Below are 60,948 nucleotides of genomic sequence, written 5' to 3' on the forward strand. Positions count from 1 at the left end.
CGATGCCTCCGCGCGTGTAAGCATCTAGGCCCTCAAGGTATGTTTCGGTGATTAATGACAACCATTATTGTGACTAATGAGTTTGTGCAGATTTATAGATCATTATCGCTCATTTGGATATATGTCAAAAGAGGCCCCTAATTTTCATTATTCAAAAAGTCGATCTCGGCATTCAACTCAATAATATGTCAAGACTAAGGATCTTTCTAGTCCTAAGTGTCATAAGGTTGAGAAGGACACTTAGGTTAGTATAGGTTTATAGTTTTGTAGTGATCGCACTATTAAAAGGGGTTTAGGCTTAGTAACTTGAGCATGGACATGGTCATTTGAAAATGAATGCACACAATGATCACTCAGGTTTCTAGAAGCTCAAATAAGTGGTTCTCAACTTATATCTCAAGAAATATTTGGATTTCATTCAAGGCTCAAGTCAGAAAACACAAAATCAGAAAAATCCTTAACACCGGTTTAACCGACGCCTCAAGTTTTCTATACGTCGGTTAAACGAGGTCAGCAGAGTCTGGACAAGTCTATACACCGGTTCAACCGACGATATTTAAATTTAACGTCGGTACAGTTGTCCAGAGACTTGGTTTTTAGTTGATCAGTGGACAACTACACTCACCGGTTAAACCGACGCTATTTGAAATTGGACGTCGGTGCAGTTGTCCAGTGATTTGGTTTTTTAGTTGTTCAATGGATGACTACACTCACCGGTTAAACCGATGCAACGACGGTTAATCTGCTCAAGCTGTAACGGCTAGTTTTCAGAAGGGGCAGTTTACATTCACCGGTTAAACCGACGATGACTATTGGAGGGACGTCGGATTAACCGGCGCTACGCAGTTTTCTGGCAGCTTTTTCTCCAACGACTCTATTCGTGTGAGCTGCCTATATATACCCCTCCAATGGGTCATTCTACCACTCTTGACACCAGGCAACAACCAAACACTCATACTATAGTCAAGAGCCATATTGAGCTTCATCATTTCATACACTTGTTCATTCAATCATTCAAGAAGCAAGATTAAGTACTTGAGTAGAGAGAAGCTTGTGTGCATCCATTCTTGGTGATTGGTTCTTGCTCAAGTGAAGGCCTTAGCTTGTTACTCTTGGTGATTGGCATCATCTAGGCGATCTTGGTGATCGAGGTGATTCTCGCGGAGCTTGCCAAGGATTGTGGAAGCCCGGAGAAGAAGATTGTACGTGGCTTGATCTCCACCACACCGGGATGGTGAACGGAGACTCTTAGTGAGCGCCCTCGTCTTGGTGACTTGGGAGGTGACAATACTCTTTGTGAGTGTCACAACGTGGATTAGGGGTGTGTGCCAACACATCGATACCACGGGAAAAAATCCGGTTGTCCCTTGTCCTTTTTACTTATTCCAGCATTATCTTTCATGCAATTCACCCATGTGCTTGATTTAAGGATCACTAGTTAGCTCTACCTTGCTAGGCTTTGTCTCTTTTTATCCTTCATAGCTTGCGTAAGTAGTTTAGTTACCCGGTTGGTGAATTGGTGCCTTTCTAGTTTTGCATAGGTTAAGGGTGCTTTATCTTGTTTTAGAAATTGAAAAAGGCCCAATTCACCCCCCCTCTTGGTCCATCGATCCTTTCAGCGCGCTCTGTAGCAGCGCACGTCTTGGCTCTCTGATTACAGGCCATCATTACGCTACGCGCCGTGTCGTGATGGGACTGCACGCAGCTGGTGCACAGAACACGGTGACACGACGCGCCGCCTTGGAAACAGGTGGGCTTACCGTGGTGTCAGCCTACCTGCCCCCGTGTGTCAGGGGCAGGCCTCTCTTTTTGACTTGGGGGCACCCGGCCCAGCTACCGCATTAAACGCTGGTAGGTGGGCTGAAGACCCGCGAAGGGCCTTCTGCCACACGCACATGGCAGGGCCAGCCCCGCTCCCTCCGCAGGGGCGGCACGTGGCGGCACCGGACCCCTCCCCGGAGGGAGTGGGGTCCGGGCCCCCGAGGCCGGTTGGAGCGGGCAGGCCCGTGATGGACCGGCCATCACACGTGGCGGCCCCGGATCTCATTGGGGAGTCCGGGTCCGCGGCGACCACCCGGGTGCTCCCCTGCCCTACGTGGCATGCGGAGGCCCCGGAGCTCAGAGAGCTCGGGGAGGGTCCGGAGACCACAGTCCCAGCTGTCAGACCCGGGCCGTATGCCACGCTGCCCAGGGGACGAGGGGGAGATCACGTGTGGTGAAACGCTAAGGGGCTGGACACCCTAACAGAAGGTACCCCTGTCTGTAAGTACCGACAGTGACCCAAAACCAGTTTGGGTTCATGCCTGGGAGGTCGACCATGGAGGCGATTTTCTTAGTACGACAGTTGATGGAGAGATATAGAGAGAAGAAGAAGGACTTACACATGGTCTTTATTGACCTAGAGAAGGCGTATGACAAAGTACCAAGAGACGTCATGTGGTGGGCCTTGGAAAAACACAACATCCCAACTAAGTATATTACCCTCATCAAGGATATGTACAAGGATGCGATGACTTGTGTTCGAACATGTGATGGCGATACCAGTGACTTTCCAATTAAAATAGGACTACATCAGGGGTCAGGATTGAGCCCTTATCTATTTGCTTTGGTGATGGATGAGGTCACAAGGGACATACAGGGTGATATCCCTTGGTGTATGCTCTTTGCTGATGATGTGGTGCTAGTTGACGAGAGTAGGGCAGGGGTTAATATGAAGTTAGAGCTGTGGAGACACGCGTTAGAGTCGAGAGGGTTCAGACTGAGTAAGACCAAGACCGAGTATATGATGTGCGACTTTAGCCCGACTAGGCATGAGGATGGGGACGTTAGCCTCGAAGGTCAAGTGGTGGCCAAGAAGGATATTTTCCGATATCTAGGATCAATGCTTCAGAAAGATGGAGACATTGATAAAGATGTTAGACATAGAATTTCAGCTGGTTGGTTGAAGTGGCGGCAGGCTTCGGGCGTCCTCTTTGACAAGAAGGTGCCACAGAGGCTAAAAGTTATAGGATGGCGATTCGCCGGGCGATGTTATATGGTGCTGAATGTTGGCCTACAAAAAGGCGACATGTCCAGCAACTGAGTGTAGCAGAGATGCGTATGCTGCGTTGGTTCTGCGGGCATACAAGAAGGGATAGAGTCCGGAACGAAGAGATTCGAGATAGGGTCGGGGTGGCACCTATCGAGGAGAAGTTGATTCAACATCGGTTGAGATGGTTTGGACATGTACAACGGAGGCCTCCCGAGGCGCCGGTGCGTAGTGGAGTTTTAAAGCGGGGCGATAATGTAAAGAGAGGTAGAGGTAGACCTAGACTAACTTGGGACGAGACGGTTAAGAGAGACCTTAAGTAGTGGAATATCGCTAAGGAATTAGCTATGGATAGGAGCGCTTGGATATTAGCAATTAACGTACCTGAACCGTGACCTTTGCTACTTTTTGTTTAACCCCTAACTCTTCCTTTGGCTTGTGCCCTTTTTGTGTTTCTTATTCTTGTTTTCTGTGGGTTTCATCTCTAGCCTACCCCAACTTATTTGGGACAAAAGCCTAAGTTGTTGTTGTTGTTGTTGTTGTTGTTGTTGTTGTAATGTAAGGTGTATTGTGAATTGATCTCATAGTACTTGTCACCTGGAGGAAAATGAGAGAAACATGAGGCAAACAGACTAGTAAAATGTAAAGAAAAGTGAAGAATTCTCAAAAACAATTGGATGACATTGACGAATTTGTTAGCGTGATTTATGCTTAGAACCTTAAATAAAGAAATGATAAATAATGGAGAAATCATATTTGTGTGTTTCAGAATATCCAAAAACTCATTAACCAATAGGTATTTCATTAAACAAAAAAATATAAACTCCTAAAGGGAAATGTCTCATTTTTAAGTTCAGGACTGGCCCTCTCAATGATCATACACAACAAAAATCCAGTAATGAACAATAGGTATTTCACTCAATATCCTATATTTCAGATAAACTACTAGGGGTAAACATTTCTGATTTGGCATGGAGGATTCACCTAATAAACTGCTATAGAAAAGCGCGGTATGCTGCTTCTCACTACTGATGAAAGATCTTTGGTTAGGTTCATCTCTGCTTTTCGAGCCTTGATATCCTCCGTCTGCTCCTCTTGTTCCATATTGTCTTCACATGCCAAATCTTTTAACTCCTCATACTTCAGTTGCGAATCCTCTTCAGGTGGCCAGTGTCTTATGTCACCATCATCCTCCGGTACTGCATCTGACCAGTCTTGGCCATCTTGATAAGGAGGAGACGAGGCTGGTGTCTTCGGATCTTCATGCTCGAATTTGCCTTCATCATAAGGATCCCGCAGAGGAACTCTAATGTTATGCCTTAGCTCCTGGACACCAGACCAATATGACCCTTCCTCCCCGAGGATCCTCAATCTCTTGACATGGTTCTCCATTGAGAATGCGATGCAGATATTTCAAGTACAGTCCTGACGAGTGCCCATATCTCCCTACCGATGACGATAATGGTAATATTCCATCCAACGTCAACAAATAAACTCTGCGGGTATCAAACGAATAAAGGTACTCCTCAAAAACATCTTCTAACCTTATAGGTTCTGAACTGCCAACAGCAAATACAGCAACAGACTGTACCAGACCGGGATCAACCACCCCCCTACATTTGTCCAAGACTTCAAAACTCTCAATTAGAACATCTGGGCCTATCCTGACTTGGCCTACTTTACAATTTTTACGAAGTTCATGACAATTCGCCCCTGTGTCACGATATTTGCAAGTTGGGTCTGGTAGGAAATTCTTTTTAATCTCAAATAAACCACATCTGTCACCATCCCAACCCATCACATGCAAATTCCTTGCAGAAAAGAATAGTGTCAGCCTTCTGTCATCGTATTCAAATGTCAAATGAAAGGTACACTCAGCAGGAGTGGTAAATACTTCAGCACCTGGCCCAAAGTGGGGAGACAGGTCAACCACCTTGCTGTTTGCTTGGCACCATGCTCGAGCTTTTCTAATAGCTATTTTGAAGCTATGTTGGGTTGCTTGCAAATCATCCTGGTTTAGAATAACTCTAGCAGTATTTCCAGGGTAGTTTTGATCATGTGGCTCTTTCTTATTTTTGCAATTACTAATGTAGGGTGTATTGTGAATTGATCTCATAGTACTTGTCACCTGGAGGAAAGTGAGAGAAACATGAGCCAAACAGACTAGTAAAATGTAAAGAAAAGTGAAGAATTCTCAAACACAATTGGATGACATTGACGAATTTGCTAGCTTGATTTATGCTTAGAACCTTAAATAAAGAAATGATAAATAATGAGAAATCACATTTGTGTGTTTCAGAATATCCAAAAACTCATTAACCAATAGGTATTTCATTAAACAAAAAAAATATAAACTCCTAAAGGGAAATGTCTCATTTTTAAGTTCAGGACTGGCCCTCTCAATGATCATACAGGACAAAAATCCAGTAATAGACAATAGGTATTTCACCCAATATCCCATATTTCAGATAAACTACTAGGGGTAAACATTTCTAATTTTGCATGGAGGATTCACCCAATAAACTGCTATAGAAAAGCGCGGTATGCTGCTTCTCACTACTGATAAAAGATCTTTGGTTAGGTTCATCTCTGCTTTTCGAACCTTGATATCCTCCGCCTGCTCCTCTTGTTCCATATTGTCTTCACATGCCAAATCTTTTAACTCCTCATACTTCAGTTGCGAATCCTCTTCAGGTGGCCAGTGTCTTATGTCACCATCATCCTCCAGTACTGCATCTGACCAGTCTTGGCCATCTTGATAAGGAGGAGACGAGGCTGGTGTCTTCGGATCTTCATGCTCGAATTTGCCTTCATCATAAGGATCCCGCAGAGGAACTCTAATGTTATGCTTTAGCTCATGGACACCAGACCGATATGATCCTTCCTCCCCGAGGATCCTCAATCTCTTGACATGGTTCTCCATTGAGAATGCGATGCAGACATTTCAAGTACAGTCCTGACGAGTGCCCATATCTCCTTACCGAAGACGATAATGGTAATATTCCATCCAACATCAACAAATAAACTCTGCGGGTATCAAACGAATAAAGGTACTCCTCAAAAACATCTTCTAGCCTTATAGGTTCTGAACTGCCAACAGCAAATACAGCAACAGACTGTACCAGACCGGGATCAACCACCCCCCTGCATTTGTCCAAGACTTCAAAACACTCGATTAGAACATCTGAGCCTATCCTAACTTGACCTACTTGGCCATTTTTACAAAGATCATGATAATTTGCCCCTGTGTCAACATATTTGCAAGTCGGGTCTGGTAGGAAATTCTTCTCAATGTCAAATAAACCACATCTGTCACCATCCCAACCCATCACATACAAATTCCTTCCATAAAGGAATAGTGTCAGCCTTCTGTCATCATATTCAAATATCAAATGAAAGGTACCCTCGCAGGAGTGGTAAATACATCAGCTCCTGGCCCAAAGTGGGGAGACAGGTCAACCACCTTGCTTTTTGCTCGGCACCGTACTCGAGCTTTTCTAATAGCTATTTTGAAGCTATGTTGGGTTCCTTGCAAATCATCCTGGTTTAGAATAACTCTAGCAGTATTTTCAGGGTAGTTTTGATCACGTGGTTCTTTCTTCTTTTTCCAATTACTAATGTAAGGTGTATTTTGAATTGATCTCATAGTACTTGTCACCTGGAGGAAAATGAGAGAAACATGAGTCAAACAGACTAGTAAAATGTAAAAAAAAGTGAAGAATTCTCAAAAACAATTGGGTGACATTGACGAATTTGTTAGCCTGATTTATGCTTGGAACCTTAAATAAAGAAATAATAAATAATGGAGAAATCACATTTGTGTGTTTCAGAATATCTAGAAACTCATTAAACAATAGGTATTTCATTAAAAAAAAACTACTAAAGGAAAATATCTTATTTTTAAGTTCAGAACTAGCCCTCTCAATGATCATGCAGAACAAAAATCCAGTAATAAACAATAGGTATTTCACCCAATATCCCATATTTCAGATAAAGTACTAGGGGTAAACATTCATGATATAATGTGCCACTGTGGTACTGGTACATTTGGACCGTAAAAGATAAGTGCAGCAATGATATAATGTGTCACTCTGAATTTAAGAGAACTGTCTGCACCAAGCAGATGGTTCTTTTGTTAACACAACATAGTTTCCTTAAGGAAATATCTTATGTTGAATTAAGTTCAGGGCTAGTCCATTAGATGAAAATACAGAACAAAATACAGTCACAAATAAAGGTGGACTTTCCCAGATTTTGCAAAGTGAGCAATGTTCAGAGGTCCTCAAAGGAAAAGTGAGTTCGAAGGGTACATGTATATAGAAAATAGTGAGGGTGATTCTATTAATACTGAAAAAAAAAAGACACCACATTCAATTCCAGAATACTAGCTTGCATTATTTGATACAAATGCATATATGTAACTTCCAGAGAAATGAGCAAGGAAACATCGCATATTTATAATGTAAAATCACGAGCTTCAGACTAGCTATACCAAATGCAGCCTTAGAATGGAAAGGATTTGATTGTTGTGAGCTGCCTATAGTAGTAGAACTTTTTCTCTTTCATATTGGCAATTTGGTATGATTACATTGTTAAATAATGTAAGCCGATTGATGAAGTTAATCGAGAAGAACACTATATGATTGCATTTCATCTGTTTTACCTGGAGCTGAATTCCATAGCCCACAAAACATGACAGAAAACCATAACAGGTACGCTAGAAGAGTTTCTATGTGTCCTACCAGGCTAGCTAGCACCAAGGATGATACAACTGCGCATCCCCATAACAAACAGCTTTGTTATTTTGTGATGATCAACCAGTAGACAAAGTTTCCAGCAAGTAGGACCATCCAGAGTCCAGATAGACCAAATCTAAACCATGCTAGTGATAGGACAACAGGGATAGATCTCAGGAATAACTTTAATTCATGCAATTGGGACATACGAGCTAAATTGATTCAGCAATATTCTACCACAAGGCAAAAACGTTGCAAAATGTTTGAGAAACCTACCGCCATTTCTAGATCAACCTTCAAAGCCTGCTCCTTAACCATTTTCTCTGCAACCAAATAAAAATTCCAAGGGAAATCAGCAATAACTCACGAATTAAAACAGCCCGCCTCAAACCAAACCGAAGGCAAAAACGAAACCAAAACCTGCTGTGATCTTAAGATTGGCAAAGCTCCCGTACGAACTGCCTCCAGCATCCGAGGAGGGCTTGGGGTTTGCGGCCTTCATGAGCATCGAGGTGGATCCAGCGAGGGATCGGAACCCCTCGAGGCTCCTAAGTGTCGAGAGCTTCTGCATCCTGCCCACGAAACCCTAGGTTTCGCCGGAGACGACTGTGGACATGGGTGCACAAAATGCTTGCACTACGGTTTCAGCGCTCGATTTCACACAGCAGGAAGGGAAGAGAAGAGGAAGGGGCGCGCGTACCTACTGGATGCTCGTCGCCGGCGAAGGGCACGACGGGTAAAGGGTGGTGCCTCTCGCGCAGCGTCGCCACCACGAAATGAACGCCACGAGAGGAGGAGGCACGGGAGGTGAACAATTCGAAACTGGAAGAGAAAGGAGACGAGGGTTGAAACTTGGAAATGCAACCGCCTATCTTTCCTCGGATTTGGAGGGAAACCAAGCCACCGGGACAGAGGAGGGGCCGGGGCTCCCGCGCGTGCGTAGCGGACACGCGCCAGTAAGTCGGACGGCCCAGATCGCTTTTTTCCATTTTTATTTTTTATTTTTGTCTCTCTCCAGCGAACATTGTGGCCTAGCCATAAGAGCGAGAGGAAGTTGGCCCACACTATTTAGGGGCCATTCGGATCCAAAGGATTTTATAATCCAGGATTAAAAAGGATCAAAATTTGAACCAAGCAAACTAGACTGTGCTGTAGGATTCTAGAATCCCCACCCATAATCCACAATCTTCTTTTCCCTAGCTTTTTTGGGATTCTTGGATGACAAATTATAATTTTGTCACCTGCCCGCCTCCAACTCTTAGAGAGGTGAATAGGCCAAGGGCACTGTAGTCATTTTACCTTTGTAACCCTACCTACTGTCCAAATTATAATCCTACCGAGAATCCAAACAAACCAGCTTTTTATTATTTTGGATCCGGATTGTTGTAACCACTACCTCTTTCTAGATTCTCATATATGTCATCCAGATACACATTTAGTCTATATATATATATATATATATACCGTATGTACCTAGGGTACGTGATACTTATTCCGTACCTAGGGTGTAGAATAGAGGTATGTCGTGTGTAGCTACTCCTCCCTGCGGAGCCGTATGGATTTTGCTTCCACTTGTTTCCGGCTCCGGCAGCAGGACCGATCCGTTAATTAATGAAGCTATATTCCTGGGCTGCGTTCCCATCTATCCGCACGTGACCTGATAATTCTCCACGAGCAGCCATTCGGCGGCATCTCTCTCTCCGTCCGCAAGAGGCCATTCGGCGGCGCGGCACCTCTGGCTACTCGCGGCCAGTTCTTCCTCATGAGTCTCTCTCTATCTTTGCCTCTCTAATTAATTGATCTACCCCCACACGCTACTCGCGGCTACAACTATTCAGAGCGGGCTTCTCTTGAGCCTTGAATCGCACTGCCAGACGACGGCTAGCTGCAGATCCGAGGTTCGCAAGATTTTCGGCCGCCGCCTGGCGCGCAGTTCGACGACCTACCTGGTACCCGTGACACGTTCGGCGGCCAACGCCGAGCTCGCTGGCAAGATGGCCATGTTAATCGTATCGTATATTTATAATTCTACTTGTGCTCATACAGCTTACGAGTATCCGAACGGCACGCCAACATTTGTCCTGACAAATTTAGTAGCTGTATACATGTATTCCTCCCTGTATATTAAATTCGTTTCCATGATTTTGCGTGTCCCGGTGGTGTGCAAAACCCAGATGTACATCTCTCTTGAAAGATATACGTTCCTGAAATCATGGCGGTCGATCGATCGTATAATGTACATGATCATCATGGCGATGCCGCCTTGTGCTCAGCAAGCTCTATCGGCAGGCCGTGCAGCGGCGACGGCGCGGGGTCCCTGACGAAGGTGTTCTCCTTGCAGCAGAGCTTCCACCTGAAGCGCCTCAGCAGGTAATGCAGCGCCACCAGCGTCTCGATCCTGGCGAACTCCATGCCGACGCAGATCCTCGGGCCGGCACCGAAGGCGACGAACGAGCACGGCGGCGCCACTGACGCCGACTGGGTCTCGAACCGGGACGGGTTGAACTTGTCCGGCTCGGGGTAGATGCTCCCGTCCATGTGCGTCGCGGCCGCCGTCCAGAACACCTGCCACCCTTTGGGGATGACGTAGCCGTCGAACTCGATGTCTTTGGTCGCTCGCCTGAAGCTGCCGAAGATCGGGGGCACCATGCGGAGCATCTCCTGCGCGGCGCGCCACGTGAGCTTCATCTTCGCCAGGTCCTCCCAGGTCAGGGCCTCGCCGTCGCCCTTGCTCTTGCCGATCTCGTCGTGCTCTGCACAGCGAATAATGGTCGAGTAAGGGATGGGCATGCATGGCCATGGCGTGCGTGCGTGGTCAAACGTTCTAGTCAAGGCATGGTGGTGAGGTGATCGATGCCCGCGTTCACCGATCGGGATTGTTACCGTGGACCATGGCGGCGAGCGTGTCAGGATCGTCGGCGAGCTGGCGGATCAAAAAGGTGAGAAGGATGGAGGACGTGTCGTGGCCGGCGATGAGGGAGACCATGGCGGTGTCCACGATCTCCTCCTCGCTCAGCAGCGGCGCGCCGCTGTCGTCGGTCAAGCTGAGGAGGCACGCGATGAGGTCGCTGCTCCGGGAGGCCTCGCCCCGCTCCAGCTTGGCCTTGGTCTCCCGCGTGATCCCGGCGATCACCCGGCGAGCACTGGCGCTCGCCTTCAGGCTCCGGCGGAACGCCGTGAACGGCAGGTCCACGGGGACGGCCCAGGTGCCATCCATGACGTGCTTGAAGTCGCCGGCGAGGGCGTCCCGGACGGCGCCTCGCTCGAGGCCGAAGAGCAGCAGGGAGATGATGTCGAACGTGAGCCTCTTCATCAGCGGCATGACCGTGACGGTGGCCCGGCCGGCCCAGCTCTCGTCGAGGTGGCGCCGCACCTCGCCGTCGATCCTGCCCACGTACAGCCGCAGCATGTCCGGCCTGAGGAACTCGGCCAGCGCGCCGCGGATGCGCTTGTGGTCGGCGCCCATGAGCTCGAGGATGTTCCGCTCCCCCAGGATCCGCTGCACGGACCGGGGCTGCTGCGACGCCAGCGCGGTGCTGAAGAAGACGAACTTGTTGGCCGCGGGCCCCGTGAGGAGCACCGTCGGCGCGCCGAAGAGCGACAGCTTGGACACCGGGCCGTACCGGTCGACGCGGTCCTGGACCCCCCGCTCGGCGGTGTTGGCGCGCATGGCGCGGAGGAGGCCGAGGCTCTGGCCGATCACCGGCAGGCCCAGGGAGCCCGGGGCAGCTTGGCCGTGCCCGGCCGTGGCTTCCTGGCTCTCGTCAGGAGATGGATGAGCACGGGGAAGGCGATGGCCATGAGCGCTAGGAGGAGAGAGAAATCCATTGGAGGAACCAGTGTGTTTAGTGAATGGTGAAGCTAACTGCTTGGAGCCGGGATGGAGAGGAGTGGGGATGGGACACGGAGAATTGCAAGTGATTGGTGATATATCTGAACATTTACCGTCCATGTGATGTAAACAGATTATCGATCGGTAACTTTTGTGTACGGTGAGTATATCGCATTGCTGAGGACCTTGAAGATTCCGCGGGAGGAGAAGACAAGGCTTTCTGTGACAGGCTCTGGCAATCTTCCACTTGGCTAACTGGGCTTGAATTTCGCTCGGGGCCAGGAAGTCTGAAGCTGAAGCCGGCGTCGCCCAACGAATTTACTGACGCCTTGCCCTCAATGCGCCTCTGAATATCACCGCCACCACCGCGTCATTTTCGTTCATTTTCCATGCAGCAACTACTTGGGCGTGCCTGGGTCTGGGTTCTGGATGTGCTGGGTGCTGCAAGGAAGAAACCAAGAAGAAGGATCCAACACCGGTGCCCGTTCTCGACTAATAAACTCCCAGTATCCTTTGCAATGAGTAGGTGCGTGGATTTATTTTATGCGTGCAGTGTGCATGCATGTTTTTAACATTGAGAACTTGGAGTGATCTCAGTGTAAGAACGAAGTTCATGGCTTTTATTTGTGTGGCAGAAATGAACTGACAGAATAATGCTGAACCAAAAACGAGTTGTTCAGTGCATACGTGTATACGACATCCTATTCGGTTGCAAAGTTTCGTTTCAGATGCTTGCTTCTGGGGCATGACCAACCTTTTTACTCTCCGCTGCAGCTGCACTACTTGGCATGTGTTTTTGCTGCTCGGGATTCGGAACCTCGACTCACCGCTTTGTACTAAACTTTAATTTGCTGTTCCTCGTAACTGTCTTTTACTCATTTCTTTTTCAATAACGTACTGTAGTCTTTGGTTATGTTTGTACAATTGTAATTCGAGAGGAGCACGTGAGCTTCATTCTCTGACCATATGTCTGAACCTGACCAATCTTTTTTCCCCTGATGAGGATTAGTACATGCCTATTCAGTTGCCAGTAATTCTTTTGGTTTCCAACGAGGAATCCATGCTCATTTCTATCCGGCAACAAAGTAAGAATCTGTTTGTGCAAAGAGCTGATCGAGACAAACTCTGTTCTTTTACTGTCTCTTTCGCTTCTATCAGTGACAATCTCATGTTGTCCCTATCACGTTTTCAGCACATATCTACATGTTTACAACGCTAAATACAACCGATCGAGGCAATCATCCCGCATCCCAGATTCTAGCCATCGTCTAGCTGAAGATGCCGCTTTGTCCTCTTCACAGCAGCTCGTCGACGCGTTCCATCACATCACTACAGCGCACACTGCTAATGCGCAGAATATATTGCACCACCCTCCCCTCCTGCCAAACCCCAAGAAGCTCTAGCCATTGGTGCGCGGCAATGGCGGCCTCCATCGCCGTCGCACTCCTCGCCGCCTTCCTCACGCCGCTCATCGTCTACTGGTTAACGACAAGAACCAGGAAGCCGTTGCCGGCGAACCTGCCCCCGGGGTCGCTGGGCCTGCCGGTGATCGGGCAGAGCCTGGGCCTGCTCCGCGCGATGCGGAGCAACACCGGCGAGCGGTGGCTGCGGGACTGGGTCGACCGGTACGGCCCCGTGTCGAAGCTGTCGCTGTTCGGCGCGCCCACGGTGTTCGTGACGGGCCCCGCCGCGAACAAGCTGGTGTTCGGCAGCGACGCGCTGGCGCCGAAGCAGCCCCGGTGCCTGCCGCTGATCCTGGGCCGCCGGAACATCCTCGAGCTCGTCGGCGACGACTACCGCCGCGTGCGCGGCGCCATGATGCAGTTCCTCAAGCCCGACATGCTGCGGCGGTATGTGGGCACGATCGACGCCGAGGTCACGCGCCACCTCGACGCCGAGTGGGCTGGGCGCCGGGCCGTCACCGTGCTGCCGCTGATGAAGCTGCTCACGTTCGACATCATCGCGACGCTGCTCTTCGGCCTCGAGCGCGGCGCCGTCAGGGAGCGGCTCGCCGCGGCGTTCGCGGACATGCTGGAGGGCATGTGGTCGGTGCCGCTGGACCTGCCGTTCACGGCGTTCCGCAAGAGCCTCAGGGCGAGCGCGAGGGCGCGGCGGGTGCTCGAGGCGACGCTCAGGGAGAAGAGGGCCAGGCTGGAGCGGGGCGAGTCGTCGCCCGCGAACGACCTCGTGAGCTGCCTAGCCAGCCTGCGGGTCGACGAGGGCGGCGGCGGCAAGCAGCTGCTGACGGACGAGGAGATCGTGGACAACGCCATGGTCGTCCTGGTCGCCGGCCACGACACGTCGTCCGTGCTCATGACCTTCATGATCCGCCACCTCGCCGGTGATCCCGCCACCCTCTCCGCCATGGTCCAAGGTAAGAAAGCAGCCTGAGCTTTAAGTCAATTGTCGTCGATGGCGCGCCATGTCTGACGAGACGACGCCTCTCTCTCTCTGCGACGTGCAGAGCACGAAGAGATCGCCAAGAACAAGGCCGACGGCGAGGCGCTGACATGGGAGGACCTGCACAGCATGAGGTTCACGTGGCGCGTGGCCCTGGAGACGCTGCGGATGATCCCGCCCATCTTCGGCAGCTTCCGGCGAGCCCTGGAGGACATCGAGCTCGACGGCTACGTCATCCCCAAGGGGTGGCAGGTGTTCTGGGCGTCGAGCGTGACGCACATGGACCCCGGCATCTTCAAGGACCCCGAGAAGTTCGACCCGTCAAGGTTCGAGGGCCAGGCGCCGCCCTACTCGTTCGTGGCGTTCGGCGGCGGGCAGCGGCTGTGCGCCGGGATCGAGTTCGCGAGGGTGGAGACGCTGGTGACCATGCACCACCTGGTGAGGCGGTTCCGGTGGAGGCTCTGCTCCAAGGAGAACACCTTCGTCAGGGACCCCATGCCGTCGCCGCTTCATGGCCTCCCAATCGAGCTCGAGCACATAGGCGTGGCTTCTCCATGCAAGACCGCTTGCTGAGTTCAATCTGTTGCGAGAATTGAGGCTCTGAACTGTACTAAGTCTGTATCAAAATTCACAGGGATACCCCACCCCAAAAATCAGCTGAATGCGTAGCGCCTGGTTACAGTTTCATCCTCGATTGCATACAGACACAGATGTTGACGCGGTGAGCCGGTGACAATAAACATTATATTGCTACTCATTTTCAAGCTTCCAGTGTGTAAATGCACCAACACATCACCAGCACCTCGAAAAGGACCATATTACAGTATAATGACAAAAACCAAACTATGAACTGCGAAAGACTTTCGAACCAGGCGAGACAATATCAACATCATATTTCCTCACGCAAACAATCCATTTCGACAGTGACACTTCCACTCAGCCCAATCTAACACTTGTACTCCTAGTAGCAATAGACCAAGCAAGGACAGGCAGGAAATCAGTAATGAACAAATGAAATCAACTACCCTAATTGATGAGCTGCTGCAAGTCAATGCGCCACGATGAAGCCAGCTGCTTCATTATCTGCACCGGGGTCGCTCCCTCCCAATCATCAGGCAGCTCGATCGCGGTAGCATCATGAAGTCCCAATAGAAGGTCTTGCTTGGCGTCTAGAGGGATCCCGAGATAATCAGATCCGTTTTCCATTACCAGATCAGTCAACTGCAACAACCAACACATTCTTCATTGAGATGTCTACCTCAAAGTTATGCTTGGCTCAGAAATGAAAAACCAGATAATGCCAGACATTTGAGTATAGAAAAGGAAATAAATGTTAAGGCTTTTCTTTGCAAACTGTTCTTTGTCCAATGTACTCCGATCTTTCATGTTTATAAACTATATACAGCCATCTGTCCAGCTTAATCACCATTTCAGGACATAACAAAAGTTAAGAGTGCTGTATTGGTTTCACAAGAGGACTGAAACAGCTGTACTATTCCAGGTGAAAACCTTAATTATCATAGCACAAACAAAGAGAACATGATAACAGGTTTCACCAAACAAGAACCCATCTGTCCGATAAATAAAGTATCAAATATTCATCACATACTTCACTACAGTTTTTCCTTCAACCTTGAGCAATCCAGTAAAACTGATGGGCCTTCATTCTAGACCAAATGAAAAGCCAGGATTCTGTTTGAGGACAGAAGGACCAAAAGTCAATCAATAACAGTTTGATACTCTATTCAAATTAATGTTTACCAGGATATGTTACGAATGCTTAGATACTTTAATTCACTAGCTAAATCAACAAATTAGTTCACTGTTTATGATATTCCATGGCTATCCATTCCTGCTGAAAAATATATTTCTTTCAAAAACATAATAGCTTGTTAGACAACCAATTATCCCAGTACCACCTTGGATTAATTACTAATACATGGTCATTAAAATGCATTTTAGAGTGCTGCACCATAATCTTAAGATGGAAGTGATTCCTTTATGAGCCCAACTCTAGTTCCAAGGCAAAGAAAATGTTCAGAGTTGAAATTTCTCTGATATAATGTCAATGAAAACATCAATTCATTACTGCAATGGAATATGATGGATTACCTGTTGAAGCCAGGTCAAGGCTACATCATAGAAGCTTTCTTCCACAAGAAACTGCCCCACAGCATGTAGGACTTCGTTTGCAACCTCATTTGAAAGTTGATCAACAACCGGTCCAGTTTGCTCCATCAACTTTACAAGTAGTTCGGCATCACCAGTTGAAAGAACCTCAGCATAAGCAGAGTCCATATCATCAACATGAAGAGCATCCATTGCACGGGTCCAGGCATCCCAAAGCGGGCCTCTTTCATCCCCTTGATTGTCATCATTCAAAGCTTCCCCATCCAGTTCAGGAATAGCAACTCTTGCAGCAGCCCTTGAACTTCCATTATCTTCACCGGCCACTCTAATAGCTTCCAGTGTGGCTTCATCTTTTGAGGCCCGCCAAGCACTACGAGCAGAAGGACCCTCGCCGAACCTAAAGGGTCCCTGCCCTTTGTCCCAACCTCTTCGGGGACCTGCTTGATCATTACTCCGCTCATTTCTCGGCATCCTATTGTCAGACGAAACAGAATCTAATCCTCTCCTCGCATTCATACCACTTCTTGATCCAGAATAAGCATAAGAGTCCCATTGTTCAGAATCTGGTCTCCAAGATGGGCTTCTTAAACCAGAAGCACCATCTGCAGAGAAATACCTTTCTGCAAATCCCATCCGTCCATCACCATTCCTCCCAAATTTTGAATTAGAAAATTCATGGAAACCATTGTATTTAGATGATCTGCCAGGAGATGAATCAAAGCCCAGTGCTGGACCACCACCTCTCCTGCTTGACGAGAGTGATATTTCCCTCGCCATTTCCTCAACTACTCTCTCAAGACCACGTACTCTGTTCTCTAGAGTAACCATGCTGTCATGAGATCCTCCCATGAAATCCTGAAAGTTGATAAAACAATCGATATTTCATAGTTAGCGCACAAATATGTTTAGTAATTTTACATGCGTCATGAAAATCAGCAAAGCCATAAATCGCAGCAGGTGTGTCCTCATTTGCCACCTATATGGAAAACTTGGAGCATAACCAAAGAAAGCATGGGACTGTTATAGCACGTATCCAAACTATGCAGCAAGTAGTCAAGTACCAAATCATTTGGCCACAAAGCAGTCAATTTTCTTTCCAAAAGATATGGAAGATTATTTTAAAATAACAAATAAAATTGGAACTAGAGCTCTCAACAAGCTGAGCATGAGTAAGCCAAAGACTTGGGTCAACCTCAACTTTGTGCCCGAGGTCAGCTCGACTGAAGCACGGATAAGCTCAGGCTCAGACCGATAAGGGCAGAAGCCTCCATTATTGCTTGTCTTTGAGTAGATTGCTCCACAACTCTATAGATGCATGTGTACAAGTATACCTTAGGTTCAAAAAAGCTAAATCTTCACCAGTATAGGCATATAATATGTTATACATGTATATCTTCAAGCCTAATCAGGCCGAAGTCAGAGAGCTTGAGTAAACCTAAGCTTAATATCGATAAGGGTTTGAGCACAAGAACAGGTTTAAGCTCAGCTTAATAGGGTTCAATCTTAGTTCAAAGCTTGCCAGACTAAGCTTTCAGTATTTGCCATACATTTAAAGTTCGCTTCACTTGGAATTTATGAAAACATAGTTATAATTTCAGTAACATGGGGCACGAAAATGTGAAAAAATTTAATAACAGAGAGACTTAATAGTATGAACATTAGTTTCTTATCACAACTCAGGAAGTCAACTGGTGTGACATTCATTTCTAGATTCTTCTCTTAGCGGAATAGAAAATGAAACTTCAAATATGTCGAGAAGTGAACATAAACAAACCTGCAGCATGTTCATGAGACTGGTTTGCTGTCTCTCCAAGTGTGACAGCTGCCTTTGTATGGCTAACCAATTCGTTTTATTATTTATGAATGGGCCTTCTCCAGGGATGTTCATGGTTGCAGAAGTAGAATCTTTTGCACTGGGTTCACCCCTATCTTCAACATCAGATGTCCTCGATTTTGCATCTTTGTTTCTATTTCCCCTTTGGTTAGCCCATTTATCTCGAATGTTTTGAAAATTAGAGCTAGCACGCATTTGAGTAAGATTTGCTTCGTCTTCAGCTGATCCATTACTGTTAGCAGGACCAACATGATCACCATCTTCTTCTGGTTCGTCTTCAATTCTTAAGTGAGATTGTAGAGTCTTGCGGGGGACTACAACCTCAACAGCCAAACCATCTGTTTTCCTTGTCTCAAGCTTTTGGAAAAATTCAGGGTTCAGTTCCCTGTCAGTTAACGTCGGTCTTTTCTTTAAAAGAACTGCAGCCTTTTCAGCTATACTGCCCTTCACATTGTTACTAGGCGAATCTGGGGAGGAATCTTCAAAGGATTCTGATTTTCCACCTCTTTGCATTGATCTTTTTGAGTCCAGCTTCCCTTCACCATCAGCTGGCTCCTTATTTCTACCATCTGTTGCATGTAAGTTGTTTTACAGTAAGTATGAGATAGTAAAACCGTAACTAATAGAGTACACTTGAGAACCAAACGAATGGATCATTACCATTTGCATCTTCTCCAGTCAACTTTTTCCACAACTGTACTGCATCAATCATGCTATCTCTAACAGGCCTTACCTGTGGGAAGAAAATGAAAACTATGATATATGAACAAAAAGGCACATAAATTGTCGTCATGTGAAAAGGATCCATGAGCAGCAAGAGGCCCCCAAATTTAGAGTGAGCACAAAGAATTCTAGGTTACCTTATCGAAACGGCAAGCTTCGAGAGCAGCAATGGTTGGAGCCGTTCCATCACCTATCAAGTGACCTGAATGGGTCGCCAAGACACATAATGTATCAGCAGCTGCTTTTCTAGTAGCCCAGTCACTGTTCTCAAGACAGTCACGAATACTTTGCAGAGTTGGCTGCATATTCTGAGAGCTGATTGCTCCAACCTGAAAGGCAAGATATGAACAGATTCAAATCAACCGTGCTGATAGTTAACACAATATCATTGCAGAATGGCACATGCATAGCAAAATAATACAAGCGTCGCTAGACATATTTTCATGATCAGACCATCTAAAGCCCCTAAACCAGTTTGGCACTGCAATCTTATGAATAACCAGAGAAAAAAAGCTTAAAGAGATGCGCTGGGACCTCGCATTCATGTTATATTAATAGATCAATCATGTAAAAGTAACATAGAAACAAAACCCACAAGTCACAAGTGAAGTCCAACTTAGCAAGCTACAGCATGCTCTTGTAAATAAAAAGTTCAAAAGATCTTTAAAAAAAATAATCTCAAATACTACAACACACACTGACATTTGAAGTGAGAACAGTAGTAACGCACGATCACCATTCACTCATACAGCAACAAGCAATACCATAGAAAAAAGGGCTATCTTCTACTGCCTCAGATAATACATAAAACAATATATTGATATATAAGTCAGAAAAAATAATTCTAACAGAAACTCTAGTGTATACACATCATATCTCTATAACCAGGTAAAAGAGGATATCTCGTAATCCATGGTGAAAGTAAAGGGAAAAAAGATGTCTCTAGATGGTTTATTAAGCTCCTATTTTGATCTCAAAAAATCAAAACGATATGATATTTTTTGCTGATCACCAATTTAAACAGAAATTAAAAGTAAATGCCCAATCTCCATTTGCAGCTTCTCATAAATAATTCACCAGCAGCTTGTAAACTTCGACGTGCTTACATCCCCACACTTTCCATGGCATACACAAGCCACAACTAAAATCGATTGTCAAGAACAAACCAGCAACATTTAGAATACCACCACTAGCAGTGAATCCATTGTAAGCCTGCCATAAGTACAGGATAACATTCATATCCCCACAATCTCCCAGTACAATTCACTAAATACTTGGTCTTCTCCCTGCAGACCAAAACCCTACCAGTATTTTCATACCTAAAGTTATCAGGAAATGTACATGCTATTAATCAAAGTAACAACACGGAAGTTCAAAATAACCCCTGCCAACAGTCTAGGATAAATTCCTGCCTAAAATATAACATGCCCATTAAATGACCGATGACTAGCCAACCTTCTAATATCTGGTATTTCTTAGTCCAATCATCAAATGCACGAACAGACACAACAAGATTTGCGAAGGGGGCACCCACCTGTGACAAACTTCCCATGACGCCCAGCAGTGCTGCCTTCGCCTGCACACCTTGGCCACCGAGCAGCTTGCAAATCCTAGGACCGAGCTTCCCAAACATCCCGATGACACCCGGGCCAGGCCCTGCCCCTTCCACCGTCTTGGCAAGGCAGGCGGCCGCCCCAGCCTGCACCGCCTTGCTCTGCTCCCCCATCACCTCGAACAGCGGCTTCATGAACAGCGTGACGGTCGCATTGCCTGCCTCAGCAACGCCTGAAGCAGCCAGCGGCCGGAGGTACACCGCCGCGAGCTGGCCCGCGGCGTCTCGGCAAGCGTCGCGCACGGAGGTGTCGGAGGCCGGGTCCTTGAGCCGCCGCGCGAGGTGGGCGAGCGCCTTGTGCAGGTGCGGCGCGGCGGCGTCCGGGTGGGACGCGCAGAGCGTGGCGAGGAGGCGCAGCGACTCGCGCCTGGCCGGGGAGGCGAGACCCGGGGAGTCGGAGGCCAGCGCGTTGAGCAGCATGGGCACGGCGTCGGGCGACGGCGGCGCGCGGATGATGCGGTCCAGGTCCTCGACGGCGATGTGGTGCGTGTCGCGGTCGGAGAGCTTGGCGAGCGCGGCGAGCACGCGCGACTTGAGCTCCGCCATCGCCGCGTTCTTCGACGGCGTCGCGCCGGCGGCGGGACCCGACGGCGGCGGCGCCGCCGCCGCTCCCCCGCCGGCCGCCGCGGGGCCGGGGTTGGGCGGCGGCGGCTGCGCGGTGGTGGGCGACCTGGGGTGGGATTTGACGGCGGATTTGGAGAGCGCGGTCGCCATTGCGGTGGGAATCTGGCGAATGTGGGGGAGTGGGAATGGCGAGGTCAGATTTGAATTGGTGGGTGCGGGGTTTGAACGCCAGTCTGGGGCATTTGGTGGCGAATTTGAGGTGCGTTTGGTGGGATTTGGGATGGATCGTTGGGTTTCGGGTTTGGCGTTTGGGCTGATTTGGGAATGGGGTGATGATGAGATCTCGCCTTGGGAGCGGAGAAGGGGGAGGGAGGCGTCGGCGAAGAAGGGTTTCAAGATTCTTTGAGAAGGATGATGAGAATGGAAGGAGGGGCAGTGGGGGAGAGAGCGAGAACTAGGAGGGAGTGAGGGCCCACTAAGGTCGAGGGCCCACTACAGTAGTAAAAAAAATCAAATTTCAAAAAAAAAAGATAAGTATATGTTTTGAGATGAACCATATTTATTTACTTCTGTGTGCATTACTCTATTTATTTAAGATAAACTAATGCACATCACCCTTGTAGCAATAGACTAGGCCAGTGAAACCTTAGGGAAATATTTCATAGGGTTGTCTTATCTCACAAAGCTACATTGTTGCATGTGTTCTTTTAAGGTGATGGGTTTGCTCCATCAAGGGGCATGATGGAGCGTCACAAGGAGAACACGTAACAGTCCAATATTCAAACAAAGGAGCTGTGAATCTGTAATGAAATACTCCCGCAGGAAATGGATTTGTGCGTAGACGTTTGCTTTGGTTTCACCTGAAATTCGTGCAGATCTTTGCAATTTGTTTATGCGCGGAGCTTGAGCTCCGGCTAGCTTTCGGCTGACGGTTGGTGAGGTAGGTGCCGGAGACGCATTGGTGGGAGAGGCTGGCACATCAGCAGCAGCAAGCTGCGACGACGCGGGTGGTTGGCACGTCCATGCTGTTCCTTGTCCGTGGCTGAATTCGGCGACCGTACCGAACCGAACCCGATTTTGTAATCTTGTTCCTCTTCATGTGAAGGTACAGATTCAACTTTTATATTAGCGGCAGCAGCAGTATGTAGTACGAAAAAAGATCTAAACTATGAAGAGAAAAAAAAAATGTTAGGAGGAGAACAAGACCGTTCTGCGCAGGTGGTTGGCACGTCCATTCTTGTTGCCTCTGAATATGGTGACGCGGGGAACTGGGTGGGCTTCCGCCGCTTGGAGGGAGGAGAATGAAAGCCCAAAAGGCCCACGGCAAAGCCCTGGGCCTCTGGGGGGGCCGGGAATTTTTTTAAAAAAAGGGATAAAAAAAAATTCGAAAAAGGGGTGGCCGTTGGGAAAATTTAGGGAAATGGGTGCCTCCCGCCCGCTGAACGGGCGGGACGCGTGGGGCCCGGGACATCCCGCCCACCCAGCGGGCGGGATGTCACCCGAGGGCCTCTTCGCAAATAATTTCTTCGCGAAGAGGTCCCTGGGAGGGCATCCCGCCCAACCAAAGGGCGGGATGCATCCCGCCCTTTGGTCGGGCGGGATGTCCCCCCACCGGCTATTTAAGCCCCAACCTGCCCCAAAAATGCTATTTTATCCAGCAAAAATCAAAAAAAAGAGAAAGAGAGGAGAGGAGTGAGAAGAGGAAGCGGCGAAGCCCTGTCCACACGTCGATTTTGAGGTATATTCTCGTTCTAGCCATATAAGTACTTGAAAATAACTATAATTTAGGAAATATTTGATAGAGTAGTTATATTTTGAATAGTTTTAGTATTTTCATTTGTTTTTAGTATAATTTATAATCTGAATAGTTTAGAATCTGTAAAATATAATCTGAGAGTCGCTGAAATTTAGGATCGTCGTTCGTTGTGTATTAATATGTAGTATAACTAGTTTATTAATGATTGACAGATATGTCTTCCGAGAAGGGTATTTTCAGTATATATTACGGAGAAGGAAATGTGATTTATGGGCCGAATGGGGTAGATTTAAGTGAATTCAACTGTGCGGTCAGAGGAATTACCAGACCGCACGAGAGGACATTTGAATCCCTATGCAACTGGTTAATGAGGGGACTAAGGATTAATCAGGAGACACACACTGTGAGTGTTCAATGCGTCATAAATCGTACCACTCACGCTTTGATCTGGGAGCTTATGCCACTTGCAAGCAACGAGGACTGGTTAACTTATCTGCAAAATGCAAGTCATTGGCAGTGGCCACTGGTACTCCTTGTTAGTGTGCACAAGTTTGAGGTATCTCCTAAAGATAGGGCGCGACATGGCATGAGACGTCAAACTCCTGTAAAGGAGTGCATTCTCAAGTTCGATGGAACTTGTTGTTGCTCATGCATGAGGCCCAAGTTGCTGCACTTACCTTGTTCTCATGTAATGGCTGCTTGTGCGGATATTGGACATCCTGTCGATATATATGTTTCACATTACTTCAGAAAGGAGACAATTGCTAGCACCTGGCAGTATGAGATCTATGGGTTCCGTTTGGTTGGATCGTTCACTGAGACAGCGAATCCTGTTATCTATATTCCAGACCCAAGATCATCACGGGTTAAGAGAGGACGCCGTCAGTCACGGCGTATTCGTAATGATATGGATGAGTCAGAGCTCCGTCCGAGGATACAATGCTGCAGTGCATGTAATCAGATTGGACACACGTATAAACGTTGTCCAACCAATGATGCTGGCCCCAGTTGTGCTGAAGCTGGCCCTACAGGTGATGCTACAGATGGAAGACCTCCGGTTGCATCAAGAAGTGGGAGACGTCGCCGATCGAGTGCTAGTACGTCATCAGGCATCATTTAGTTGTAATTTTATTTAAACGTTGTTTGCTCATATGTAATATTTGCTGCGTTGAGATTCTATCAGACCTAGATACGTATTTGTAATATTTGCCGCATTGACTGAAGACACAATATTTGGATTCATGTATTTGTAATATTTGTAATGTTTATTATCATATTATTTTATTTTAAATGGCTTCATGTATTGTACTATCGTAATTTTTAGATTCTACGTTGCAAACGTTATCGTTTAACTATCTTCGTACGAGTTTTAGATACCGTAATCTTCCTTGGAAAATTGAATTAAAATTTTATGTGCATACATAAGAGTATGGCGAATGAATCTTATATTTGAAAAAATTCTGAATTTCAAATAGTTTCTGAAACAAATAATCTAAGAAAAAATATAACAAAAATGGACCAGGAGCATAAGATTATAGGTTTTAGAACTTTATAGGTTTTAGAACTTTGACTATATATTAGATATTAAATAATATCACATTAGAGAATAACAATAGATTTTAATTATAAAAGGGTGTAAGCATCTAGGCCCTTAAGGTATGTTTCGGTGATTAATGACAACCATTATTGTGACTAATGAGTTTGTGCAGCTCTATAGATCATTATTGCTCATTTGGTTATATGTCAAAAGAGGCCCCTAATTTTCATTATTCAAAAAGGCGATCTCGGCATTCAACTCTATAATGTGTCAAGACTAAGGATCTTTCTAGTCCTAAGTGTCATAAGGTTGAGAAGGACACTTAGGTTAGTATAGGTTTTATAGTTTTGTAGTGATCGTACTATTAAGAGGGGTTTAGGCTTAGTAACTTGAGCATGGACATGGTCATTTGAAAATGGATGCACACAATGGTCACTCAGGTTTCTAGAAGCTCAAATAAGTGGATCTCAACTTATATCTCAAGAATATTTGGATTTCATTCAAGACTCAAGTCAGAAAAGGCAAAATCAGAAAAATCCTTATCACCGGATTAACCGACGCCTCAGGTTTTCTATACGTCGGTTAAACAAGGTCAGCAGAGTTTGACAAGTCAATTCACCGGTTCAACCGATGATATTTGAAAAGGGACGTCGGTGCAGTTGTCCAGAGACTCGGTTTTCAGTTGATCAGTGGACAACTACACTCACCGGTTAAACCGACGCTATTTGAAATTGGACGTCGGTGCAGTTGTCCAGTGACTTGGTATTTCTGTTGATCAATGGATGATTACACTCACCGGTTAAACCGATGCGACGACGGTTAATCTGCCCAAGCTGTAACGGCTAGTTTTCAGAGGAGGCAGTTTACATTCACCGGTTAAACCGACGATGACTATTGGAGGGACGTCGGATTAACCGGCGCTACGCAGTTTTCTGGCAGCTTTTTCTCCAACGGCTCTATTCGTGTGAGCTGCCCATATATACCCCTCCAATGGGTCATTCTACTACTCTTGACACCAGGCAACATCCAAACACACATACTATAGTCAAGAGCCACTTTGAGCTTCAACATTTCATACACTTGTTGATTCAATCATTCAAGAAGCAAGATTAAGGACTTGAGTAGAGAGAAGCTTGTGTGCATCCATTCTTGGTGATTGGTTCTTGCTCAAGTGAAGGCCTTAGCTTGTTACTCTTGGTGATTGGCATCACCTAGGCGATCTTGGTGATCGAGATGATTCTCGCGGAGCTTGCCAAGGATTGTGGAAGCCCGGAGAAGAGATTTGTACGTGGCTTGATCTCCACCACACCGGGATGGTGAACGGAGACTCTTAGTGAGCGCCCTCGTCTTGGTGACTTGGGAGGTGACAATACTCTTTGTGAGTGTCACAACGTGGATTAGGGGTGTGTGCCAACACATCGATACCACGGGAAAAAAATCCGGTTGTCCCTTGTCCACTTTACTTTTTCAAGTATTATCTTTCATGCAATTCATTCATGTGCTTGATTTAGGGATCACTAGTTAGCTCTACCTTGCTAGGCTTTATCTCTTTTCTTCTTGTCTAGCGTGTGTAGGTTGTTTAGTTATCCGGTTGGTGAATTGGTGCCTTTCTAGTTTTGCATAGGTTAAGGTTGTTTTATCTTGTTTTAGAAATTGAAAAAGGCCCAATTCACCCCCCCTCTTGGTCCATCGATCCTTTCAATTGGTATCAGAGCCTCGTTGCTCATTTGGATCATTAGGCTTCACCGCCTAGAGCTATGGCCAAGATGGGTGGCTCGCCGCCTCACTTCGAGGGCAAGAACTTTGCCTATTGGAAAGTTCGCATGGCCGCATACCTTGATGCGATTGCCCCCGAAGTATGGTTGGCAACTAAAGTCGGGTTCACCGGAGATCCCACCCCCGACCAATTAAAATGGAATGCTAGAGCTAGAAATGCAATTTTCGAAGCTATTAGTGAGGAGGTCTTTGCTAGAGTTAATGGCATGGACCTAGCAAGTGATATTTGGAAGGAACTCATTGAAATACATGAAGGTTCCACCAAAGTTCGTGAACAAAAATATCACTTGTTTAGAGCTAAGTATGATTCCTTCAAAATGCTAGCTCATGAAAATTGCAATGATATGTATTCTCGCTTGAATGTCATTGTCAAGGACATTAATGCACTTGAAATATCCAAAATTGACAGTGCATCCATCAACCGCAAGATCCTCATGCTACTCCCGAAGCCCAAGTATAACATTATCAATGCTATGCTTCAAAAGGAGGATCTCGCCGCAATGGAAGTTGGAGAACTTGTGGGCGAAATTCGCGCTCATGAAATGAGCATCCTTGGTATGACCGAAGAGCCAACATCAAGCAAGTCAATTGCTTTAAAGACCAAGACAAACAAATCCCGCAAGCTCAAGATGGTCAAACAAGACTCAAGCTCAAGCAATGAAGAAGATGATCATCATGAGAGCTCATCCGATATTGAAGATGATGGAGAACTTGCTCTCATGATGAGAAAGTTCACACGCTTGAATGAGAAGATCAATAAGAAGGGTTTCAACTTTGACTCCAAGAAGGGAATGTTCCGGCCAATGGATGTCAAGAACAAGATTTGCTACAATTGTGGCGAAAAAGGACACATCCGTCCAAATTGCCCCAAGCCGGACAAAAGAAGCAAGGACAACAAGAGTAAGCATCGCCATGATTCAAGCGATGATGAAGAAGAGGAGAGAAAGAACAAAAACAAGAGATTTGGGAAGAAGAAGACCCATGACAAGAAGACCAAGCTCTTCCCAAAGAAGAAAGGGCACACCAAGAAAAGTTTCTTGGTGGAGAAACAAGAGTGGGTGACCGATGTCTCATCAAGCGAAGACTCAAGTGATGAAGAAGACATTGTCACTATCGCCCTCACCAATGAAGAACCTTCTCTACCTCCGCCTCCTATGTGCCTCATGGCAAAAGGTAACACCAAGGTATGTGAGGTAGATAGTGAAGATGATAGTGATGAAGAGCTTGATCCTAATGAATTTACTAACCTCATCAATGAGTATACATCCGTCATCAAGAGGGAAAAGGGTAAAGTCAAAACTCTTGAGAGCACTCATGCCAAGTTAGAGCTTGCCCACTCCGACTTACTTAGTAAGTATAATGACTTGCTCAAAAGGCACAATGAGTCACTTGTACTTGCTAAGCAAGTTGAAGAGAGCCACAAAAAGCTCAACACAAGAGCATAGGGAGTTGGCTCACAAGTATCAAGAACTTGAATTTGCTTATGAAGTAATTGACCCAAGTCTTGAGAAAGTTGTTAATGAAAAGGTCAATGCTTCTACTTCATGTGATGACCTACTTATTGATGCATATGCCACTAATGTTGTGCCCAAGCTTGCCTCTTCTAGGGAAAAGGAATTGATGGATCAAGTGGCAAGCCTCAAGAGTAGTGTGGAGAAACTCTCAAGGGGAGAATACATCCACAAGGAGATTCTCTTTAACAATGCCCGTGACTATGGTAAGAGGGGTCTTGGTTCATTTCCGGAGCCAAACATGGCTACAACTCCTTCTCCGGAGATCAAGACAAGCTTCATCAAGGAAGTTGGCTCATATTGCCAACATTGCCAAGTCACCGGGCACCACACTAGGGAGTGCACTTTACCATCACGTCCTCTTCCTAAATTACCCAAGAATTACTCATCAATGTTTCAAAATAATCATTTTCTCTTGAGTAAAGTGAAGGGCAAGGTGAAGGCCAAGTTCATTGGCAAAATTGCTAAGGAGTCGAAGAAGAAGCTCCCCAAGCAACTTTGGGTCCCAAAAGCTCTTGTCACACATGTGCAAGGCCCAAAGCTTGTTTGGGTTCCGAAAACTCAAAAATAAATTCTCATGTGTGTAGGTGAACTACAAAGCCGGTGGAAAACATTGGGTACTTGATAGCGGTTGCTCTCAACATATGACCGGCAATGATAGCATGTTCACCTCACTTGAAGACCCCGGCGATCATGAACATGTCACCTATGGTGATAACTCAAAGGGGAAAGTCTTAGGTTTGGGTAGAATTGCAATTTCAAAAGATTTATCCATTTCAAATGTTTTGTTTGTAGAAGCACTTAGTTTTAACCTCATTTCTATTGCACAATTGTGTGATCTTGGACTAACGTGTGCCTTTGACAAGAATGGTGTTGTAGTGACTCATGAAAAAGACAAGTCATTGGTATTCACGGGGTTTAGGCATGGCAATATCTATTTGGTGGATTTCTCTTCAAAGCAAACAAGCACCATGACTTGCCTCTTCACCAAGTCGTCTCTTGGGTGGCTTTGGCATAGAAGAATTGCTCATATTGGCATGAGCAACCTCAAGAAAGCCCACAAGAGAGGGATGATCACCGGCATAAAGGACGTCACTTTTGACAAGAACAAGCTATGCAAAGCATGTCAAGCCGGGAAGCAAGTTGCAACTCATCATCCTATCAAGACGATGTTGTCTACCTCCAAGCCGCTCGAGCTACTACACATGGATCTTTTTGGTCCAACTTCATACAAGAGCATTGGTGGTAACCTCTATTGCCTAGTAATCGTTGATGATTTTTCACGTTACACTTGGGTCATGTTTCTAGGCGATAAGGGTGAAACTCCGGAAATCTTCAAGTCATTTGCAAGAAAAGCTCAAAGGGAATACAATTCCCCAATCGTGAAGATCCGGAGTGACAACGGCACCGAGTTCAAAAATATGAAGATTGAAGAATGGTGCGATGAAGAAGGAGTCAAACATGAGTTTTCCGCCACCTACACGCCCCAACAAAATGGAGTGGTGGAAAGAAAGAACAAGACTCTCATCACTCTTGCAAGAGCAATGTTGGATGATTATGGCACGTCCGAGAAGTTTTGGGCGGAAGCAATCAACACGGCGTGTCATGCATCCAACCGAGTGTATCCTCACCGACTCCTCAAGAAAACTCCATATGAGCTCATCACCGGAAGGAAACCAAATATATCATACTTTCGAGTCTTTGGTTGCAAATGCTTCATCTATAAGAAGAAAAGGCTCGGTAAGTTTGAGAGTAGATGTGATGAAGGTTTCTTTCTTGGTTATGCATCAAACTCCAAAGCATATAGAGTATTCAATCAAACCTCCGGGTTAGTTGAAGAAACATGTGATGTGGAGTTTGATGAATCTAATGGCTCCCAAGAGGAGGTTGTTGGCTATGAAAATGTAGGAGATGAAGAGATTGAAGAAGCCTTGAAGAAGATGTCCATTGGAGATATCAAGCCGGAAGAGGTGCATGAAGGCAATGATCAAGGGGGAGGACCTTCCTCATCTACACCAAGCACCTCCACGGCACCCCTAGTGGATGAAGATCAAGATAAAGTTGATCCACTACCTCAAGAAAATGTGTCAACGCCAACACCCCAAGTCCAAGAACAAGAAGAGCAAAATGTTCCACCACAAGCGCAAGTCACTCATGATCCACCCCAACAAGCATCCACGCAAATACCACTAGTGAAGCACGGTCGCATCTCCAAGGATCATCCAATTGGTCAAATCATTGGTAGTCCTTCCAAAGGAGTAAGAACTCGCTCTAAGTATGCTTCATTTTGCGAACATCACTCGTTTGTTTCTTGTATTGAACCCACTAGCATAGAGGAAGCACTTGAGAACTCAGATTGGGTGATGGCCATGCAAGAAGAGTTGAACAACTTCACCCGCAATGAAGTATGGGTCCTCGAAGCTCCTCCGAAAGACAAGAACATCATCGGCACAAAGTGGGTCTTTCGAAACAAGCAAGATGAACATGGGGTGGTGGTACGCAACAAAGCAAGACTTGTGGCAAAAGGGTTTTCTCAAGTCGAAGGTTTGGATTTTGGTGAAACTTTTGCTCCGGTCGCAAGACTTGAAGCTATCCGCATTCTTCTTGCTTACTCTTCACATCATAATATCAAGTTATATCAAATGGATGTGAAAAGTGCTTTCTTAAATGGCTTTATTAACGAGCTTGTTTATGTTGAGCAACCTCCCGGGTTTGTAGATCCGAGGAATCCTAACCATGTTTATAGGTTGCACAAGGCACTCTATGGACTCAAACAAGCTCCAAGGGCTTGGTATGAGAGACTTCGTGACTTCCTAATCATGCAAGGTTTCAAGATCGGGAGGGTGGACACCACCTTGTTCACAAAAGACGTCAACGGGGATCTTTTCATTTGTCAAATTTATGTTGACGATATTATCTTTGGCTCAACTAATGATTTACTAAGCCATGAGTTTGCTACCATGATGTCTAGGGAATTCGAGATGTCCATGATTGGCGAATTGACCTTCTTCCTTGGTTTTCAAGTCAAACAAATGAAGGAAGGGACATTCATTTATCAAGAAAAATATACTAAAGATATCTTGAAGAAGTTCAAGATGGATGAATGTAAGCCAATCAAGACACCCATGGCAACCAATGGGCATCTCGACTTGGATGTGGACGGTAAACCGGTTGACCAATCCCTCTATCGCTCCATGATAGGGTCTTTGCTTTACCTTACCGCATCTAGGCTCGATATAATGTTTAGTGTGTGCTTGTGTGCTCGTTTTCAAGCTAACCCTAAGGAATCACATCTTTCGGCTGTGAATAGGATCCTTCGGTATCTCAAGCACACTCCTAGCATAGGCTTGTGGTACCCCAAAGGCGCTAGCTTAGATCTCTTGGGATACTCGGATTCGGATTTTGCCGGAAGCCGTGTCGATCGCAAGAGTACCTCCGGGGGTTGCCACTTGCTTGGGCGTTCTCTAGTTTCTTGGTCGAGTAAGAAGCAAAATTCCGTGGCTTTGTCCACCGCGGAAGCGGAATATATAGCTGCCGGTGCATGTTGTGCCCAAATTCTATATATGAAGCAAACCCTTTTGGACTTTGGTGTGAAACTAGGAAGAATACCACTCCTTTGTGACAATGAAAGTGCCGTAAAAATTGCCAAGAATCCGGTTCAACACTCTCGCACAAAGCACATTGATATTCGCCATCACTTCTTGCGTGATCACGAAGCCAAGGGGGACATTTCCCTTCAAGGTGTGAGATCCGAGGAGCAATTGGCGGATATTTTCACAAAACCTTTAGACGAGAGTACCTTTGTTAGGCTAAGAAATGAGCTAAATGTGTTAGATGCGGCAAACGTCATGTAAGTTGCCATGTCACATAGAAAAATGCATACATATAAGGACACTTGTCTAACCATGGCAAGATAGTGATGAGCAAGGGTTTAGCTAGAGGTGGTGGTCCACTTGTTTTCCTCTAGGCTTGTAGAAAGGCTCATCATGATGAAGCTTTCCGTGGGATCAAACTTGACAAGTAGATCTTAAATTCTCGCTATGCATTTCTTGTCATATAGTTGTGCATCTCATGTTTACCTTTCTTTCGCATGTGTTTGTAATTTGCATTATCATTGCATGCGTAAAAGTCACAAAGGAGATCACTTGATGAAGATGAGACTTGTGTTACATGCAAGATCTTAATTCATGAGAAGTGAAGAGAGTAAAGTGTTAGGTGCGTTATTGCCTAGTGAGCAATGTCATTGTGAGTTTGAAGCTTTTCTCCTTCAATATTCCTATGACATGGCTCATACATTTTAATTTGGCGCTTTGTCTCTCTTGCGACTTATCCTTGATTTTGAAAAGAAAAACTATTTAAGTTATTAAGCTATCCTATTTTGAGGGGTAAAGTCGCCTATGCAAGTCCATTAACTTGAGTTTAATTGAATCTTATAAGTTCATTGGACTTAGCATAGAAAAGTGAGCTGAGAGAGGGTTTTTGGGTTCACCGGTTAAACCGACGTTCAATGGATCTATACCCATCGGTTTAACCGGCGTTACTAAGTGTCAGCCACAGCTCAGTCATTTCAGGCGTTCAACCGGCGTATACAAAGTTTGCAGCATCGGATCAACCGATGAACAGAACACAATTCTGACCTGAAAATCAGCTATTATTTGCATCGTTCAACCGACGAGTTCACTTTTCAGATCATCGGTTCAACCGGCGTACAGGTACAGATTTGGCAGAGTTTCTGGTAAACTACACCGACGCAATCAACCGGTGTTCAAAACCTAAGCGTCGGATCAACCGGCGATAAGAAAAACTGCGGGGTCCACATGTCATATTCCTCTCTTGACCGGTTACGACCTCACACTCCCGCTCGTGTTTTGCTCGTTCCCTCGCCTTCGCCCTCGCTCCCGACACCGCCGCCGCCGTCCGCCGCCATCTACTGCCGTCGCCATCCGCCGCCGCTCGCCGTCCGTACGCCACCGTCAGCTCATCACCATCCGCCGCATTCCCGCGCCCGCGCCCGCGCCCGTACGCGTCCACGCACCGTCACCAGCGCCCGCGCCGCCGCCACCGTCCTTCACCTCACTGCCGCCTGCGCCCGTGCCGTTGCCACCGCCAAATCACCGCCTTGCAGCTCCACCGCGCGCCACCTGCACCACATTGCATCACCTCCACCGCAGCGCCGCCCGTTCGTCACTGTGCCACCCGCGCATCACCGCGTCGCCCGCTTGCCACCGCATCGTCGCGTCCGTGTTACTCACTGTGTCGAGATGGGACGTGACAAAAGGAAGGGTAAGGAGATCGTGGTTGAGGAGCCCGCTCGCAAGCGGACTCGCGCAGCGAGAGAGGCCGAGAGGGCCGAGATGGTGGCTAAGGCCGCCGAGGAGCAGGCGTCTGGCCGTGCTCGTCCGTTCGCGATCAGGGATCCGGCAGCCAGGCGCAGAGGCAGAGGCAGAGGGATGGGCCGAGCCAGAGGTGCCAGGGCCACCAGAGCCACAGCCGCAGCAGCAGCAGAGTCAGAGCAGTTAGTCTCAGCGGCAGAGTCCGATTCAGTTTCAGAGTCAGAGCAGTCAGAGCAGTCTCAGGGGCAGGGTACACAGCAGTCACCAGCTCTACGACGTTCTGGCCGCACCCGGCAGACGTCCCCCGCAGAGGAGACTTCACCTGCGACCGAGCGTCGCACCGGACCTAGGACGCGAGGAGGCCACCAGCCACAGGAGCCTCGCAGGTCCGCAGCAGCAGCAGCAGCGGCTCAACGAGCCGAGGCCCTAGCGGCCGAGCGCGCAGTGTTCCGCATGGACACTGTCGTGCGTCTGGAGCCAGGTGTGCTGCTCCAGAACTTGACCAAGGCCAATGCGGCAAAGGTCAAGAGGCTCAGGTGGAGTGTACAGGAGGAGGAGTGGTTCCCGGTGACACGAGACAGCAGGGTCGATCGTAGATTCTGGACGCTCCTTCAGGCCAGTTTCTACGAGACCTATCAGAGGCGGGGCCACAGGATTTTCCCTCACCGAGTACTGGACTGGGTTTCACTGAGGACAGCTGCAGGGGGAGCCGATGTCCGGGAGCACTTCGATCACTTCAGGGGTCTGCCCAGGTTGCTCTCGATTGAGAGGAACAGATATATTGAGGACTGGGTCAGAGTTTTCTATGCCACAGCTTGGATAGCCCCAGAGCGCAGAGCTGTTCACTTCATGTTCGGAGGGCAGGTGTTTGGTTTGTCCAGAGCGACACTCGCAGGGATTCTAGGAGTTGACTTGGTTGACATCTCTTTGCACGAGATGGTATATGGTGATGCAGATCCACCGCGCAGAGCCATGATTGGCGGAATAGCACCTTCTCACGAGGCTATCTCACAGTGCTTCCGCCAGCCCTTCCCGGCTTCCTACGCCAGAGTTCCGAGCTTGCTGACCCCAGAGGCCTACGCTGTCCACATGGCACTCCGGAGGACGTTGCTCCCGAGGAGTGGCTACCCTGAGGGGTTCACAGGTCTGCAGCAGCTGCTACTTCTTCACATTCTCACTCACGAGCCCTTTGATATTGTCGACTTCATCTTAGCTGAGATCGAGGATGTTATCACTGACGGGATGGGCGTAGTACGACAGTTTCCTTATGCTCACTGGATCAGTTTCATTTGCTCCATGATAGTGCCAGCTGAGTCACCCGTCAGTGCAGTGTACCGGCAAGACGAGGTCCCCTGGTTTCCTGTCTACAGACCGACAGCACCTTCGGACCGGAGGAGAGGCAGGCAGGCTGATAGAGCTGCCATGGCACGATTGTCACCGGAGGTACAGGCCCGAGTGGCCCAGGAGGATGAGGCACTGCTCGCCGCTGAGGCACAGCTTCCCGGAGGAGATGATGAGATACATTGGTCAGACCTTGAGTCAGACTCCTCCGAGGATGAGGAGTACTTCCCTGCACCTGCTCCAGCGAGTCATGATCACGAGGCAGGAGGCTCCGGAGAGCCAGTTCCAGTGTCAGCTGCTGCTACTACAGTTTCAGAGTCTCAGGTGTCTCAGCCGTCTGAGCTCACCGCACTTCTACAGCAGCTGGTCACTCAGCAGAGAGAGGATCGCCGTGCTCAGGAGGAGGCCAGGAGAGCTCATGAGGCCCAGCTTGCACAGATTCAGAGGGAGGCCGCCCGAGAGCGAGCTGCTACAGAGGAGCGTTTCGTCGGCCTTATTGACAGAGTCTCTCAGAGGACGGACGCTCAGTTTCAGCAGATGCAGCAGGGCATGATGGCGATGTTCGGGATGATTTCACAGCTATATTCTCACACCGGACTCGCCCCTCAGCAGCCAGGACAGTCAGGCCTTCAGGGCACTGGAGCACCTCCACTTGCAGTCACACCAGCTCCGGTCACTACTGCTCCAGCTTCTTCTGCGACCCCAGAGATCATGTTCTCACTGTCAGCATTACTTGGGTCTGCGAGTCGTCCTCTCTTCTCTCCACTGCCTGCGACCTCACTCTTCCAGGAGTCACCTTCAGCAGTGCAGTCCGTTGGCCTCCCCGTCGTACCACAGCCATTACCTTCAGGGGGAGGCGGAGAGGTGTCCTTACTTCAGCAGTCGTCACAGCCGGCAGCATCAGCACTCACTACTTCAGATGTTGACACATCTTCTGCTGAGCCGGTTACTACTTCCACGGACCCTCTCCCAGGCAGTGCTAGCACCAGGGCCTCGACGACAGCCTCGACGACAGCTACACCTCCGGTCAGCTCAGCACCAGCAGGCCCTTCAGATCAGCAGCTACCGTCTGTCACCGAGGATCCACCGTCTGACGACGACGATGATGATGACCCGGATCGCTTCCTCGCCGTCCCGCGGCACCCGGATCAGTAGCTAGCCTTTTTGTGCTTTGATGCCAAAGGGGGAGAGGGAGTCAGGGGGAGGGTAGCACTAGAGAGAGCTCGATCAGGACTTTGTTGTCTCTTATTGTATTATACATTGTCCTATATTTGGTTTGAGTTCATGGATATGTACATTTGTCATTTGAGCATGCTGAGCTTTTGAGACATATCTATGGATTTCGTTTGAGCCTTTGAGCTCTTTGGTTCCTTTCTTTCGAGTTTGCCTGTGTTTATTCTTGCCATATCTTTCTCGCTCTCTCGTTATTTATGTCTGTGTTGTCATCAATCACCAAAAAGGGGGAGATTGTAAGCATCTAGGCCCTTAAGGTATGTTTCGGTGATTAATGACAACCATTATTGTGACTAATGAGTTCGTGCAGCTCTATAGATCATTATTGCTCATTTGGTTATATGTCAAAAGAGGCCCCTAATTTTCATTATTCAAAAAGGCGATCTCGGCATTCAACTCTATAATGTGTCAAGACTAAGGATCTTTCTAGTCCTAAGTGTCATAAGGTTGAGAAGGACACTTAGGTTAGTATAGGTTTTATAGTTTTGTAGTGATCGCACTATTAAGAGGGGTTTAGGCTTAGTAACTTGAGCATGGACATGGTCATTTGAAAATGGATGCACACAATGGTCACTCAGGTTTCTAGAAGCTCAAATAAGTGGATCTCAACTTATATCTCAAGAATATTTGGATTTCATTCAAGACTCAAGTCAGAAAAGGCAAAATCAGAAAAATCCTTATCACCGGATTAACCGACGCCTCAGGTTTTCTATACGTCGGTTAAACAAGGTCAGCAGAGTTTGACAAGTCAATTCACCGGTTCAACCGATGATATTTGAAAAGGGACGTCGGTGCAGTTGTCCAGAGACTCGGTTTTCAGTTGATCAGTGGACAACTACACTCACCGGTTAAACCGACGCTATTTGAAATTGGACGTCGGTGCAGTTGTCCAGTGACTTGGTATTTCTGTTGATCAATGGATGATTACACTCACCGGTTAAACCGATGCGACGACGGTTAATCTGCCCAAGCTGTAACGGCTAGTTTTCAGAGGAGGCAGTTTACATTCACCGATTAAACCGACGATGACTATTGGAGGGACGTCGGATTAACCGGCGCTACGCAGTTTTCTGGCAGCTTTTTCTCCAACGGCTCTATTCGTGTGAGCTGCCCATATATACCCCTCCAATGGGTCATTCTACTACTCTTGACACCAGGCAACATCCAAACACACATACTATAGTCAAGAGCCACTTTGAGCTTCAACATTTCATACACTTGTTGATTCAATCATTCAAGAAGCAAGATTAAGGACTTGAGTAGAGAGAAGCTTGTGTGCATCCATTCTTGGTGATTGGTTCTTGCTCAAGTGAAGGCCTTAGCTTGTTACTCTTGGTGATTGGCATCACCTAGGCGATCTTGGTGATCGAGGTGATTCTCGCGGAGCTTGCCAAGGATTGTGGAAGCCCGGAGAAGAGATTTGTACGTGGCTTGATCTCCACCACACCGGGATGGTGAACGGAGACTCTTAGTGAGCGCCCTCGTCTTGGTGACTTGGGAGGTGACAATACTCTTTGTGAGTGTCACAACGTGGATTAGAGGTGTGTGCCAACACATCGATACCACGGGAAAAAAATCCGGTTGTCCCTTGTCCACTTTACTTTTTCAAGCATTATCTTTCATGCAATTCATTCATGTGCTTGATTTAGGGATCACTAGTTAGCTCTACCTTGCTAGGCTTTATCTCTTTTCTTCTTGTCTAGCGTGTGTAGGTTGTTTAGTTATCCGGTTGGTGAATTGGTGCCTTTCTAGTTTTGCATAGGTTAAGGTTGTTTTATCTTGTTTTAGAAATTGAAAAAGGCCCAATTCACCCCCCCTCTTGGTCCATCGATCCTTTCAAAGGGTTATAATTAGGTTTAGTTAACATTTCAAATTTGAAAAATTCAAGACAAAAGAAGTTAAATTTACATCAAATTTGAGTTTAAAACTTTGCACAAAGGTACCTAGAGTTTATAGAATAGTCATACCAAACTTCATAAACAACAAACCATGAAATCCTAAAGTTAAGCATAAACTTTCCTTAATCTTAGTTTTAAAATAGGGGTAAAAGTATTTTGTTTCAAACTAAACTCCATTAACAAAAGTTATAGAGTTTGAAATCTAGTTTCTAACAAAACTAGTTTTGCTATTTTTGGATTTTTCTGTGAATTGTTACGAATTTTGGAAGCCAGAAAACACACACACATGAAATAACAATGCACCAGGAGGCATCCCGCCCAGTGGCCGGGCGGGAGGCATCCCGCCCGGTGGCCGGGCGGGAGGCCTGATTCAGGGACCTCTTCGCGAATAAAAAAAGTTTTCTTATTCGCGAAGAGGTCCCTGGAAATTTTTTTTGAGCATCCCGCCCTATGGTTGGGCGGGAGGCTCCTTTCCGCCCTCCCAGCGGGCGGGAGGCACCCATTTTCCTTAATTTATCCAACTGGCACCCCTTTTTCGAATTTTGTTTTTTTTTTATCCCCTTTTTAAAAAAAACTCGGCTTGGGTTGGGGCCCGGCCTGGTGCACGCACGCATCAAATTAAGCAGGCCTGATGAGGGCCTGCCGAATGGCGACACCGACGCCTCATCTATGGATCGATCGGCCTGAGACGTCGCTGTCAAGTTTCTTTTCGGACGTCGGCGGGCTCTGCATACAGTAACGCTGCCATCACCAGCTATCTACAGGTCGGTTCCCAAGAGTTGGGTGCTACGTGCACGTCCACTGGATCAAGGTACCACTACCATTATCGCGGTTGGTCACGACTCCTAGCGTACATGGCACCGATATTAATCGATCCCAGTTGGGCTTTGCTTGTTCCTCCGTTGGCATCGTGCGCGCAGCGTTTCCAGCGGTCTGCTGGGCGCTACATGGTTCCTGTTCCAGCGTTGTTCGTCAAACCTCGCCAATTCAATAGTGCTTGCGGTGCAAATTTCGCTGGTAGAAATAGAAGAACAGTTCGATGCAGAATCATGCCGGGAACAGGAATCACGGGCGTGTCGCGGCTTCAAAGGCAGAGCGCGCAGCTCCACGACTGTTTGTTTGACTGCCGCCTTTCCTCCCTCTCGAGAGTTGTAGCTTTTCAGTTTCTTTGCATTTGTTATTTCCTAGTACAGTAGTGCACTATCTATCTATCTATCTATCTACATGATCTTTGAACTTGCTTAACAAAAAAAAAGTATCTTTGAACTTGCTACACATTGGAAAGCATCTTCGTTTCAGTTTCGTCCGGTGTGTTTCTGAGAGAGAGATTCAAGGGGCCTGTCCCTCATTTTCAATTCCAATTCAACGATCTGTGAAGCTAGGTTCACTAAGCTTCCTGATTAAGAGGAAGGTGCTGCCAAACTGCAAGTAGCAGGCCATCAAAGTCTCTTCTTGGCCTTGGATACCATAATAAGTTTTATATTGAAAGGGACACCATATTTATAATAACTGGTACTATGCATGTGCCATGTTTGGTTGGTGCTGTAAATGATGGTCAATGGCTTAATGCACAAGTTTCTCTCTCTCTTTTTTTTCTTTTTTCATTTTCATCCCAAGCGTGTATGTATATATATGTAAAAACCACGAACATACATAAACTCAGTCTAATAAGAAATACTAGCTCAAAGCTCTGAATGGGTAAAACTAATACTCCCTGATTTTTCCTATGGAGTAAACAATGGAAAATGCATGTAAACCCCTGGCACAGTGCACTAATACTGTTTCCTTAAAAATAAACAATAAGCCGGCCTAATAAATAAATAAGTAAAAAGGGAAAAGGAAATTGTTCCCACACATTCACACGCGCGACATGACATAGCACTAGTAAAGACAAATGTGACAGAGGAGGCTCGCCCGACGAGGAAGAAGGCAGCGCGGTATAAAGTTGCGCTCCTCTCAAGGCACACACATCAGGCCATTTGAATGCGACACTCCTTCCCTTCCCTTCCTTCACCTTGCGCAGCTAGTCAGCCTTGTCCCTCATCAATCCTGCTCGGAAGGTAGCTGCCTCTCCGGTGCCCCGGCGTGCGGCGAGCCGGCGACCCAAGCTGCCCGAGAACCAGCAGACTGGTATGGCTCATGCTCCTCGTGTGATCTGTTGGCAGTTTCTAGCTGCCGTGCGTGATCTGCTGGGATAGTTTGTTGTTGGGAGCGATTCGCTGTGAAATTACTAGCGGAAGCTCCACCGGGGAGAGACAGGGGAGTCGGAGAGGTTCTTGCTTGGATGTATCGCGCTCTTGACTCTCCCCATTGCGTATTTGCTGAGCAAATCTAGATTGCTCTACCCCATTTCTCCCAAATCTCTGCTCCGTGTTCTTTCTCCTGTTTCGTTCGCTCCCGGTGTTGCCGATTGCTGATTCCTGTCGCTTCTGATTGCTTCCTGGGTGTAGAAATAGAGAGAATTAAGCAGTTGTTTCTTTGCTTCTTGCTGTGCCTGATGGAACTCAACCAATCTGGTTCAGAGCTCTGACCTTGTACTCTCCAACCTGCCTTCTGGGTCTTGACTTGCAATCTTGTGGTACCAAGCAGTACAAAATATGTCCCCAAAAGTCGAAATTTTGTCCTAATCCAGGAAAGGAACTACTTAAAACTCTTGTCGTCTGCGCTCATTTATTTCTGCTTCTTCTCAAGCAAATATCTGCCAAATTTATGTTTCAGTTCTTGTTTGTTTCATCCCCGCATATATACTTTTATAACGAGTTTGGTGAACAATCTCATATGATTTGGTTCCACATTTCTATTTACAAATTAAATTAGTAGCCTAAGGAATCTAGTGATGTCGCTAGGAAAAAAAAAGGGATCTAGTGATAAAAAAAACAAACAAGAATCCAAAGGCAGATAGGGGACATGAGATAGTAGGTTCTTTGCTTTTCCCTCCTGGCATCCCAGGAGAAGTGATGCTGGATGCTTGCCCCCAGCTGCTTCTCTCTCCCTTGCTGCTGGTGGTGGTAAATCATTTTGATTAGCACTACTTTTTTCTAGAAGATGTAAAGTAACATCAGGCCAAAGTGGCCTACACAATACATGCATGCCCTGAAAAATAGACGCAATGAGGAAATTAAGGCAGAAAGTGAGGGATAGAAAGGAGGGGAGGAAAAGGGGAGCAATGTAATGCTTGAGCAGGGCAGTGCATCTTTACACCTCAGTTTGTTGGTGGGATCTTCCACTGAATTCCTTTAGGAACCACACAGACGGCATGTCGTTTTCCGCGTCTCATTCTATTAACTCCTGTTATGTCAGGATCACCCCAACTTCAGATATTGTTGAGATTTCCCAATCGCAGTGATACATTAGTCAGTGCTACATTGATTACAGCATCAAGTTAACTGGTTGATGCATTTCCGGCAGTGCAATATGTTTTCACTGTGTACATAATGAACAGCATCATATAGTTTCAACCTAATGTTCTTTTCTATATAAAAAGAAGTAAAAGAAAATATGTGGTGCTTGAGCATACTGCATATTTGCGGATAAATTTAAGCTTCAAATATTCCTGTTGGCATTATGATAGCTTGTGTTTGTGTGGGTATCATATTTCTTGAAGTAGGAAAAAAATGCAGTTGGATAACAGGATTTGTTTGTGTGGGTTTGTCATAATTCTTGGATTAGGGACACAAGTGGGTTGATACCGTTATCGTGGTAGTTGAATCATTGCAATCTGGTCATGCTCTCAGTTTTTATCAAACAGCAATCATGGTGGCAATTTTTTCTGCTATTTTACCCTTCTCATCTTGCATGTTAAACACCATGATTTTATTCCATTCGTTACGCAACCTTTTCCCCCACTTTTAACCATTGCAGGTCACTGCTAGCTTTTCACCACTCAACAGCTCTTGCTTGAATGATCCAATTGTTGCTTCAAGCTTTGCTCAGTAGTTACTTGTATGAAAAGCTAACAAGTCACTAGTCTTCTGTCCGACAAACAGATCATGCCTTGCGCTACTGAGCTCGTCCGTGGCGAGGGCACCATCGGCGGTGCGATCAAGGTGGGCACAACAGGCACCATCGGCTCACTCATGACAAGAGAACTGGACGCCATCAAGGTCGAGCCACAAGCAACTGCCACCCCGCGTCTGAGGCGCCAAGGCTGCCCGGTCTCAGTGTCGTGCGGAGCCACTCCCCGGAAGGTCGTCCTGAGGAAGAGCTCGTCAGACATCACCAGCAGCAGCAATGGCAACAGAACTGACCGTGTGAGCGCCGAAGAGGCCTGCAAGTCGAGGAGGGTCTCGCGGAGAAACACATTCAACTCCCCAATGCTGCGCTCCGATTGTGCCCTCGTGGACCGGAGCCCAAACACTGGTAAGACAAAGAAGAAGGGGAGTGGGTACGGCGTCGAGGTGGTGGACGTCAAGTGTGGTAACCCTATGAGCAGCCGGCTCAGGAAGCTCGGCTTCTCCAAGCTGTCGGAGACGTTTGCCTAGCTTTGTTGGAGTTCGGCAAGGACCATCGCCAACACTGAATTGAAGGATGGCTGCTGCCCTTTCCCTGAGGGCATCTTAGGCTTTAGAGGGCATTGCCATGTGCCAGATTTAGTGCAGCAATCATCCACTTGACATCATCCATTTCATCCTTGTACGTTGCCAATGCAGTTTGCATCTAGTAGTCACTTTTTCCTTAGCTGTTTTTCCCCCTCTATGGCATGCTGTTTCATGAAAAGCAAATTCCATCAGACACAAGATCATGGTGGATGATGTAAGGATGCGTTCTGCACTTTTGCGTTGCTGAACTGGCTTCTTTAGTGCCACTGGGTCTTGTCCAAACGCTCCATGTCGTGAACAGGTTGACAAAATTCATGTGGCAGATAGTAGAGGGAGCATGTCATATCTTCAGAGTTCATGATCCTGTGAGAAAAGAAGAAGAAAAAAACGCACATCGGTTGGATGCTGTGGGTCATAAGCAAACAGGCGATTTCATTGCTCCATATTAGCCTTAGACAATACTCTGACGACTGACGGTAACTGAAATGTTGTTGGCCGACAAAATAAAAGAGATGCAGGTCACCAGGCAGGAAGTATGGTATTCTTGCTCATTCCCGGAAGTTCGTTCACCATCTTTGGAAACGCCATCACCAGGCCAATACTCTGCTAAAAGTGGGTAGCATGCATACTCTGTCCAGTTCTCCGTGCACATTTTTCGTGTCAGTCAGTGGTAGCAGTCAGCAGGAGATATTCCTTCGGTCCCGAAAAGAATCGAAAAGAATGCAACTCTCGTTCCGCGAGTAGTCAAATGATTTAAATTTAATCAAATTTATATAAAATAGTATTAATATTTATATCTTTAAATAAATTAAGTATAAAAATATATTACATGATCAATCTAATGATACTTATTTTATAATATATATATTAATATTATTCTATGTAAATTTAGTTAAATTTAAAATTATTTGACTTCAGGGGAGTTGTATTTTTTTTTTAAGAATGGAAGGAGTACGTGTGACGCTGCCATCCACCGGTACAGCTACTGCACAGAGAACGTGCTAAACATGGTCCACATGCCAAAGGCGGCGGCAGCACACAAGGGTCCTTTCCCAGGTTTCAGGCACAAGGCAAGCCTGCAAACCATGTCCCAATATGGCACTCAGAAAATCACAGTAACCTTTTGCATGCCTCCATTCTCCACATTCCCTGCCAAGTGCCAAGAACACCCATTTCTAAACAATTTTTCATGTGCACCTATTTTCCACATGATAGGTTTTTATAGAGAGGTGGAATAAAACCATATCTCATAGGTTTTTTTAGGAGATTCACTCCTACCATAACTTGGAGGCATGATGAAGAAGGCCGCAGCCAAAACTAGACTTGCAAACAGCGGTATAATCAACTATTTACCATCCTTGTGGTGCGTGAATTGCGACTATGTGAGAGGGATAAATTGCACCCCTCAAATAGTGGCAAAAAATTAAATATCCCACAAACAGCCTGACTAAGGTGCTGTTCGGATCCAACGGCAAATGGCAAAAGGGCAAATAGCAAAATTTTTGCTCCTATCACATCAGATGTTTGGACGCTAATTAGAAGTATTAAATATAGTTTAATTAAAAAACTAATTACATAGATGAGGACTAAATGACGAGACGAATCTATTAAGCCTAATTAATCCATAATTAGTAAAATTACGGTAGCATTTGCCCTTTTGCACTTTGGGGTGTTTGGATCCAAAAGTGCAAAAAAGTGCAAAAGAGCAAAAGTTTTGCACTTTCTCTTTCTCTTTCCATTGGATCCGAACAGGCCCTAAATATGAAGCCCAATTCCTCGCAAACCTTGTGTCCGTTCTCACACCCTTTTCTGCACAACAGAAAAGGACACTTTTGTATCTCTGCTGCACTTTCTGGATATCTGAATATATCTGCCGTGCTGTCTTGCATTGTGCCAGATTAAAAAGTAGTCGAGAGATTCGTAATTCAGGTAATGATCATCACCTGATTCCGTCAAACTCTTCCGGCCAATAAAAGCCTCCATACAAAACAAGTGCAGCGCCAGACAGTTGAGTTCAGTCAGTGGTGTGTTAACTTATCCACTTCCCTCGCCACTTAGCTCAGTGCCCTCCTCAGCCTCTCGCTTTGCTCTCTCCCGACGCGAACGTCCTCCGCGGTCCAAGAAGCCAAGCCGAGAAGCGCAGAGGAGGAGGAGGAGGCCATGGCGTCCATCCCGTGCACCTTCCAGCTGAGCGCCAAGACGGCGGCGGCGCCGGCGTCGAGGAGGGTGTCGCCGCGGGCGGCGGCGCAGGGGCAGGGGCTGCGGACGCCGCTGCTGGGCTCGGGCGCGGCGCGGCGCGGGTTCGGGTGGCTGCGGCCGTCGCGGCTGAGCCGGGTGGTGCCAGCGAGCGAGAGCGGGCGTGTGGGGCCCACGTGCTGGTTCAGGTTCGGGAACAAGGACGCCGAGGGCGCAGGCATCTACGGCAGCCAGGCCAGGGACGACTTCGACCGCGACGACGTCGAGCAGGTCTGAGCCCTGAACCGGCTGAAGATTGTTACTTGTTAGTGTAGCTTTGCTCATTGCCTGAATCTTGTCTAAACCTGAATCTAGCTTTGAACATTGGCCATTGCTCATTGCCTGAATCTTGCTGCTGCAACCTGCAGTACTTCAACTACATGGGGATGCTGGCGGTGGAAGGAACCTACGACAAGATGGAGGCACTGCTGAACCAGGACATCCACCCGGTGGACATCCTCCTCATGCTGGCCGCCTCCGAGGGCGACAGGCCCAAGATTGAGGAGCTGCTCCGCGCCGGCGCCAAGTACGATGTCAAGGACGTCGACGGCCGGACGGCGCTCGACCGGGCCTCCGACGAGACCAGGGAGTTCATCCTCGGATTCGCCGTCAAGAAGGCCTGATCATCATCCCCTCCTGCTCTGATGGGAGATTGGCGGATGGATGAAGGTTCTTTCGGTGTAAATTTTCGTTCCGTTTCCTAGGGCGGGTACTTGGTAGGGAGAGTTAGCCGGGAGATTCACAAGCTGTTTGCAGAGGTAGCTTTCAGTAATCACCACTTAATCAGTATCTTGCGTTCTTACTGCGTTATGAGTGTGGTGTTGGACCTGCCACTGCTCAATGAGGCCATGCTTTGTTAAGAGCTGTCCATCTATGAAACCAAGTTCAAACAAATTGCATTGTCAAATCATGAGGTCTGAAGAAAATCAGAGCTTTGTGACCAGACATTTATTGTGGAAATCGCTGCTCCTTTAGCTTTCTAGTATAAAAATTTCACATGGATCAAGGTACTTGTATCCATGAAGTTTCTCAAGAAAATTACCAAGGCCACTAGGCCAGCATCACAGCGAATCAGCCGCTAGAAACCAAAACGTCAGGCACCGGAACATTATAGAACGTTCATGCTTTCGACTTAAGCACAATGCAGATATCAAAGCCCTAATGCTTTTTATTAATCAGCTTCACTACTATGTCCAAGAGTACATATACTTTTACAGAGCCTTTCTTGGCAAAAGATTCAGTAGGGGATACATTCTGTTACCTCCGCCTGCACAACGAACACGATATGACCTCTATAACCCCACTATGAATCTGCCCTATCCTTATTCCTTTCCTGTATTTTTCATGTCCATTCTGGTGTATTTTTGTACGGTTTGTCAGTGTCACTAACTACAAAACACCGGGTAAGTGGCAGCTGTACTTCAACTTGGGATGCAATCGGAGCGCCTGCTGCAGAGCGGTGTCCACCGTCACACCCTCGCGGAACAACTTGTCATACAACAAGCACATAAACTGAGCCAGGTACTCCTCGTCGTCCATGTCATGGTTGCCGCTCTTCTCAGCGTCGCTGTCCTCCCAGTCGCTTATAGGGCTGACAGGTTCAGGTTCAGACTCGTCAGCTTCCTCATCACCGATGACAAACTTCCCATTCTCCAGGCTTCCATTTACATCCATCCCATAGTAGGCTATTGCCTGGGAATCTGGAGGCTCAATGGATGAAGAGATGACTGCTTTTGCGCCAGAGTCCATGAATGCCTTCACCAGGCCATGTGCAAGGCCATACTTACCACTGCATACAATGATCCTCTCCCTCCATGCTCCAACCTGGGGCATCATATATGTAATGAATTCGGATGCCCTAAAACTCTAGATATGCATCGAAAGAAGCGCAACAATGAATAAAAAGAAAGTGTAAACATCTTCAGCGGCCAGCGCTACTCAAAGGTTAACTTGGCCCAGGAAACAGGTTCTATTAGCTTTGTACTCCCACCATCCCAAATTATTAGTCGTTTTGGCTTTTCTAGATATATAGTTTTTGCTATTCATCTACATATATATTTATGTCTAGGTGCATAGCAAAGCCTAGGAATCTAGAAAAGCCAAAATGACTAATAATTTGGGATGGAGGGAGTAGGACTTAAAAAGATACGACGTGGTAGCAGGGTGTGATTGAGGACCTGTGCAAATGCACAAAGGCTAGTTTCACCTGCTGTTAGGGAGTTCGAAGATTGACTTTGGAAAATAATTCAATTTGGCTATTGCTTCTTCCATGGCCACATCTTAGCTAACCAAACCATTATGGTGCCATTGTCATGTTTTCTACTTGAATCCTATTCAGAGTTTTCATACAACCCATTTGGCTGCCATACTTCATAACTTTCACAGTTGGCATGTGATCTGAGGGATTAATTCTGCCACAGAACATAATATTAAGAGCAGTACATAGTGCAAGCTACACATTTTGACTTACCATCCATCTAACATCTTCAGGTGCCATGTGAACAGCAGGCACTGTCCTCCTAAACATATACGCACCAATTTCTTGGTTATCTTCCATTACCTGCGGCAATGGATAACTTAGTATAGATACATAATAATGACTTAATTGGAAACAAAGAGCAAGAAAAGGCAATTCCTACTTGTGTTTGACGACCTATATAGCGGTGGTGTATCCCACCAATTTCAAAAGATGGCCATTCAGCAACCAACTCAGATAAACATGAAATCTTGGACAAGGAATATGCGCCTTTGCTATTACGCCCACGCAACAAGTTTGACAAGCTAGTTTTAACAGACTGCAGAAACCTGTCTGCAAGTTCTCCGGGTTCAGCAACCACAAATACATCATTCTGCCAACTGCAACAGTAGTTCTTTTGTCAGACACTCATAACTATAAACCAGAAAGAAAATAAAATATGATGAAGCATGTGAAAGATACCTCAATACTGAACCGGTTGAATCATTTTGAAGAGCCAGGTGTATCACACCGACTTGAGTCATATTCTGCAATTTATCATACAGTGACCTAACATGTGCAGATGGCTGCCTTGACTTCAGTGGTGATGTTGGCGGTGAGGACTTTGTAATTGGGTGGCCATCCAAGCTAAGCGGCGGAACTAGGTCAATTCGACCAATCCGTTGAGTGCCCTCTGGACTGTATAGAAGTGGACTAGATGGGAAACTTCCAGTAAACAAGGGAGAAGTTATTGGAGTAGGAAGTGCAGTGGCTGGCTTCCCAAACCCAGAAGCACTGTTTATAAGAGCTAATCTAATACCATTCTGGGAGCAGAAAGATTCAAGGGAACGTGCATGATTTATTTTCTTCCCAAAATCAGGACTAAATGAAGCCTCCACAAGTAAAACCACACGCCTCCACCCTAAGGTAGGATTACTTTCACTGAAACCTGTTAAGAGAGAATGAAAAGAATGTATTAACCAAATAATCCAAATGTTTGAAAAATGCTGAAATATGAGAAAGACAAACCTTGATTTAATGATGTCAGTCTTGAAAATGACAGGGATTTGTAAATATCAGATGACTTTTCTTCCTCTTGGTATCTTGGGACCAGAAGCTCACAAAGATTCTTGAAAGCCAGAAAATTCTTCTGAATGTACTCCTCAGTCGCAGCTTCCAACTTAAGCCAGATAGCAGGATCAGTCTCATCTAACTCCATACCACACCGTTCATCAACTGCCAAAATAACAAGAAGCTCACTGATTTGAATATGCAGGCTTATCAGGTTCAAACATTTCAAAAGTAGTGCAAAATTATGGTTATGTTGCTACGGCTTCCAACACGTTAATAACTTCCTTTTCTTGAGCAAATGTTAAGGGTTTCCTCAAGTTGAATTACCTGGATTAAAGCGGAAATATTGCATTTCAGGAAGCATTGGTATCAGTGTATCCAAAGTTTCTTCAACTCTTTCCACTGAGCATGCACTTTCTATTAACACTTGCCCTGTGTCCAAGTAGCGCCATCCACCTCTCCGACTCTAGATGCATACGTGGAATAAACATATATATATAAGAAACTCTGGGCCAAAGATGTATATCTCATATCAAAGTTCTCTGGGAGTCTAAAGGTAATTTAGTGTACAAGCTAGCATTTAAATTTACAAAAATCAGTACTCATATTTGATCATTTCAGTCTCTTAGTAATACATGTAGGCCTGTTTTCTACAAGATGGAGGACAATATATGCTACTTAAATACTTCTGAGTTACACTGGCTAGACCGTTGAAGTCGGGGGATCAATGAATCCAGGTTCGAAGGTTGGTACAACCTTCTTAAGGGCAAAACCAGGGCCACATCTCTCCACCTGGTCAAGTCTTTTAAATACTCCCTCAAAATACATGTTTTTGGATTTGTGTCGGATAAACCTGTTTAGTTTAGACTATTTATACATAAAGAATTATGTAGATTGGCTATGTAATGTAGATGTTGCCAGATTCAACATTAAAAGTACTTCCACCTTCTATCAAGACAATTTCTGAATATTCAGATTGTTTGACTACCTATAGCTGAGTGTTTAAATTATTTTCAACAACAGAACAAGAACCATTGCATTACCTTAATTGGAACTGATCCACATCCTATCGAGACTAGACAATCTATCCGTGTATCTGGCCACAAAAGTTGTGCTTCTCTTATGGCAAAGATTGTGGGATTGTTGGCTACAATAGCTCCGTCTTGCCAACGATTTGCATCTGAAGAAAGATGATCAGAAAAGAATAAGAATAATGACTGAGGAACATGCCATATCAAGAGGCCTCCAAGAAATAGAGGCACTCTGTAACGCAAAATAGAAGCCACATTGACTCTACAAATATTTACCAACAGAAAAATCATCCAGATAATATGGAGCTGCAGAAGATGCTCTTATCGCTTCCCACACACGATGCTTGCAGCTCCCCATGAAGGCACCGCGTTTAATACCAACTGGTGCACCAGAAACAGTCGTACCGACTGCACCAATCGATGGACTTTCTACAATTCCTGGTGATACCTCCAGAGTGCCAGGAGGATACTGTAACAGGTTGTTGGGTTAACATATGAATATATATTCCAATTCTCAACAGTCAATAATAAAGGGAAAAGAGAACGAAACAAATGCGAAGCTATGTCCTTGTGCCCTTGTGGTCAACATATACTATGATGAGCAAAGCAATACAAAAGGTGCATTTTTAGCTATATTTTTATTTAATTATGAGGATTAAGTTGGTTCCATCATACAGCGTGAGAAACTGATTTAGAACTGAGAATAGAAAAAAAATTCAGGCAGGATAAGAAGACAAACCTGATAGTTACGGAATATATATGGTTGGGCAGGCATGACACTGACTAAAGTGGATACAGCAAAAACCTTCGGAATGCCTTTTACAGCAGATTCAATTAGAAGGTCACCATCTTCATCGGCGCACATTTCTTTTAGTAACCTCTCAAATTGATCTGCACTGTGCTGTAATTAAACCCTTAGTCACTCCAGTATTCATTAACATGAAACAGCACACATAATATCAAACTTATCACTTCATTAATACCTTGGACCCATGTACAACCACTCTAAAACTTTGTGACGAACTTTTGAAAAGTTGATCAATCTTCTCCTTCCAAGTAGCAGCTTCATCCTTTGGGATAGGTTCAGCAAACACAAGTTTTCCTAGGAAAATCAACAGTTCAGTTGGTAACAAAACATATTGGCATTGGCGAGGAAACTTCAAAAGGCAAAAGAGATGCACCAAGTTTTGTGTATATTTCTTCACACTGATCCAAAGTCATCTGCTTGATTCCAAGAGCCATTGCAAGCATGCCACCAGTGGATGTACCACATATAAGGTCAAACATTTCATGTATGCGTTTCCCAGTTCCTTGCTCTATCTGTTTAAGCATTTGAACAGTTGCAAGGCCCTTCATGCCACCACCATCCATTGATAGAATGCGTAGGCCCTTCTTAGCAACTGGCCTTCCTCTTATTGCTCGACGCAAGTTCTCATTCTCCCCTAAATGGTTTGAAAAGATTCACAAACACATCAAGACATGCATATGGTTATTAATTATGCACAAGGAGTGATAGCAAGGACCAAGAATAAGTATACCTAAGATTGCCAAAGCACGTGCAGCTGCCTTTGCCACACGACGCTCTTGTGAGAGAGTTAAGCGGATTAAAAGGTCACGCAAGCTTTCAGAATGCATGAGGGTGCGACGAGTCTCCAAGCAGAAAGCCAAATTGCCAACTGCAAATAGAGATAGACGTTGCACCTAACAAAAGGAAGCAAATAATGATGAGCTCTCTGGTGGTTATCCAACAATATATCAACCAGAGCCTAAATCCAGTTCATCTTGCCTCGGAGTTCTTATGTGCACAAAGTGCTTTCAGTGACTTCAGCACATCTTTCGTCAACATCTTTTGAGCAACGTGATCGGAAACAAAAGTTAAGGTGACGACTACTTGTAATACTGATACTAACTCTTCTTCATCAGATGATTTCAGTACAGCTTCAATAGGCTTCATAATGTCACACTTAATCAGCTGCATGGCTGATGTAATATCAGATGCCAGTGATGAAATAGCAAGGCATGCCTGCTCAACCTGCAAAGGTAATTGAAAATTAAAAAAGAATAAGGTAGCTCGAAACATGAATCACTACAGAGAGGTAGTTGGGGTATGTAGTGTTGTACCACATGACGATTATCACTGCTTATCATGCTTATAAGCTGCCTGACAGCATTCTCTTCTTTGCTAATAGCAACATGGTTGCTGCGATCTTCCATTATTTTGGCCAAAGCAGAAGCCAGCAAAGGATGGTGACAGGAAGAGAAACGGAAAACAAGAGAGAAAAAGGCGCTAAGTTTGTGTCTGGTTGCAATGAAGTAGGAACTGTTCTCAGTCTGAAAATAAAATCCAAACACTCTTATCAGAAAAGGTGGTAGTTATGAGATGACCTAACTAAGAGAACAATAGAAGGAGATGATAGTTTATGTACCTCTATTTGCACAGTGACAGATTTAAGACTTTCCACTGCTTCAATTCTAATATTTGCAAGTGTGAGATGCCTGAGATTATGCAGTGGCAAAATTTCTGGAAGAAACTCTAGAGGATTTCCAAACAAGCGCAAAATTCGGAGCTTGGGCATTGACCTGTGGGGAACAGAGAATGAATCATGAGGAGATGGCACCAATTAGAAGCAATCACTATGACAAAGAACTCCACAGATAAGCATTAATAACCTGAAATCCAACAATGGCCGGACAAGCCTGTTATGTTCTAGTGATAATTCCTCCAGCATAACACATTGTCGCAGTTCTACTGCTTGTGTGAGAAACAAAAAAAAATTAGATTGCTGCGAGGGCAGTTGATTATGTATGATCTTGACCAAATGGAAATCTGCAGAAGTTAGAAGCTATAAAGAAATCTTTAGAGCTATATAGATTAAATTGCATGCACACTAACCAGGGACAGAAATTAGCATGTTGTTGTTAACTGACAGCACTTTCATATTCTTCAAGGCACCAACTTCAGGGGGCAAAACTGACAATTTATTATTGTCAAGATATAGCTTCTCGAGAAGTGGAAGGCGGGTTAACTCAACTGGAAGAACCTGCCAAATATTTTTGTAGCATTTCATAGTTATGAGTAATATCTAGATACCCATCACCCTAAATTTCATACCCATATAGATAGGTGAAGAAAGCAACAGGAAACTTGGGGGTTTATTCAATACACACAAATACACAATGTATGTTCACAAAGCAGAAACAACAATAATAACGCAATGTTCCTATACCCTCTTCTGCTTCTCATTTACCTGAAAACATGTTTTCCACCTCTTGAAATAAATGACAGCCAGTTTAGCCTCAATTTTGGGGCTCAGTTTGGTCGTTTCTTTGCGTGTGTTTTTCATGGTGCACATGGCCTAAGGTTTGAGTTTCGGATGCTACTTTCATTTTATCTTTTTGGTTTTGTAACTTGTTCGTCTTCTTCTTCAATGAAATGACACACATCTCTCCCGCCCCTTCGGGGGTTAAAAATGAAAGAAGGGGATGACATCCTACTCTCAGTGGGCACAAATGTTGTGATAGGTCTAACTGACAACCTAACCCCAGTTTAGCATATCTGCTGTATCAATAAACTGAAATGCACTATCTGTTTCATTTCCTTTTTAAGGATCACCCTGAATGTGCCTTTACACCATCCAATAAAAAATGCATCAAATGGTAAGCTTATGCCAGATTATATTACGCCATTTGCAATTCTGCCCCAACTCTAACCGCACATTGCCCTCCTCTTTAAAAAGGATAAAAGGGTTGAATCACAGATTTAAAGTTTCACCAGCATACTCCACTGGAGTGGAAAAATGAAGTACACACTGGGCAAACTACGAAAATGCTAGCATTTAACAATATATGAATATTAGTGACGAATTTCCTCACAAATACAGTTACTAACGAAAATCCCATATGATAAGCTGCTGTACTGATCAGATATACTTGAAGCAAAGCGAAAAGGTGATCAGGTTATTGATATACTTGGTAGTTAGTTCAAAGTTTTCCAAAGTTAATCAAGTATAACCATACTCAAACATGATATAAAGCACCCAACAAAATCCTAAGTACAAGATTGAGGCTGTAATTCACACAAAATTACAAGTCCCAACTCCTAAGACTGTAACATTGCGATTGTATTATTGTTTGGTGAATTCATTGATAATGCATATTTGATATTTCTTTACCTTAATCAGGGAATGTTTAACAAACAGATAAAGGAAGCAATCAAACAAACTCCATCAGATCTCACATGATTGCATACAACTAGATGGCTATACATCAACAAGGAGCAACTATAGCAAGCACAATTTGACAAGAGCAAAACAAAAGAACAATCGAAATGTTTGGATTTGGTGGCAAAAGTTAACAGCCACAGAGGTCTTTGGTAAACAAGCAACATCATCAAAGTTAGACAACCCATGGTTAGAACTGATCAGAATATCTAAAACTAATAGTAGATGAATGCAGGGCAGCCAAACACAGCGCCTAAGTGGCATTTGCATAAATCTGATCAAAATCTCTACACAAACACCTAAAACACCACAATGCCACATCCGAGATCGCAGAGCAGCTACAGGCCTAGCTGAATTCTCCGCCAATAAAGCGTGCATGGAAATGATGGATGTTGGGAAGTGGTTTCGTTTTGCTGGGATGAGAAGCTAGGGAGTAGGGAGTGAAGAACGGACTCACCGACAATCCGCAGTTGCAGAGGCTGAGCATGGTGACTGGGCGCCAGTGATCCGCGAGCACGGGCACGCCTGCGGCAGCGGTGGGCCCGTCCACTGCCGGCGCGGGCGCGAGGTTGGATCTGATGAGACGCGCGAGCACGCCCCCGCCGTCGCCGCTTCCCAGCGCGGACCCTGGGGCGCGCGACACGCGCACCGACCGCAGCGCCTCCCGCCTCCGGACCACCCGCATCTCGATCCGCACCCCTTCCTCCCCGCCGTCCATCGGGGTCAGGTCGACGGAGACGGCGTCGTGTGGCGGGGGCAGCGCGACCATGAGCTGGGACTGGAGCCGCAGCGCGACCTGGTCCTCGTCGTCCCCCGCCGACCAGTCGAGGTCGATGCGGAAGCCGAGGTCGCCGTTGCGGGTGGCGGCGGTGGGCGAGGAGGAGCATGCCAGGGTCGAAGACGCCGAGAAGGAAGGGGACGAGGAGGCCGGAGCGGACGGGGACGAGGGCTGACGGTCGTCGGTGTCGGCATAGTCGCCGTAGTCGAGGGTGAGGTGGAAGATCTCGGAGCTGCGCTTCCAGCCTAGGCCCCACGACATGGCGGCCGCGGCCTCCGCATCAAATGGCGGGGGCCAGGGCTACGTCCCGCGGTCGCGGAGGCCGGAGGCGGCCGCGTGGAGCCGGCGCGAGGCCGGCGACGAGACGTCGAGAGGAAGGCGGAAGGAGGGAGGGGAGAGGGGAGGCGTTTGCGCCTGCAGCTTGTTCGGTTTGTTTGGTCTGGTCTCTCTGGAATTTCTGGGTTTATTTTGGTTTTTTCGTTGCGGGGTTTTACGAGCTCCACGACGTACAGCCCGGTCCACCGGGCAGCGTCTCCTGCACGAATTCTTGTGATGGTTTCGTTAGGACGGGTTCCACTTCCACTAGTCAAGCGCTCCAGTTTCTAGAAGAGTCTCGTGCACGACGTAATGGCGCGAGAGATTCATGTGGTCGGTGCAAGGGCAATTTGTTTAAGCACTCGCGAATGTCTGGTGATAACCGGAAAAGTGTTAGGGCGTGCCCAGCAGTTGGCGATGTAGCTAGCTGAATCGGACATGAAGGAGAAAAGCAGGCGAGAGAGTGTCACTAACGACGAATCAGGCTATTTTACGCTGATCCATCATAACAACCTAATATATTTGGACTAAGTTCATATTTAAATCCTAGTATTAATGCACAAAAATATTAAACTTTAGCAAGTGCTATGAGGATGCTAAAATTTAGTCAAATTTAAAAATAAGGGCAAAACATTATATGAGAAAAAGGAACGGCTATAACAGTAGGTCATGTGGGCTATAGCTTTTGTAAAATTCACAATGAATAGCACAAAAGCTGGCAGTAATGGTAGGAGGAGAGAGAGGGGATGGAGAGATATACTCATAAATTATTATTTATTTTTTATAGGTGGTCCATAAGCTAAGCTTACCAGTACATTTTGCTATGGAATACTGTATGATCACTGCTTGAACGGTTCAGCTATTTGATTGGATTATTTATTTCCCAGGCACATATGATCACTAACCTTTGAGGATAACAGGCATCATGTGATTTCCTGGGCCAGATAAAAAATTGTGCAGATGCAGATGCAGCTAACTGATGTCGAGAGCGAACCTGTCCCCACCAAGATCCTAATTACTATCATACCCTTAACGCTATTAATTGGATTTTTAAAAATACCTTCCATAGATCAATGGCCACAAAAAATTCAAGGGGAAAGTACCTGAAAGTACCCTTTGATACTTTACAATCATTGTAACAAAGAGGAGATGGATACGCTGAAAGAGGTGACGGATTCCCTGTACGGGAAAAAATCATTAGTGTTGAACGCTCTAGTGAGTTGGATCGTCAAATGTGATCATACTATATTTGAAGAAGATCATCCACATATTAGAATTTCTCTCCCAACACACGTTTAGTGCTTGCTAGAATAATCATGTCACCGCTACATGTATAGCAACATAAACTAAGTGTGCAAGCAAGGTAAATCAATTTAGTTTTCCATCAGCCAATTTCATACTTTATAAATTTTATACCAGCCAATTTACATACTGTAATTCCACACTTTCTCAACCAGGGCGATCAGTGCATCTCGCTTCCTTCCCCCGCGGACGTCCTCATCGTCTCCAACTCCCCCGGACTGCCGTGGAGTGAGGTCCATCCGGGCTCGGGTTGATTTCTTCCTTCCCCGGTGAGTAAGCCAGAAGAAGCCCTAGGTTGCTTGAACAGTCCGCGCGCTCTTCTCCGTCCCTGTGTGCCTTCGAATCTAAATCTTCCTTCCCGGGGATTGGTACCTCGATCCGTGGCGGATTTGTTTGCCACCCATTCCCCGCTCCTCGTATTAATCATGTTTGCCCGTGAATTTTAGTTTCCAGGGAAAATGCAGTCCAAAGACTAGGGGGGCAGAGGCATATGCAGTCATTCCCTGCATCATTTTTGCTGTTAATGCTATAATGGATAAAAGTGTAAGCTTGCTGCAACAGTACAAATGTCTAACGATCCGCCTGCTCCTGGGCCAAGACTGCAGATTTGAGCATCCTTTTTTTAAAAAGGAAACTGAACATCCTCCCTATGCCGTCCGGAACCTGCCATCCAGCGCTCGATGAGAAGAGCAGCAACGCCACAGCCATGTGAGCACGCCTCACCTGCCTGCCGCGTCCGTGGCAGCAGCAACAGAACGGTGCCTCTTCGACGTAGTTACGTGGTACTCGGTACTCCCCATCAGCTGCGCCAACTGCACCCAACCTTGTGCTGCAGGGCAGCAGCAGGATTCGGCAGTCGGGTGTGAAGCAGAGGGACGAAAGCGCGGGCTGGCCATGGATCACTAGTGAGGTTAGATGTGTCCAAGCCTGAATGCTTCGCGCCTCTGCAGTTAACGGAGATAGAGTAAGATGCATTCATACAAATTCTCTAGGATCGATCCAGCAACGCGCTCAACTAATTGAAGTCGTCAACGCGCGCGCTCAAATAAGACTAGCAAAATTTAAGGCCATCAGAAGGCAACCGGCAATAGATCGATCAAGTTTAAGCACTGACCAACATCGCGCGCAAATCAACAAAGTGGAGGCAATGCAATTACCGTTTGGGACCCAGGAACTTGGGGGATTCTGTTGGAAGCAGGGAGGCTGCGAAGAAGTACGGTTTTAAATTGATCATGTGTCCATGTCCGCGTCATCAGTTGCAAGATCTTCCTCCCCTCTGATGTACTACTGAACAACTGAACCCACCACTTGCTTGTCCTTCAGCCAGTACAACAGTTCGTTGAATTCATGGGCTTGTTAGTAGAACAGTTTGTTCAAGTCCAAGAGGATAGCAGGTTCAATTCGACGAGATTGGCATGCAAAGATCGTCGTAAGCATGACAGATGCAGTATGAAGCTGCTTGCCGTCAGGTTCGGTCGCATCCACTGCTCGCAATTAGCCAGCGTGCGCAATCCCGGCACCTTGTTCTAGACAGAGCGCGGGCATCGAAGACATAATCTTATCCATGGCGTTGTACGCCCCCGCCGCGACGCCGTCCTGCAGTAGTACGCCGCGGCGTCGTCGCCATGGACGACGAAGCATGAGCACGATGTCCACGCCGTCCGCAGCCGCGGCCTCCATTAGTCATGGGGATGCGATGGTCCGGCCGCCTGCCGGCAAGGTGGCGTCAACTGTCAAGGAATGGATGGCTCCAGCCTCAAGTTGAAAGCGGCGGCTCAGTACCGAGGAAAGCGGCACGCGTGGGGTCGCCGGCGCCGGCGTTGGCGCCGCATATGGGTACACTCGGTTGCAGCCTTGCAGGTCGGTGGCGCTGGCGTGCGGCGACGGGGTTGGCGGCGGCGCGTATTGCCCGCCTGCAACTTTTACACGAAACCCCCAATTGCGATCCAAAATATACGAAAACCCCCTGATTTGGATCGCGATTAATAATCGCGATCCAATATTTTATAATAAATCTCTGACTTGGATCGTGATTATTTATAATAAACCCCTGATTTGGATCGCGATTAATAATCGCGATCCGATTTTTGACATAAACACCCCTGGTGTTTTTCAGATAAGCCCCTCTTCTTCCTCGTCCGGGTTGCCCCGTCCTCGTCGCGACGATCCGCCGACGCAAGCGGCCGCCGCACCCGCACCTCTTGCCCAGTGCAGGCGCAAGCTCAAACCCATTGCTTCCCCCTCAAACCTCATAGCCAACTCTTCCCTCGCCCGTCCCACTTGAGATTCGTCAGCTCCTGTGCGGCAAGGACATCGGGGCCGCGATTCGCTTCGCTGATCCGCCTACCTCGTCTGATCGTTGGCGTGCGGGATGAGATGAGGCATCCTATGGCGACGTGGTGTGGTCTTCAAGGGGCTGGTGCTGATGCTGACGCTGACGCTGCAGCGATCCAGAACGCAGATCAACTCATTCAGAATAGAGCTGCTGGCCCTGCGCACAGGTACATCCGGGATTCAGGGTTGAGCATGCATTTCCAGCAGCTCAGGCGCCTCACTGCTGCTACTCCCCATGTGACTTGTGAGCTAGACTGCTAGACCAAGAATACACTGAAACTTTGTGTACTGTGGAAGTTTGAGGAAAGGAAGGTGTATCGATTGATCGGATACAGGTTTTGCAAAAGTGCCAGGGATATTCTGATAGGCTATTCTGAATTCTGAAACGAGACAACGCACGCAGCACACTGCGCATGCACGAGGTGAGAGACGCCGAGCGAGGACGCCAAACTCTTCGGGAGCCTGAAGCTGGGGAAGGAGCCCATTCAGAAGTAGAGGATGTTCTCCGGAAGCATCATTAGTGAGAAGGCATTCGGGGCTCTGACTCTTGTCTGAATTCGCAGGCGTTGCTTCGCGTGTAGTATGTTTTGTTGAGTTACTGCCGAGGTAATACGATGGAGGCAGGAATAATACTCGGGGAAGCAGTCGTGCGTGCACCGCCGCGCTGACACTTCTCGCAGAGACCAACTATAGCTATCTAGGTCTAGGAAGAACGTCGTCGTCGTCGCGCACCGATCGACCGCACGTCCAGACCGAGACGGCGAGATCCTACCCTTTTCAACGGTCAAGCTGCGCTGGGGATAAAACCGGCCGGCACCACCGCACCAGCACTAGCAGCTAGCTAGTTGTGGCCTGCCTCTCATCTTCAACCACGGGCACAGCTCCGGCCGCCAAGTCGCAGGAAGCCAGGAGCGGTGTCTGAAAAGCTTCCAGAATTCCAGAAGCACATGCTTTGAATTCCAACGACACGACCCCCGGCCCGGCCCGGTGGCGTTCGCCGCCGGTCGTCGTCGCAGGCGCACCTGCGATTTTTCACGATGAATGCGCTCCGATCCGCGCCTTGCTTTTTACTCCTGTAAGCACGCACTAGAGTTTCCTGCTTTCCGGCTCGTCGCCGGCCGCCTGACGACAGAGATAGCTAGCTTTTCGATGCCTGCTTGCTGGGTTCGTTCTCGTCACCTTCAACTCCTCGCGCTGTTGTTCGTCTTGTTCTTCTAGTAGGTGGTACATTAATTATCAGCATCTAATGCGGATATATAGCAGTCAGGTGAAGCGAGCCATGTAGCTAGCTTTTTCAGTGGAAACATGATCGATACTGAATTACTGATGACCTGATGCGAGCGACGGTGAAACGTCAAAATCTAGACCGCCGGGGGCAAATCACCTGGCTTATAAGTGGCTCTTCCGGAAAATGAAATGGTAAAGGGCATTGAATACCATTCTAGAAGGTCAGAAAGGGAATGATGCCGTGTTATACTATATACGTTCGTCCAGTATTTATGCATGTGGAGTCAGGGTCATGGAGAAGTTGGAAGCTTGTCACAGGTATTAGCATGTCAGGTCATCATGGAAAGAGAGGCTGCAAGAAGGTAACTTCGGATGTGACAGGGTCACCAACTGATGAATATTGACAATAATCTAGCTACTTATCAAGGTTTAGGAGAACCTACCTAACTCATCTTGAACTAATTAATTAGCTCGTTCTTCCAAAAGCCATTTATTTAGGAACGGAAGGAATATTAATTTGGGCACAAAAATTGGAAAACTAGTATGTGCTACGAAATTATATACGGAAACCCTTCAATTTATTGAATTACTACATAGAAGGAAAAGATTGTTCAAATCATGATCCTGCATCTGATCGGAACTCCAATGGTAATATTGCAAATCATAAGATCATAACTAATAGAATCGTAAAATCATAGATTATACTTAATAGAATCGTAGAATCAACCTAAGGAACTAAGATCGTACAATCGCACGACAAAAATCAAAACTTTAACAACTATATAACCCACTACACCAATATAGGTGCTCACATTTGCCTAGTGATTAAACTTCAAGTAAAAACAATTCATGCACACGTAGATGCGTTCAGTGGTAAAAGGCGTGCCCATGCTAAAGAGATCGAAGACATAACCCCCCATTTGGTATGGGCATGGATCATGGATGTGGTGCGTTCACGAGAATGCGCTTCGCCGCCTGACCTCGGAAAAAAAAAGGAATAATTTGTGCACACTAATTGCGCGCCAAGTTGAGAAGAAAAGGGGGAGATCGGTGATTTATAAGGGTGTGTTCGTTTTTTAGTCTAAAGTTTAGAGGTGTCACATCAAAGAGAATAGTCTAATTACAAAACTAATTGCAGAATCCCAGGGCTAATTCGCGAGACGAATCTAATGAGGTATATTAGTCCATGATTAGCGGATGATACTGCAGCATCACTGTGGCAAATTATGGATTAATTAGGGTCATTAAATTTGTCTCGCGAATTAGCACCCATCTATGCAAAAAATTTTATAAACAGATTTTATTTAATATTTATAAATAGTAAGATTCTCTTTGATGTGACGGGTCTAAACTTTAGAGGGGAGGAAACAAACACACCCTGAGATCTAAATTTTAGAGAGATCCCATCAAAGAGAATATTGTCATTTAGAAGTATTAAATAAAGTCTAATTACAAAACTAATTGCAGAACCCCAGGGCTAATTCGCGAGACGAATCTAATGAGGTATATTAGTCCATGATTAGCGGATGATTACTGTAGCATCATTGTGGCAAATTATGGATTAATTAGGGTCATTAAATTTGTCTCGCGAATTAGCACCCATTTGTGCAAAAAAAATTGTAATTAAACTTTATTTAATACTTCTAAATGATAAGATTCTCTTTGATGTGATGGGTCTAAAATTTAGAGGCTAAGAAAGAACACACCCTAAGCTGCAATGTTTAAGTAGAGTATCCTATGGAAATGCGCCTTGATTCGGTGACTAAACAACCACGTGCAGAAATTGGAAAGTAGAAAAAGGTGCACTGCATGCAATGCATCTAGCTATATACCATAGTTAGAAATTTAGACTCATCTAAAACATACACGTTCTAGATGGCCTACTGTAAGGCTGTTCCCAGCGGCTCCCCTAAACTGGCCCCCATGCGGTATTTGATGCAGGATAGCCACTGTAGCTTCCCCAGCAGCGACCACATCCCGCGTCCGAAACACGGAATCGTCTCTCTCCTGCTCCCTTTTCCACACCTTCTCTTTCCTATATCCCATCCGTTCTGACCTGTATTCAAACGACACGTGGAGGTGGGCATATCATCAGGTACAATAGGAAGCTGCATGCGGGAGACCCTCCGCAAGCTGCTGGGAGCAGCTCTCCGATAGCAGTGCGGACCACGCGGATCCCAGGCCTGTTGCTGCGCTCT

The 60,948-nt window shown here is 46.5% G+C and overlaps 5 protein-coding genes and 1 pseudogene across 7 annotated transcripts; 3 read left to right on the plus strand and 3 right to left on the minus strand.

The window, feature by feature from the left end:
• Positions 1–9,818: 9,818 nt before the first annotated feature.
• Positions 9,819–11,713, minus strand: LOC112883117 (annotated as a pseudogene).
• Positions 11,714–13,015: 1,302 nt separating this feature from the next.
• On the plus strand, positions 13,016–14,685 carry LOC112882169 (cytochrome P450 716B1-like). The gene is made up of 2 exons (XM_025947156.1): positions 13,016–13,970; positions 14,061–14,685. Exons 1-2 carry the CDS (start codon positions 13,016–13,018, stop codon positions 14,567–14,569), a joined length of 1,464 nt encoding a protein of 487 aa, XP_025802941.1. The 3' UTR covers positions 14,570–14,685.
• A 43-nt stretch (positions 14,686–14,728) lies between these two features.
• LOC112882168 (TORTIFOLIA1-like protein 1) lies at positions 14,729–21,266 on the minus strand. 2 transcript variants are annotated; one of them, XR_003226616.1, is made up of 7 exons: positions 20,218–21,266; positions 18,821–19,012; positions 18,621–18,693; positions 17,901–18,529; positions 16,109–16,981; positions 15,606–15,688; positions 14,729–15,217 (listed from the first exon to the last, which is right to left on the minus strand). XR_003226616.1 is itself a non-coding variant. In XM_025947155.1 (6 exons), the coding sequence occupies exons 1-6, from the start codon at positions 21,007–21,009 to the stop codon at positions 15,023–15,025; spliced, it is 2,754 nt and encodes a 917-aa protein (XP_025802940.1). In that variant the 5' UTR covers positions 21,010–21,266; the 3' UTR covers positions 14,729–15,022. The 2 variants fall into 2 exon arrangements, 1 of the variants encoding a protein (XP_025802940.1); XM_025947155.1 differs by lacking the exon at positions 15,606–15,688.
• A 17,903-nt stretch (positions 21,267–39,169) lies between these two features.
• Positions 39,170–42,138, plus strand: LOC112879636. 2 transcript variants are annotated; one of them, XM_025943979.1, is made up of 2 exons: positions 39,170–39,374; positions 41,212–42,138. In XM_025943979.1, exon 2 carries the CDS (start codon positions 41,234–41,236, stop codon positions 41,723–41,725), a length of 492 nt encoding a protein of 163 aa, XP_025799764.1. In that variant the 5' UTR covers positions 39,170–39,374; positions 41,212–41,233; the 3' UTR covers positions 41,726–42,138. The 2 variants fall into 2 exon arrangements, with proteins under 2 accessions (XP_025799764.1, XP_025799763.1); XM_025943978.1 differs by having other exon boundaries at positions 39,173–39,374; positions 41,231–42,108.
• Positions 42,139–43,790: 1,652 nt separating this feature from the next.
• LOC112880492 (protein LHCP TRANSLOCATION DEFECT) lies at positions 43,791–44,924 on the plus strand. Its single transcript, XM_025945132.1, has 2 exons — positions 43,791–44,248; positions 44,386–44,924. The coding sequence occupies exons 1-2, from the start codon at positions 43,943–43,945 to the stop codon at positions 44,638–44,640; spliced, it is 561 nt and encodes a 186-aa protein (XP_025800917.1). The 5' UTR covers positions 43,791–43,942; the 3' UTR covers positions 44,641–44,924.
• Positions 44,925–45,163: 239 nt separating this feature from the next.
• LOC112880491 (phospholipase A I) lies at positions 45,164–53,833 on the minus strand. The gene is made up of 18 exons (XM_025945131.1): positions 53,252–53,833; positions 51,468–51,615; positions 51,245–51,323; positions 51,001–51,154; positions 50,696–50,905; positions 50,361–50,606; positions 50,113–50,275; positions 49,756–50,016; positions 49,558–49,676; positions 49,314–49,475; positions 48,851–49,043; positions 48,587–48,723; positions 47,871–48,009; positions 47,502–47,708; positions 46,956–47,421; positions 46,657–46,873; positions 46,488–46,577; positions 45,164–45,841 (listed from the first exon to the last, which is right to left on the minus strand). Exons 1-18 carry the CDS (start codon positions 53,831–53,833, stop codon positions 45,407–45,409), a joined length of 4,008 nt encoding a protein of 1,335 aa, XP_025800916.1. The 3' UTR covers positions 45,164–45,406.
• Positions 53,834–60,948: the final 7,115 nt, after the last annotated feature.

This window comes from Panicum hallii, chromosome 2 (assembly GCF_002211085.1).
Source record: "Panicum hallii strain FIL2 chromosome 2, PHallii_v3.1, whole genome shotgun sequence".
Taxonomy (NCBI): domain Eukaryota; kingdom Viridiplantae; phylum Streptophyta; class Magnoliopsida; order Poales; family Poaceae; genus Panicum; species Panicum hallii.

Coding starts and splice junctions, on each gene's coding strand:
- LOC112880491 (XM_025945131.1), bottom strand. CDS start 53,833: ATGTCGTGGGGCCTAGGCTGGAAGCGCAGCTCCGAGATCTTCCACCTC. Junction 50,607..50,695: donor GCAGTGATAATCGTCATGTG/GTACAACACTAC, acceptor TTACCTTTGCAG/GTTGAGCAGGCATGCCTTGC. Junction 50,017..50,112: donor ACGTGCTTTGGCAATCTTAG/GTATACTTATTC, acceptor CAAACCATTTAG/GGGAGAATGAGAACTTGCGT.
- LOC112880492 (XM_025945132.1), top strand. CDS start 43,943: ATGGCGTCCATCCCGTGCACCTTCCAGCTGAGCGCCAAGACGGCGGCG. Junction 44,249..44,385: donor ACCGCGACGACGTCGAGCAG/GTCTGAGCCCTG, acceptor TGCAACCTGCAG/TACTTCAACTACATGGGGAT.
- LOC112882169 (XM_025947156.1), top strand. CDS start 13,016: ATGGCGGCCTCCATCGCCGTCGCACTCCTCGCCGCCTTCCTCACGCCG. Junction 13,971..14,060: donor CCTCTCCGCCATGGTCCAAG/GTAAGAAAGCAG, acceptor TGCGACGTGCAG/AGCACGAAGAGATCGCCAAG.
- LOC112882168 (XM_025947155.1), bottom strand. CDS start 21,009: ATGGCGACCGCGCTCTCCAAATCCGCCGTCAAATCCCACCCCAGGTCG. Junction 18,694..18,820: donor AAGCTTGCCGTTTCGATAAG/GTAACCTAGAAT, acceptor TTCTTCCCACAG/GTAAGGCCTGTTAGAGATAG. Junction 16,982..17,900: donor GTCTCATGAACATGCTGCAG/GTTTGTTTATGT, acceptor ATCAACTTTCAG/GATTTCATGGGAGGATCTCA.
- LOC112879636 (XM_025943979.1), top strand. CDS start 41,234: ATGCCTTGCGCTACTGAGCTCGTCCGTGGCGAGGGCACCATCGGCGGT.